Source organism: Siniperca chuatsi, linkage group LG8 (genome assembly GCF_020085105.1).
Source record: "Siniperca chuatsi isolate FFG_IHB_CAS linkage group LG8, ASM2008510v1, whole genome shotgun sequence".
Lineage (NCBI taxonomy): Eukaryota > Metazoa > Chordata > Actinopteri > Centrarchiformes > Sinipercidae > Siniperca > Siniperca chuatsi.
The window spans coordinates 31390077-31462165 of NC_058049.1; the positions used below are offsets into that span (position 1 = coordinate 31390077).

Here is a 72089-nt window from a genome sequence, read left to right on the forward strand (position 1 = left end):
GCATAACCCTAGTCTCGAAGAAGAAGAAGATGTCTCACCATCTGAAAGACGTCTGATCCTTCGTCAAAATCGACTGATGCAAAGAAGACTTTGTTAGTAAAGGCAGAGGAATAACGCCAGGAGTTAGCCAGCACCTGGAACTCCTCATCAGCTTGTCTGAAATGAAAAGATGCATTTAAATTCATAGTTTAGAATTAAAATAGCAGCACCTGTTCCTACTGCTCCTGCTTTTTACCTGCAGACCCCACACTGTCTCTGTGGCTGCAGCGCTGTAAACATGATGACCACGGAGTAGTTTCTGGGAGGAGCCTTGACAAAGCGACGGAACTTATCTCCATTCATCCGGATGACTGAACGCCTGGAGGTCCACTCCATCATTTGAGTCACCTTCTCTGACAGCAGAGTCTACACAGGACACAGACACAAAGACAGCTGCTGGTGTTGGGGCGCAAAACCAGGAGAACACAGGACAGAAGCTAGGAGCCATCCTCATACTACTGGCTTCATACACTATTTTGAATAAATAGTGCTGCGCAATACATCTAAGATAGAAACAATACAAAATGAGATGAGATAAAGGAATGTTACATAAAATATATTTAAACTCTTAAACAATTCAATTCAAATCCAAATACTTGATTTATCCCTCAGGTAGCAATTTGGGGCAAGCATAAAAATCACAACAAAAAATGTATTCATACATATAAGAACAATGAAGCAACACAGTTAACAGACCATGACCTCAGATGTTCAAAAATCTTTTGGCCTCTGGATTAAAACCAAACGTCCCTGTATTTGTTTTTAATTCAGGCAGTTGAAAGCATAATCCTGATGACATTAGCTTAAGGACATGTGTAGGGTCAGTGAAACTTTTATAAAATACTGTCACGCCTGATCATCGTCTCAACAAAACATTCTTATAATCAGGTAGCAATGAGGGATAAGTGTACACGCTGTTATACATGAGTTTGTTGTACTAGAATAAAGGTCTGGTAGTTTGTCTGCCAGAATCAGGCGATGATCCTAACGATTTTGGAATTATGCATGAGGGCTGGTGAGGGCGACAATGTTTAAGTGGTATCCATGATAGAGACTGGCCTGGTCTTCTCACTCTTACAGGCTGTAAACGTTCGTGGAGCTGCGGCAGGGAGGGAATCAGGAAGTGGAGTTTAGTGAACACCTTCTACCTGTGCATGTTTTTTAGTTGAGGCACAGCGGCTGACTTTCTGCTGTGTTCAGTTATCTCACGTTAACTGAACGATGAACGTGTCCTGAAAACAAGTTGAATGGATCCACTCACTGGACTTCGGACTTACGCTTTAAATATAACGTTAGCTAGTCCAACAAGTCCAAGTTTACAACCAGTACTATCATTTAGCAAACATTATCAATGTCTATGAGTGAAGGTCAAATTAATGTCATTTGTTGAAAACTAGTTACTTACTTACTTACTTACTTACTTACTTACTTACTTACTTACTTAGTTAGTTAGTTAGTTAGCCATATACAAGCCACACGTTAGCTCATTTCTGGTTACTGTTAGCTTAGCTTCTAAGACTGGCACGGACGATAACGTTAGTCAACTTTGAAAACGTCACAGAAATGTCCCCCTAAGTTTATGGACTTTCCCCGCTTTATGTAATTAATGGCATGTTACCTCTTTTTTCTTCTGTGCTTCAGCGGGGTCATGGTAGAAAATAAAGAGCAGAAACAGCGAAACGTAAAGTTTTCCAAACATTCTGCACCACTGCCGTCGAGCGACCGACCACACACGACAACCTCCTGTCAGCTTCCTATTGGTCACCTCTCAGCCAATCACAGTGAGCTGTCAGTCCTTTTTCGAGTAGGGGATCCCTCCAGACCGGAGACTGTGAATGGGCGGGGTAACTGTCAATCATTTTTTATTTGGCCAATCACAGGCTTACAATCCTCTGTCAATCAAAAACTAATTTCAACACTAAGCAGCCTGGACCAGTTGTCAATGTGTTTTTAATTCGGCTAATCATCTTTTTCATAGGAGAAGGGGGAGGTTCAACACGAAGAAACAAAACTGCTGTGTCAGCTCTAGTCAAAGGATCAAAGTATCAACAGACAGCAACGTTCAAAATCAACATTTTAAAGTGGAAGTAGAAAACTTTTGATCATAATAGAATATAGTAACATGATAATGTGACATTGAAAATGATGCCTTAGTATTGCGTTTATCTCATTATTAGATTCAATTGGCTTTTGTCAGAGTCTACATGAAGCCACTCACTGTTTTAACCACACCCTCGACCTTGTTCTGGTATATGGCATTGAAATTGAACATTTAATAGTCTTTCCACAGAATCTTTCCACCTTCATTATCAGACCATTATTGAATAACTTTTGAACTGCTATTACTGGACTACAAGCCATTAGGCAAAAACTCCTAATCTAGATGTCTGTCTGATATTGCTGTGGCTAAATTCAAGGAAGCGATCCCATCTGCATTTAATTCAATGTTATGTCTCAATATAACAGAGGACTCCTATGCTCTGCAGGCTCACTGCGAACGACACACGATTCTATCGCCCCTCTAGAAAAGAAGATAATAAAACAAAGAAGGTTAGCTCCATGGTATAACCCCCAAAACCGCAAATTAAAGCAAACATCACGGAAACTTGAAAGGAAATGGTTCCAACAATCTGGAAGAATCTTGTTTAGTCTGGCAAGATAGACTTAAAACATACAGGAAGGCCCTCCGTAATGCCAGAGCAGCTTAATACTCATCATTAATAGAGGAAAATAAAAACAACCCCAGGTTTCTTTTCAGCACTGTAGCTCTATTGAGCCATGTATTCCTATAGCCCTCAGTAGTAACGACTTCATGAGCTTCATGTGTGTTTTGGCTGCGTGGCTTCTTCTTCAGCTGACTTCGACAATTAATTAATCTAAGCCATCAACCTGTCTCTTAGACCCCATTCCAACTAGGCTGCTTAAAGACGTTTTACCCTTAGTTAGCACTTCTTTACTGGATATGATCAATCTGTCTTTATCAACAGTCCTTTAAAGTAGCTGTAATTAAACCTCTTCTTAAAAAGCCCATTCTTGATCCAGGGGTTTTAGCCAACTATAGACCTATATCTAACCTTCCCTTTCTCTCTAAGATCCTTGAGAAAGCAGTCGCCAATCAGTTGTGTGACTTTCTAAATAACAATAGTTTATATGAGGATTTTCAGTCAGGGTTTAGAGTGCATCATAGCACAGAGACAGCACTGGTGAAAATTACAAATGACCTTTTAATTGCATCAGACAGTGGACTTGTCTCTGTACTTGTCTTGTTAGATCTTAGTGTTGCGTTTGACACCATTGAGCATCACATCCTATTACAGAGACTGGAACATGTAATTGGCATTAAAGGAGCTGCACTAAGCTGGTTTAAATCCTATCTATCAGATCGATCTCAGTTTGTACATGTTAACGGTGAGTCCTCCGTGCACGCCAAAGTTAGTCACGGAGTTCCACAAGGTTCTGTGCTTGGATTGATTCTATTCACCCTATATATGCTTCCTCTAGACAATATTATTAGGAAACACTCCATAAACTTTCATTGCTATGCAGATGATACCCAATTATATCTATCGATCAAGCCAGATGAAACTAACCAGTTAACCAGTCTTCAGGCATGCCTTAAGGACATAAAGACCTGGATGACCTGCAATTTTCTGATGTTCTGACTCAGACAAAACTGAAGTTATTGTACTTGGCCCCAAACACCTCCGAGACACATTATCTAAAGATGCAGTTACTCTAGATGGCATTGCCCTGGCCTCCAGCACCACCGTAAGGAATCCTCCACTGAATCCTTTGATCAGGATTTATTCTTTAACTCCCACATGAAACAAACTTCAAGGACTGCTTTCTTTCACCTACGCAACATTGCAAAAATCAGGCACATTCTGTCTCAAAATGATGGCGAAAAACTAGTCCATGCATTTTATATATTATTATTATATATTATATTACTTCTAGGCTGGACTATTGCAATTTCTTATTAAAGGACGTTTTTCCTTGCCACTGTCGCCAAGTGCTTGCTCATGGTGGGAATTGTTGGGTCTCTGTAAATAATATTATAAAAGAGTATGGTCTAGACCTGTTCTACAGGAAAAGTGCAATGAGATAACTTCTGTTATGAATTGGCGCTATATAAATTGAATTGAACTGAATACAAAGAATGATGTGAGTATGACCCATGTTGGTGTAGACGCTGTTAGAGCAAGTATCGACCAAACTAAATGCCAGTCTGAGCAATGTGTTCTTCCTGATTTAATGGGCCTCCATTTGTCCACAGAAATGCAACAAAAATTGTAGGCTTTGCTGTATAAACACTGGGCAGTTTTTGCTATGCATGAGGAGGACTATGGGTGTATGAGTATTATAGAACACGTGATCCCACAGGTGATGCCCCACCAGTGCGGGAGCACTACGGACAGATTCCACCTAAAATGTACCAAGAGCTGACGAGAGCTTGAATCAAGGTATGTTGGACTTAAACATCATTGTACCTAGTTCTAACCCATTGGCTTCCCCAATTCTGTTAGTCTGCAAGAAGGATGGGATTTTGTGTGGATTATCGCAAAATCAATGCCGTGACCTATAAAGATGCTTATCAACTCCCAAGAATAGAAGAATCATTAGCAATCCTAGGCAAGACAAAGTATCTTTCTACACTTGGAGGGGGAGGTTTCTCTTGCAGATAGAGAGAAAACAGCCTTCACTGCACCTATGGATTTATTCAAATTTACCAGAATGCCCTTTGGTCTGTTGAATACATCAGCTACATTTCAAAGATTAATGCATAGCCTACATGTCGTAGGGAACAATATTGATGGTCTTTACCGGTTTACCTTGATGATGTGATAATGTACTCCCAAGACTTTGATAGTCATTTGGCACATTCGGATTCAGTGCTTGACAAATCTGTCTAAAAATAATGCCTTAAATTAAAGCCCAACAAAAGTTGCTTATTAAAACAGGAAGTGCAGTATTTGGGACACTGGATTTCAGCAAGAGGAATTGCTCCAGATCCTGATGAAATCAAATATATCCGGGATTGGCCTATTCCAACAACTATCAAACAACTGCACTCTTTTCTGGGTTTGTCGGGTTATTACCGCAGATTTGTGAAGGACTTTCCACTTGGTGACAGTGGCAAGGGTGGGCGGCCACCCGCTGCAGCTGGTTGGGTTGGTTATTACTAAGAAGAATAATAATGATGATAATAGTAATAAGACTAATAATAACAATTGTAGTAGCAGTTGTCGAGCAGGAACACGGGGGCAGCAGGAGGCCCACAACCACACATCCAGACTCTGCAGCAGAGACGAGAAAGCACAAAACTACGGGAGAGAGAAGTGACTCATCTCCTGGTCCTTGATGGTGAGCGAAATTCTGTTTGGCGGTTATATCATGAATAGGATTTAGTATTTGCCAGAAAAGATAACTGATCCAGAACAGACTTTTTTGGCCTAATTTAAGTACAGATATTACAAACTGGGGTTTTCAATCTAAAAAAGCAGCGCGGCTGCTACTAAACAAGCCCCTTTAATCCCTATTAAGACATTTGAACCCTTGGAACTGTTGTCTGCAGAGTTTCTGTCAGTTACAATGTATTTCACTAAGGCTACTTAGCTACTTAGGTTTTCGTTTTAAAATTAAACGGAAACACGATCTCCGTCCAGACGGGCATTTCAGCCCCATTTCAGAAATAATCTCTGTCCATACTAACACGACGGAAAATGGATATCACGTTATATTCACATACACTGGGCATGCGTGGGCCGGTGTAAACAGGAAGCAGATTGTCTACTCTGCCGGTGGATGTTCAGTCATAGTAAATACTGAGAACGAAGAACAGCAATGGTGAAAAGTAAGATCAGAGATTTCTTTGCTTGGACCGACAACAACAAGGTGAGCAACGCCTGTAATTAGTTGATTGTTGAATGAGCAACTTGTAGTTGAGGTGATGACTTTGTTTGTTTTCTTCCGGAAAAGGGACATGTGATAGGGGTGTGACGAATCAGGGAAGGACACGTACTGACTGATAAGACCCAATCAAGATGCGAACATGGGTGTCTGTGTCATTGAATCTCAGACCACCATTTCTGTTCAAAGAGGGGTTCTCTTTTTTCACAAAAATGGCTTCCTTGACGCCCCGTTCAAACCAACTCTTCTCTTTACTTAGAATCTTCACCTCGCTGTCTTCAATCTGCCCAAAGTCTACCACAGTGTATTAGCACCTTGGTCACGCCAATCACATGCTAATCAGGTACTTAACAGTGATGAGCTAGATGCAGCCAGACAACAATAGGTCTGATTACTGATTACTGGGCCGTCTTGGAAACTATTAGGTCAGTTTCAGGTGAAACTAGCTATTAACAGACACTCAGGTAGACTCCTCCCTGAGGGCGGGGCTTATGTAACACAGAGTAGCTTAAATTTCCAGTTCCCGTACCATTTTTTCACAATTGAGAATGACTTCCGGATGGGAGCCGAAACATCTTGATTCTGAAAACAGCGTCCAGATGACTACGACTGAAACCTTTTCTACGATAGAACACTCCTGGACGAATGAGGGACGACACCGTCCTAGTAGTGTGGATGTAGCCTAATAAGCACAAACAAAAGACATCCCCTAATATTTATGTACATGGTCAAAAATAAAAAATGTTGTTGTGGTTAAATACTTAACCTAACCTAACCTAACCTAACCTAACCTTGGGTTCAAAAGGCACATCAAGAAGATGAGTCATATACTAAAGAATAACATTGCTATCTTTAGACATATCAGAAACTCATATTCTGTAGAAGCATCCAAGGTATATCTGATGCAATGATATTTTCTCATTTCAACTATTGCATTTCGTGCTGATCTGAAGCAAGCAAGATAGCTTAAAACCAATTAGGTCACTTCATAAACAAGCCTTTAAAGTTTTGAACAGGAAACCACAACAGTATCATCATTGTGATATACTTAGTAAATATAACATATTGAACTTTGAGAATTTAGTTTTGTATTCAGACATTCGTTTGGTGTTTAAAATAACTCACAATACTGAACCTCCATTACTGAGAGCTCAGAGCAAATGATCAGTGCTTCAAGGTCAACTTCTGGGGGAGAGAGTGGAATCCCTAAAAGAAGCTATGTTTTCACACAATCTGTTTTTTCATTTTAGGCTACTAAGGAATGGAACAAGCTCCACGATTGTCTGAAAACATTTAGATTTTTCCTGTGATGTCAAAAAAATGGATTTTAAGTTGTCTACATTAATTTGACACAGACACAGTGTCTGTATTTTATAAGACACCTTGATTTCTGTACTCCACTGTCTTTGACTGTTTACGTGAAGTACTGCGGGTGATAGTTCAGGAGGGAGTGGGGGGGCTGAGTGGGAATGATTATTTATATATATTGCACAGTGTTGGGTGTACTTATTGAAATTTGTATGTATCTATGATTGGATTTAGTATTTATTGTAATTTAAAGGAGCTGTATGCGACATTCACTGTCACTAAATGTTGCACTAAAGCCCCAGCATCTCATGGCCCACCAGACTCCATTGAGAAAAACAGTAATTTTACCTCGCAGATCATCGTAAAACACCCTTGATTCCAACTCTACAGAAACAAAATAAAACTCACCAGAACCGTCTTTGTTAGACTTTCCACTGTTCCAACAATCACCACCTCTGGTTTGGTCGAAATAAATCCTTTATTCACCGAGTTAGATGAGAAAAGAAACAGCTCTCCTCACACGAGGGACTCACGTGCACTAACACGCACACTTGGCCGGACCGGCTGTATAATCAGAGAACAGGCAGAGGGGTGTGACGTCATCCTCTGCTCAGGACGCCATTACTCCACTATGTCTTTATATAGCAAATAGCTGCTTGCTGCTATATTAATGTTCAGAATCTCATTTACAGAACCCTTAATAATAAAAACAAATCATACTACACCCTATCATCCAGCAGGAAATGGAGCCTGTGAGAGATTTAATGGGACTCTTCTAGGTTTGCTGGGCATCTTGGGTAAAGAAAGAAGAAACTGGCATGACCACCTGCCTGAGATAATTCAGGTATGTAATAATACTGTACACAGCTCAACAGGATATTCAACACATTATCTGATCACAATCAGAATCACAATCATATTGCCAAGTAGTTTTTCACATACGAGGACTTTGCCTTGGTATTTTGGTGCATAACAATAAACATATTAAGAGAAAAAAAACCCTCAAAAAAGTACTGCAAAAGTCAAGAATCATAAATAAAATAGAAATGTACAATAACATATGAAAAATATATAAAAAATATGATATGTAAAATGTATCTGTTTTAAAATGAAAAGAGCTGTACAGTGTTTAAAATGAAGGATGGAATGTGCAAAATATTGACCAAGGAGTATGCAAATGTTCACAGTAATAAGGATAAAGAATATGCAATGTCTAAAGATAATAATCCAAAAATGTGCGTGTAGCGTGACCTTGCTACCGTGAATTCCCCGCGTCACAACACAGACGCTGCAACACAGACACACACACAACAATCCACTAATGACACAAGATTGTCCGATAGAACAGTGCCTCTGCTTTGCCTGGTTTCTTGCGCTGGTCGAGCCGTTCTTCTTTCCCAATAATCCAATTAATAATGCAAAACTCACACGTCTTCATCTGCACTGTGTGTGCCCGCAGTAAAACCTCCCATCAGCCACCTATGGGTCTGCTCCGCTCACTACCAGTACCGGGGCGCCCCTGGTCTCACATAGCCCCAGACTTCACTGGCCTGCCTTCCTCCCAAGATAACTCTGTAATTCTTATCATTGTGGATCGGTTCTCCAAAGCTGTACATTTTGTGGCTCTGTCTAAACCCCCTACAGCCCTGAGAGACCACAGACCTTCTTGTCCAGCATGTATTCCACCTACATGGAATTCCCTCTGACATTGTTTCTGACCGTGGCCCCCAATTAATCTCCCAAATTTGGAAATCCTTCTGTCAAGCTGTGGAGGTGGGTATGGGTAGCTGTCAGCTGCAGAGGGAGAGGTGGGGGAGTTGCTCAGGTGAGCAGCATCAAGGAGAGATAATTGGCACAGCTGAACCCGGTTAACTAATTATTCTCTCCTTCAATACAGTAGCAGGCTGCACACAAAAGGGAAGAGAGAAGGAGAGGTGGTCCCCTCACTCTCTCCCAGCCGCCTGGTTACCAGCACTCTGGCCTGATTGCTGATGCACCTGCCATCCATCAGCTCATCAACACAGCAGTCTTTCATTCACAGTTTGTTGCGTCAGCCAGTTTAGTATCTGCTCTGTCGGCCGCTTAGTGTTGTGTATGCTAAGTGGTTCCAGTGGTTTTGCCTGCAATAACATTTGTCTCTTCTAGTTCAGGATCACTGCCAGCACTCCTGCCTTCTCCGCCTGCCACTCAGCGGTCCACCTACCCCCTTTGCCTGCCACTCTGCCCACACTCCCGCTCAGCCTGGCCGTTCTCCCTTCACTCTCCACATTTCCAGCCGGAGCCCTCCCCAACCTCTCACCTTTGGCAATAAAGTCCTGTTCATCTTAAACCAGAGTCTGTGTTCTGCATTTGGGTTCCCCTGTTGATCTCAACATAACATCACAGCAGCAGATCTTGGCAGACTAGAAAGTAAGCTGAATGTCCGTGGGCAAGTCCTTTAACGTCACCTGACACACACATCATGGCTGGAATAGTGTTTGTTTGTTTCCCATTCACAGAGCCAGGGCTGAGTACAAACACCGGAGGGTTTTTCAGCGCACACACTGAGCGGACAGCTAGTGGACAGAGAGGAGATATTCACTGAATTTGACAAAAAGACGTGTACTGGATTAGAAATCTCAGAGCCCACCTTCAACATCCCTCTGCAGGGAGAGGCCCATGCTGCCGTGGTGGGGAAGGTGTGGCTGGAGTCACAGGGATGGTGTCAGAACTTTCCGTTTGTCTTTCAAATTGAAAGAACTTTCAGGCCAGGTGCAATGAATAATGGAGTGGGGGGCTTCATGTTTGTAGTTGTTGTTCTGTCTGAGCCCCCTCCAGACAGAAGCTCTGGAAGCAGAGTCGCTGGATGAGAACTGCTGTTGAAGTTGAGGAGTATAGTCGTTTAGCCTCTCACTGCCTTACTAAACCTGTGCTTTGACTCTTTAAACCTTTTCCAACCTTAGCTGTCTGAGCATAGCTGTGAACCAGGGCTTGTCATTGTTATAACTCACCCTGGTGCGTGATGGTACACAGCAGTCCTCATAGAAGCTGATGTAGGGTGTAACAGCCTCTGTGTACTTATCCAGACTGTTGGTAGCAGTCCTGAAAACATCCCAGTCAGTGCAGTCCAAGCACGCACGAAGATCCTCCACAGTTTCCCTGTTCCACTTACCTTACCCTCACAACAGGTTTACAGAGGTCTCAGTTCTGCCTGTATACAGGACTCCGGTGGATCAGGATGTGGTCAGTGCAGCGCGGGGGCTGGCGTGACAGGCAGTGTTGATTGTAGAGGAACAATGATCCAAGTTATTCTCCTCTGTGGTCGGGCATTTCATAAACTGTGTTGGAATGTAAACACTGACCAGTATGAAGGATGCGAACTCATGGGGGGACTAGAAAGGTTTGCAGTTGATTCCAGATCTGGAGACAGTGCTGTAGAATCACTGTCACATCTTTACACCAGCCACTGTTGGTGTAAAAACAGATACCTCCACCTTTCATTTTAACACTGGTAATGGTGTGCAATGTCCACGGCACATTGCCCTCTCCTCCTGCACTTCATTGAATGTCCAGTAATTCCACAGTTGAGGTGAGAAAAGTTGGAAATAAATCCACTGGAGTTGTTTCCCTGATGTTCATAATCCCTAATCTGGTGAGAGAATCCTGGGTACTACAGCAGAACAATGAATTAACAAACAAAACAAGAAAAAACGGTGTACACCGAGGCAGCCAACCCCTGTGGAAGAAGCATGGACTGAGGCTAGGAAGCAGTTATGGACCAATTACTGGACTAACCTCAAAGGACATGAAGAACAGCACCCCTCTAGCATGGTCTTGCAAGAGGTATTGCTTTTTCAGTTCCAGAAAGAAAAGTCGTTGGAATAAAGCGAACACCAAGGCTCAATGTCTTTGATGTTGACCGTAAATTAATGGTGCTTTTTTACAGATCTTTAATTGAGCTGCAGAGTCTGGATCTGTGGTTGTGGGCCACCTGCTGCCCCCGTGTTCCTGCTCGACAACTGCTGCTACAGTTGTTGTTATTGGCTCTGTTACTGATGCTGACATTATTCTTCCTATGACTACCATTCCTATTATTATTAATTTATTAATATCAATGTTACCATTACATTATTACTATTTTAAAATTCTAGTTGGTATTTGCATTGTGCTTCCCTCTCTCTCTCTCTCTCTCTCTCTCTCTCTCTCTCTCTCTCTCTCTCTCTGATGGCCGCCCACCATCGAGTCTGGTTCTGTCCAAGGTTTCTACCTCTTAAAGGAAGTTTTTCCTTGCCACTGTGGCCAAGTGCTTGCTCATGGTGGGATTTGTTGGGTCTCTGTAAATAATTTTATAAAAAATACGGTCTAGACCTGCTCTAGTTTTAACCTTTTCACTAGGATCCTGGTATGGCAACCTGAATGTCCAAAACAAAAAAAGTCTGGGTAACATTGTTAAGGTGGCCAGCGAGCTCATCGGCAAGCAGCAGTCCTGCTGGTCAGATATCTTTAATCGCCAGATCCTAAGGTAGGCAGGATCGATTTTAGGGAGCCCAGACCATCCTCTCTTTGAGGCATTTGATCTTCTTCCTTCAGGTCAGAGGTTTCAGTTTAGTTTAGTTTATTTGCACATATATTTAAAAAATTAATTAAGTATATGGAAAAATAGTTGAACATTGTGCAGGAGAGGTTTGAAGCCAAAATGGCTAGTGAAAATGCCTCCCCTATATAAATATCAATAGTCATACTTAAATAAGAAAAACAAAGACTGCGTAATTCATCAATAGTCATGCTTAAAGGTTCAGGTTTCCAGGGAAAAGTGCAATAGATTTTAATTTTCCTGTGTCCCTAGTGCAATAAACATGCTTAACTTAAGCACAAAAGGTAATTGTAAGCTTGCACCTATGCAGTTTTTGCTCACACTTAGCACTCTAGCACTTTATCTCATCCAATCCTATAATAATACATCTTTTTATTGTTGTACTGTTATCTGTGCTCTGCTGCAAGCCGAATTTCCCCCCAGTGGGACAATAAAGAACTGAACAGAACTGAAAATGGAGTATTGGCAGTACTCTTGGCATTGGCTAGAGGAGAATAAACTACCAGGACACAATTTAATCTGCTCCGATTCTGTTTCAGTCCTCAAGAGCCTGAGATCCTTCAATTCCAGCTGTCACGATATTCTTTTCAAAGTGTTACAGGTACATTCCAGACTCATTCAACAAGGTACATCAGTTCAGTTTATGTGGGTTTCTGCACATGTAGGTAAACAAGCACTACAGAGAGATACAATAGTTTTACAAGTGCAATTCATCATTTAGAAGGTAGGTGTCAGGTTCAAGATACCTAGAACATTTAAATCATATACAAGGAAAGAAAGACAAAGGCATTAACTTAAGTTTTACTCGAGGAGAGTAAGCATAGATGCATTCAGTTACATCTCCTACTCACTCTGAAGTGCATCCATGCAGCCTCCTCTTTTTTATTCAGTTTAGGAGATTCCCTGTTACATAGTTTTCTAAGGGGTGGGGGAAGTATATACTGCTACAATAAGAAAGGAAACAAAGTGATGTTGTCAGGTCTATCTCGTGAGAGCGGCCTTGATGGCAGCCACAACTCATGAGACCATCTGGTGCGGTGTCAGCCTGCCCTGTCGGTATGGCAGGGTGCGTTCCTGTTAATCTCACAGACACAAGTTTAATAACACACATACACACACAGCATTGCTGTGTACTTTAAAGGCTACTCAGAACAAAACATAAATGGGATAACTTTTGTACATTTTTATTCTAACAGTAGGTCAAGAAAAGAATTCAATTTTATTTATATAGCGCCAATTCATAACAGAAGTTATCTCATTGCACTTTTCCTATAGAGCAGGTCTAGACCGGACTCTTTATAATATTGATTACAGAGACACAACAAATCCCACCATGAGCAAGCACTTGGCGACAGTGGCAAGGAAAAACCTCCTTAGAATAAGACTTGGTCATTTCCATCTGAAAAGCACCCTAAAGATAATAGGAAAGCATCCAACTGGTTTATGTGAACAATGTGAGGTTGACATGTAACATGTAATCATGGAATGTAATAAGTATTAGCAATGCATACAGGGATATCTTAGGAGGGCTGGAATTCAGAATTTCAATATAAAAACATTCATGAACCCGTCAAGAGGAGCAGTTAGTAAAACTTTCTTTGATCTCATCAAACAAACTGGATTAATGGGTAGGAGTTAATCTCTGGTCCACACTCCGAAGCAGAAGGTGGTGGGAATGCGCCTAATACGCTGGTGGCCAACCGCCGTTCAAACTCAAGAAGAAGAAGAAGCAGACGAAGAAGAAGAAGAAGAAGAAGAAGAAGAAGTGCTAGTGCTAGAGCTAAGCTCTTGTGTTTAGCAAACACTGCTGTATACAGGATGGCTGAGGAGCAACACCACAGCGGCTTTCATAGAAACATACCGGTAGGTTAGCACCATTGCTAAACCCCTTGGTAAAGGCTATTCAGCTTTAGTCAGCGTGCTGGTTGTATTGTTTATTTGTGTGGTTTTGTCTTTGTGTACAATGTTAGCTGCGGCTATGCTAACAAGTAAGCTAACGTTAGCTTTGACAAAGACCAGGTTGAACTTTATAGCGTGGTGTCGATAAAGGAGTTTGACAGGCGTGGAATAATGGGGCTTCTTCAGTTTTAATGTTACTTCTCACGTTGTAAATAAACGTTAATCTGTCACGTGTTTGTAAACCGATGTACTGTCGTTTGTCAGTTGGTTAACAAACATGAATAACGCTGTTAATGTTTTGTGGTTTTGCTCCAAGCTTCCCAGCCACAGTGACATGCGTTATGTACCTCGCCATCAGTGAGTTGTTTTCCTTTTAGACTTCGCCTTCACACACTGGCCTTGAAACGAAGTGTATCTGGAAAGTAACGTGACTGGCATTACCTAACAGCACCGACTTCCATCATTAGAAATGTGTTGGTCCTGGTGCGGTGAGACAGACTTTCAGCCCTGAGACTACTTCATGCAATTCCATAAAGCTGTTGGACTCACAACAGACAGAATCATAAAAAAAGTTGTCAAAATCTGTGCAGCAGAGGCTGAGATATCCTGACTTTTTGTCTCTAGTATGGGTCAAGCTCCAAAGACACTGGATCCTGTAATTCCCATAATGCAACTTGATAGCATCTTTCCTTAGACCCTGCCACATCTTTCTAAGTCCACACCTCCACCTCCAGATCAGATCAATTCAGGCTCTGTTATTGTAATATAGATAACCTTCAGGGTTATTTTCTCACACTTGACAAAGTCCCAGCGGAGCCACAAGTGTTTTCACAGGCTGAGTGAGATTCCTCGGGACTGATCTTCATGTATAAAAATTGGGAGTTCTCCTTTAAATCGGGCAGTACCTGGTCAGAGAATCAACATGCTAAAAGTAATGCCTGCAAATTGTATTTACCTGCCAAGAACCACGTGGCAGATAAAGAGTTACTGAGGAGCTGGTAAACACAGTTGAGTGTCTAGCGGTGAAAGAGCCAGATGATTCTCTTTGGAGTTGGTGGAGACCTAAACAGAGCTAAAGCTGCTTATGTGGAGGATAATTTGGTTACTGTTTGTTGCTCTCATCTTCCATTACTTCCATCACATGGAGAAATCAACTCCAGCAGAGAGTGTTAAAGTGCAGCAATTTCCAGGCAGCCAGACATTCAAGGGGTTCATATTCAGCCGATGAGATTGCTAGAGAAGTGATGGAGACTGGCAGAGTTGTCCTGCAGCTGAAGACACACCTGCACAGGCAGCAGACAGTGAAGAGAAACCTGGACAATGTCATTATTATCATGTAGAAAGGAGCTGAATACCCAGGAAGAGCCTACATGCATGGACATCCTATCCTGAACACGTTCAGACAGAAGCAACGTGCGTGCACCCCGCTCTGTGTGTTTCTCAGGTCTTAACTGTCCCTGTTTCCTTCGCTTGCGACTTTTCCTCACGTGCTGCTGAAAGTTGTTTTATGGTTCCTTTGTTGATCAGACCTACAGTTAACACAAATCCACTGCTTTTAAGATGAATCAAACGAATACAATCTAAAAGTTTGGAGTAGTGTGGCATTACATCTGAGCTGGCTGTGTTATAAAACTGCATGGTGTGGTGACGTGGTTTCAAATCAGCCTGATCAGCTGCAGCGTCCAGTCGTGAACAGATACAATAAAGGGGTCGTGTCGGTCTGATAGAAAACTTCAGTGAAGGGTGGGCTCGTTTTCCCGCGCTCCCCATCCCTCTGAACAGAAATAAGTGAATCGAGACGTCCTTCGCGATGGCAGACCGGATGAATTTCCAGGTCGCCCGAGGAGCGAGGATGCATGAAATAAGGCAAATGAGAAAGCTCTGAATGTCTCTGTATCCTCTTCCCTTGCTCCCATTAACTTATCTTCCTCTGTGATGTTGTGTCCAGAACTGACGTTCATGTTTGGGAAATAAAGTCTCCAGGCTGCAGGAGGGAGGAAGTGTGTGTGTAAGCCTGAGCAGTGACACACAAGTGATGGGTCCTAGGAGGAAGGCCTCTAAACTCCAGCCTGTAGGGGGCAGCGGTGGAGGGGAGCTGGTCCCGAGACACAGTGAGCCCAAAGACTACATCAATGAGCTGTCCCATGAAGTCCTGTGTCATATATTCAGGTACACTGCCCTCCAGCTACACCATGCTGTTGGGACTTTACAGTATATCCTAGGGCTGGGTGGGGGGGCTACAGTATTTATGTTTTTATTGTCATGTATCTTGCATGACCATTACCATGAATAGGATGTCTGCACCATGCTGGTGATATCACAGTTGAAAAAACACAGTACAGTTTGTTAATTTTCCCTTTTATTTAAATGTATTTGTCTGATATACCTGGAAAAATCAAGGTACTTGAAAATCATATAAAAATCCAATACTGCCTTAAAGCAGTCCCGCTTACTGATTTGCAACATCAACAACAGAAGGACAGCCACTACAGTATTACAAAATCTCTGATGGTTGACATCTCATGGTGTGTGTGTGTGTGTGTGTATATATATATTTATATTATATATATATTATTGAATATGTATACGAATATGAATATGTATATGTATATGAATATATATATATATATATATAAAAAAAAAATTAAAATAATGTGCCTTTACACACCTTGACCTAAGGTGCAAAAGGTTTGAAAGTTTGAACACTGTTTTGTAGGTACCTTCCCATGAAGGACATCATGTGTATGGAGTGTCTGTCCAGAAAGCTTCGGGAAGCTGTAACTCTGTACCTGAGGGTGGTCAAGGTAGTGGATCTGTGTGCTGGCCGCTGGTGGGAGTATATGCCTTCAGGTAAGAGCTTGCAGCACAACCACTGCATCCCTAACAAACAAATAACTAAGAGTGTGTTCAGTGCTACAGTACAACTGCTTCGAGGTTTTTGTTTAAAAGAGACATTACTAAGTTCTATCATGTGATGTGGGGGTTAAGGCTGAAACGGTGGTTGTCAGCCTGTGGTGAAAGGTGGGCCGTGACTCTGCTATCCTGAATTCAGTGGCAAGTTAATTCCACCACTGTGGGACCAGAACAGGGACGAGATCGCAGGGTCCTATGAGCGACAGGGTGGCCAGTCGTCCAGAGGCAGATGAGCGTAATGGCGCCAGAGTGTAGGGTTTAGGCGATGGCTTGGTGGTAAATTAACACCAGAGTCTTGAACTGGATGTCAGCTGCAGCAGGAAGCCACTGTAGTGAACAGAAAAGCAAAGTGGTTTGGGAGAAGTTGGGTGAGTTGACCATGAGGTGTGGAGCAGCGTTCTGGACTAGCTGCAGAGGTCTGGGGGCAGATGGTGAGGAGGGAGTTGCAGTAGTACAGCAGGGGGGTGACAAACACCAGTGACTATATCTAGACCAGTTTACTACTTGTGTATACCAGCTTATTTCACAGGTATCATTTTTGGATTCTTTAGCCCAAAGCTGAGATATTTGTGCCCTTTGTGAATGGCACCATAAATGAAAACATGTTTGTGCTGCATGAGAAACTCTCATATGGTTCATCATTTGATAATACTGTTCTTGCACATATTGAGAAAGTGGCCTAAAGGTGTTTATTGTGTTTTCTGGTTTAGGCTTTACAGACAGCAGCTTTCTGCTCCTTTTGAAGAAGATGCCAGATCTGGAGCAGCTATATGGCCTCCACCCTCGATACCTGGAGAGGAGACGAGTCCGAGGCTATGAGGCTTTCAGTATACCTGGAGTCCTGGAGGCACTACAAGCCTGTCCCAATCTGCTGGTCAGTATGTAGTGTGAGAATGATATCCTGCTGCAGAGAGGTGCACTTATACATCACATAGAGCCAAGAGCATGCCGGTTTTCAGTCTAACAAACAACCGTACCAAGTGATTCTACTGATTGGTTCCTCCTGAAATGACCTTCTGTAGTGTTTGGTTGGATTACTGCTAGTCCCAAAGTTAAGTCCACTTGGTAAAGAGTCTGTTTTGTTTTCCCCAAACCAGTTCAGTTCTAATCCAGTTCACAACCACAAAAAAGAAAGACAGTCAAATGTCTGCTCCAGGTTTTACCGCAGATCCCCCCAGAACAAATCAAAGTGGATATAGCAGTGTCCGTATTGGCTGTTCAGTAACAGTTTACAGTATATACGTCCATCAGTCAGTCACTCTGTAGTCAGTCAGGTTTGCAGTGTCGGCCTTAGCTTTGCCAAGACCGGCAACTCCTGGAGAAACTCCGACTGGGAAATACACACCTCCACTGGATTACTCCTCCCTCTGACGGACTCCAGAGACGAGGCTTGTGTTTTACCGCGAGTTGGCTACAGTGACGCAAACTTTACAACACGATCTGCTGGTGTATCTCTCCTCCACTGACCAAAAATCACAGCAGCTCTGAGACACTTCGCTGTCTGTCGCTGTGCAGGCAGAGCCTGCATGTCACTCGCTAGCATCAAGCTCTGTGTATCCAAGAATAGAGACTGATTCCGATTTTAGAGGGGAAACATTCACCGATTTTTGAGCTTATTAAGTAGACCTTTTGCAGGGATATGACTATGCAAAGGTACTCAGAAGGCTGCTCTCTTAAACAAGTAACTTAAGTTTAAGTATTTAAGTTAAATATTTGCTTTGACATGCGCATCCTGGGATGTGACTATTGCACATGCGCACATCACGATGACGATGCTGAAACGATTTATCGTGCTGCCCCAATTACTGCATGCTCTTGGTATTCTGTGGCACACAACAGTCTGTCCTTGCCCACAGGCTTGTGGTAATCTGTCTGTAGAGAGCCAGAAAGAAGAAGTTCATGCTTGTAGGAACAGAGGCATTGTAGGTCCTCTTGAGTTAGTTATTCCATTCAGTCAGCGACTTTGTTGCCTTGTGATTCAGCTAGCCTGGTTTTAGAGAGACACATGTAAGCAACATAGTGAGCTTAACCCTAAACCTGAGTAAGATCAGACTCTGTGTTTCATATGGAATTGAAAAGGGCTTTTAAACATTTCTCAAACAGTGCTGTTGAAGAATATACTCTTTGCCTTGGACCATCTGTCAAACTGCACAGGATAATACAGTGCATGTGTTTTTAGCAAAACATGACACTAACCATTGGACCTTAAGTTAAGATTTTTTGGCAAACTACTGGTTCCAAGATTAAGAGTGGATGTTCACGCTTACTAGATTTTTCCAAAGCTTTCAACTGTATGTTGTGGTCTTCCTCAGTAGATGGAGATGAGAAGTGAGCTATCGCCATTACAACTAAGCAAACTCTGTCCACTGAAGGAAAACTGCAAGATGGGTTTGAATGGGGGGCGGGGGAAGCTAGGAAGTGGACCTTGAATTCAGATTTCTTTTTGTCAAATAACCTTATTTGACCTCATTTCAGGGTGTGGAGACATCCCATCTGGAGCTGGTGGAAGCCATATGGAACTACATGCCTCAGGTTCACATACTGGGAAAGTTCCGCAACCGTAACGGGGCTTTTCCCATTCCCGCTGAGAACAAACTGACCATCCCTATAACGGCAAAGATCCAGACCCTACATCTAGTGGGTGAGAAGGGCCGCTCTGCTACTGCCTCCGCACTACAGCTGAAATACAATGGAGTAAACTAATCAGAAATACTGGACGGACGTCAGGGCATGAGTTTGTGATGAATAGACATGCCTGAAGATTGTTCCTGTTGGCTCTGAGGTCCCCTGGGGGCCATGCTGTGTCACCTCTCGTTTAAAAAAATACCATAGCTGTATTGATGTACTTCACATAGTGTTTGTTTGTTGTAGGTGTGAATGTCCCAGAGATCCCCTGTGTGTCTATGCTGCGCCACCTTTACCTGAAGTGGGTCCGTCTCACCAAACCACAGCCGTTTAAGGACTTTCTGTGTGTGAGCCTGAGAACCTTTGTCATGCGGAACTGTGCAGGGCCGACCAACTCCCTCAAATATGTTCCCCTGGTTACTGGTTTAGCATCAGCCCGGAACCTGGAGCAGCTGGAGTTGGTGAGAGTTCCCTTCCTGGGAGGGCTCATCCAACATGTGGTGGAGGACAGCTGGAGGTCAGGTGAGGAGAGCGTGTGTTTCTAAACAGCCCTAAGTGTTGGTTTTACCAGAGTAATATATATTTAGTGATTCATTGACTTGCTATTTGTTTTTGGTCATGACAGATGATTTGCTGTGTGTGTGTGTGTCTCCAGGAGGATTTCGGAACCTCCACACCATTGTGTTTGGAGCCTGTAAGAATGCTCTGGAAGTGGACTTGGGCTACCTCATCATTACTGCTGCTCGCAGGTGCTCAGCCAGTCATCGATTCCTTAAACGGACTGAGAGAAAAACACTTGTCCGTATACGGCTTATGTTTTTAAAGCTAAATGCAAAGGGTTTCATTGGCATCTTGTGGGCAAATGTGGTAGACACAGTTTAGTCACTGTTCAGTCTTGCACAGTGGTCTGTAACAAAGTAAATGAAGAACATCCAAAGTAAGAAGTTCAGTGATACTTACAGTATATGAGATTGTCAAGTTGCTCATAGGCAGTACGTTGTGTCCATATTGCAAATATCCGTGGCCAGTATATTCAGTACACAAAATGATGTCAGAACAATTATCACAGCATTATCTTGCAATCCATATATTCTAACATTTACTTAAAGGTACATTGTGGGGTTTTCTTGTAAACAAACATGATTTTGTTAACATTCAAGTACCAGCAGAATAGGTTGTGAGTTGCTGAATATTGTTTTAATGGCTTAAATACATACATTTAATGACATGATTTCTGTGTGTTTAACAGACTTCATGAGCTGCGTATCCAGCCTTCACTGACTAAAGATGGCGTCTTCTCAGCTCTCAAAATGGCTGAACTAGAGTTTCCTCAGTTTGAGACGCTTCATCTGGGATACGTGGATGAGTTCCTGCTGCAATGTTAGTTCCTTCTCTCAAATATCATCACCAGGCCCCCCGACAGAAATGAGCGATTCTCTCTTGGCTTCTCCTGTACTGACCTTCTGATTTTTTTAATTAATAATTTTTCAGCATTTTGCCTTTAGGTCACAGTACAAATACAGACAGGAAATGGTAAGGGGAGGGGTATCAAAGGTCCCAGTTGGAATTGAATCAACATCTTAAACTCCAGACCACCGGGATGCTTCTGCTCCAACTGGCAGAGTTACTCATTAGGCACCAGGCTCTCCCACAGTTTGTTGTGTTTATTGTGGCCCAAATGACTGAACTCGCTTCACCTTTTTATTATTAAGGGTTCTGTAAATGAGATTCTGAACATTAATATAGCAGCAAGCAGCTATTTGCTATATAAAGACATAGTGGAGAAATGGCGTCCTGAGCAGAGGATGACGTCACACCCCTCTGCCTGTTCTCTGATTATACAGCCGGTCCGGCCACGTGTGCGTGTTAGTGCACGTGAGTCCCTCGTGTGAGGAGAGCTGTTTCTTTTCTCATCTAACTCGGTGAATAAAGGATTTATTTCGACCAAACCAGAGGTGGTGATTGTTGGAACAGTGGAAAGTCTAACAAAGACGGTTCTGGTGAGTTTTATTTTGTTTCTGTAGAGTTGGAATCAAGGGTGTTTTACGATGATCTGCGAGGTAAAATTACTGTTTTTCTCAATGGAGTCTGGTCGCGAGCAAGAGCGATATAACGGTTGTTTCTGGTTAAACAAAAAGGATCTTACTGTTTAACAAAAAGGTCCATCTCTATAGGGATCCTTTTCCATAATGTTGCATTTTTAGTGGACGTACGCTACTTTGACGGGCGCATTTGTCCCCAAGGATTATGTTGCAGCCATTGCAGCCCGTGTTGCTGCTGCCGGCTGAGGCGTAGAGCCAGAATATTTTAGTGAATAAAAGATTTATTTCGACCAAACCAGAGGTGGTGATTGTTGGAACAGTGGAAAGTCTAACAAAGACGGTTCTGGTGAGTTTTATTTTGTTTCTGTAGAGTTGGAATCAAGGGTGTTTTACGATGATCTGCGAGGTAAAATTACTGTTTTTCTCAATGGAGTCTGGTGGGCCGTAGTGTCCATTTGTTTTGGTCTGAGATGCTGGTGCACTAGTGTGACATTTAGTGGCAGTTAATGTCACTTACAGCTCCTTTTTAAACATTGTACTAAAATTTGTGACAATTTTTGTGTTTCAGTAATTTGCAGCAACGTTTAAAAATCTAAGTTTGGCAGTAAAAAAAGTCCAATTCTGGGTACTTGAATTTCATAAGTTCATGTTACAGGTGTGTGAAAAAGTGCAACGTCTTATGTGTGTATGGCAGGTAAGATGAGTCATTCGGAGCTGGTGAAGTACGGTCTGGCTGATGTCATTGAGAACCCCGGCATCATCACTGATATTGGCATAAAGGTGGTGAACGAGGTGTTCACTAATATTAAATACCTCCTCATCTACAACTGTCCCCACCTGCACAACCCTCACCACTGGATCACAGGTAAAACACACATCTGACTCACTCTCCACACTTAAGTCCCAGTACTTGCCTACCGTCACACATGGCTCGAATATTAATATCCATAAGTTTGTGGCGATCTCAGTTTCCCTATATAATAGAGAGGGTACTGGATGCCAGGTAGACGCTTCATTTTGCTGCCGTCTTTATCTCTCACTCTTTGAGTCTTGATGAAGTGATGTAGTGCGCTGTGTAGCTGTTATGTTCTGCCTGTTTCTGTCCTCAGATCAGTCCAGATGGAGCCGTCTTGTTGATCTCACTCTGGTTCGCTGTCATGCTATCAAACTGGAATCCTTCTCCCAGTTCATAGAGTTACTACCCAGTCTGGAGTTTATCTGTCTGGACCAGATGTTTAGAGAACCACCCAAGGTATACAGTATGTTCACAAACACACACACACTCACAGTCATATGCACCTTTCACATGCATTCATGCATACCTCACACATGCTTACAGCATTTTCTGGAATATATCTGTCTCAAGCATGCACGCAGAATCCCTGAACTATATATGAGAACTGTTTCACTGTAAAGCTTTCTGTAGCAGACCCTAGGTGTTTCTAATCTGCTTGATGAACAAATGTTATTTCTTTCATACTATTAAACATTAATTCATTACAAATGCTGTTTGAATTTATGTGTAAAATAATGCATTGTGCTCAGTGACCCTCCAGTGTATTTATAACTCAGGCATTCTTTATATTAACCATTGCACTTTTAAAATGCTCAGTGCGTCGCCATGATGTCTTGGCCCTGCCAGCTGCTGATTGTAGCTACATTTAGAATATGGGCGCTGCTGAGGGGACAATAAGTTGGTCCCAGGATGTACTGTGTCAAAGGTCAACCTTCCCTTAAGTACAGAGCATTAGAATATCATCTGGGGTGTCATCTACATGATTATATATAACTTTGCTTTGATTTGGTTTTGTGATTTGTGGGTTTTGAAGGGAGCCGTTTTGAAATCTTTATTTATTTTTTAATGTCACATTTTTTCAAGATTCCCTCCAGATACTCTGCTTTCGATCAAACATTTTCTGACATGGTTTTCCCCACAAACATTTTCAGTAAACTACTTACACATTCTTGCATAAAAAGTTGCATATTGAACCACGATTGGCATCCAAACTCCAAATGAAGTAACAGTAAGCAAAACTCATTTTGACTAAAGGAGGAAGTAAATTGTTAATCGAGATGTTAATACATCATTCCTTTTTAGGGTTGAGAAATTAAAAAAAAAATGATGTTGTTCTTGACAGTTTATGAGATTGCAACTTTAAAATGCACCACCCTCACTTAAATGTTTTCCATATGCTGACCTGAGTGCAGACATCAGCTGTAGGCGTACTGGTGGTGTGTACAGACGCTGCTGTGATCACAGCCGATGCTGCACTAACCACCTCTGTATTACATGCTTCAGCAGCTCTTGTCTGACCTCTTCACCTGCGTGTGGCTTTGCCTTTTGTCTTCTTCTTCGTCACTAACCTAAACCAACCTGCTAAACTCCATGCTCTGTAGAGTTTTTTTATTTTTAGTGTTAATAAGATGTTTGGTCAGTCCTCGCTTTCTGAGCCATTCTCCTTTTTCATTGAGGTCTGTTAAACGTGTTGTAAAAACTGCCCTTTTGCCCTTGCAATGTTTCAAAACAACCTTCTGACACACACGTATAATTCTAGCTTTAGAAAAACTACAAGTTAGCTAGCGGTGTCATTGTCAACACTTCCAGTTTCATAGTGCAGGCCTACCACTGCCTTTACATCAAAATGCATTTATTGTGAAGCACATGGAAGATGCTTGATGAGTTGTCATCAGCAGATGTAGTGGTGACTTAGTACTGATTCGCCAACTGATAGCAGAAACACTGAATTTTATAATGAACAACAGACGAGGAAATGTTTTGTAATGTGAATGGTTGATGTGTGGCTGCTACCTGATCTGCCTAATAAAGTTGGTGTATGTGCTGATGCATATTATGCATTGTGTGTGTGTGTCAGGGCTGTGCCAGGGTGGGCCTGAGTGCAGGAACTGGTATTGGCGTGTCCTCAGCACTGGTCAGCAACCAGAACTCCAACAATGACAATGACAACAACAACAACCACCACCACCACAATAATGAGGCCAACCTGCCTCCTGCTCCTCCACCTGTCGTCAACAACAACATCAACAACAACAACCAAAGGCAGCAGCAGCAGCAGCAGCACAACGGCAAGTCCCACCTACATTAGTCAGCGGAGCAGCAGCAGTCGTAGCACAGCAGCTCGTTACCATCATGGATTGTGGCTTCTGAAGTATTTAGATCCCTTCGCTTTTTCACGTTTTCATTTGTTATGGACTTAACTTTTATATCAGATTCAAATTATTGCCAGCAATCTTCAGAAAATATTCCATAGAAACATAGCAAGGCCAAACAGTATTGCAAATTGTGCAAAAGGACACCTATGTCCTGTCTGGGATTGTTAGTGCTCTGTACAAAGATAAAGTGAGTCAGATTCATGAACACTGAGTTATGGCAATTTAAATTTGACATGTTGCTGTTGTGCCACCTAAAAGCCAGATGCCATCACCAAAAGTGTGAAAGCAGTATGTTAAGTAGATTGCTTTCAAATTTGTTTGTTTTTGAGAGATCCTGTTAACAGACAAACACAACATTATCTACCCTAATCAGAAAGTTTTTCTGACTTCTGTTAGCAAATTGCGGTATTGTCTTTGTGTTGTTATATTTCTTTGTTGTTGTTCTTTGATGAGGGTCGCCCCTCTGATCTCTTGAGTATAAATATAGGTTGATGATGATGATAGCCTCCTTGGTGAAAGTAAGTAAAGAAGTTTTGTTTGTTTCCACAGCACCAGTGGAGGTAAATGGGATGGAGGATGAGGAAGAGGAGGAGGAGGAGTTGATGATGGAGGAGGAGAACATGGAGGCTGAGCCTCAGATAGAGCTGAAAGGAGCAGAAGAGGAGGTGAGAGTTGAAGAAGCTGACGTGTCTCCGGGGCCCAGTCGTCCAGCTGGAACACCACAGCCTCCTGATGAGGAGCAAGCAGGTTTGGAGCTGCTCTGGTTTTGATCATTAGCGGAGGTTAAGACCAGTTTCCCTGACAAGTTGTTGTTGTGCTCCTACACTCTTACTCCCCATTTTATAAATTGGAAAGCTTTTCTTATTAAGTTATGATGCCTACTGTTCTGATATATCCTTCCCACCTCCAGGTCCCAGTGGTTTAGTCCAGCAGTGCAGAGCAGCTGGCGCTGCTGTTCCCAAGCCCCCGCTGGTCATCTCGGACTCGGACAGTGAGGAAGAGGAAGGCCTTGTTTCAAGGCTAATGCCAGCTTCCTGTTTGCGGCAGCCAGCTTCCTGTGCAGAAGGTGTCAGCACAACACAGAACACACCCAGCAGTCACAGCAGTGTGTTTGATGAGCTTACCATTGCATTTACATTGGGTTGTGGATGTAGACTGGGGTCTGTCACACAACAGCTACAGTATGAGGGCATATGTGAGGGTAACAATTCTGGCCTTTCTTGTTCAATTTAAAAAATTGTAGAGTGTAAAATATTTTTTCCAGTATGTAGACACACACACACACACACACACACACACACACACACAGCTGAAAACAGAGAAAATATGGTCAAATACACACCTAAATTTAAAGACCTTGAAAAGCACAAGAGCTTGGTTTACCAGGGTTTTTTAAAACATCAAGTCAAAGTCAGTTTATTTTGTGAAGTTATTTCTGGAGTGAATGGAAGACAATAGTGCCCCCACCAGTGTAACATCCGTGTGTGTGTGTTTCCAGGTAAAGGAAAGACTCCTCTGCGGCGGAGCAGCAATGTGGCTGTGTCGGTGGCAGGCTCGGTAGATCAGACAAAGGCCCAGGTGTTAGAGAGCAGCTGTGAGAAGAGCTGTCAGGTGACCAGTGAACAGATCAAGGCAGACATGAAGGCTGCTGCCGAGAACAGCAGGAGGACTAGCAGCAAAGGAATTACTACTGAGGCTGGGGAGACCACCGCAAGGCCCGGGGCCGACAGTGAGACGGTACGGGGCTCTGGGAGTGCTGGGGCAGCAGCAAGGACCGGAGTTAGGCCAGTGACTGGATCTGTGGGCAGGGTTGGACCTGGGGCAGCCACATCCAGGCAGGTGGGTGGATGTGGGAAGGTGGTGGCAGGGACCTCCCACAGAGCAACCACAACCACTGACAGAGCTACAGGAACTGGCAGGACTAATGATGGCACACAGGGCCCATCTGGAGCACAGACTGGGGACAGTTTCACAAGAGAGGCTGGGGCGAGGCAGAGCTCTGGTCCTGCCAGTATGGACAATCTGGAGCCCAGAGATGCTGCTGTAAACCATGCTCCCAGGAGACCAGTACTGCTGGCTGGACAGGGAGAGAGACCACCTGCCTCTGCTGCTGGTTCAGGTTCACAGCAGGGTCAGGCCAGAGACAACTTTGTTCCTAGACGACCTTTGACCCGATCTTGCACCCGTATGTCCTCTGTGTCCCTGCTACCTGAGACAGGTAAGACTGAAGTTACAAACACAGAACACAGTTAATGTGTCCGCTAACATATTAACACTTGAGGAGTGCAACTAAAGCTGTGTTTTGTTTAGTTACAAATGCTTGGGCCTGTGGTTTCATGTTGGTGAGTTATTTTCATAATCAGTTAATATGTTGATTATATGTTATTTTATGCACTGTACTTTTATTGAAAGAGAGTTAAATGCATAAAGAGCAATTCCTCAAACAATCCCCTCTTTTTCATTTTCCCCCCTCTAAAGTAATCTCTTAACCACTTAGAACAGTTTGAGACAAAACATATAACTGACGCATATTTATATCTAACACACCCTTAAAAGATCCCCATCCTGATCTAAACATCAATGTCCCAAGTAGGAAAAACATGAAAAAGAAATTAAACCATAAGACCAAAAAAATAAATAAAACAAAGATGGGAGACGTCTCATATTCGCACTGTAGTATATCCAAGAAGTACTGCTGTGAGATAATCCACAGAAAGACAGCACACATCAAACTAAAAACTTCACAAGGGATTATAAGCAGAAGTGCTGATAATCACATAAGCAAGTTTTAATGGAAAAACGGGGGGTGGGGTGTTTACTGAAGAAGCTATAAGGACATTAGAATTATTTATGAATCATTATGGTTTGTTTGGGCTTTTTCATAAATGATAGCTAGATACAGTTATGAAAGCAAGGGGAAAAGAGTATATAAATCAAGGAATCAAACAGAACTAAAAATCAACACACAGACCAGGTTAGTCAACTGTCTGCCCTTCCCACCACAGTACAATACCAGTCATAATCATAAATCATGGGAGACGGGTCTGGAAATACACACAGATTGGTGTAAAGTGTGTCTTTGTTGGACAGTGCATATGCTGTAACTACATCGTTTTTGATCAGTCTTCTGTGTGTCACACAACATCAGTTGGTCATTTCAACAGGCAGCTGCTGTGATCAATTCCATAAATGAACAGAAACTGTGACGGTGGCAGGGCCAATGCTCTGTTATGCAACTAAGACAGTCATAAATGTGTACTGTTTATACTATAATAATAGCACAGGGTATATACCAGTACAGTTGCTGCGCCTAAATTATTTAAAATCATCTTATTTTATGGAATTTGTTTAGAATTGCTTTATCATTGAAAGCATATTTGCATGACAACTGCATCTACATGTACACAAATAGAAATGTGAGATTTGTTTTAAATGAATATTTTAGTGCTAATTTGAGGCAGTAGCTACTTAAAGGGGAGTTCTACTGCAGATGTTTTTAAAAGTAGTGTGACGCCTTCAGTGTCTCAGAGGGAGCTGTGTGCAGTCTGATCGATGTCCTCAAGTGATGTCACTTGAGTCAGCGTTGGTTGGGGCTGAAGACTACAGGTTTGAAGGTGAAACAAATAGGCTACCACTACTAGCATAGCACACCTGATTGTCCGACTGAACTGTTGGCAGTTGAGTTGCATTGTGGGTAATGTAGGCACCAGGTTTTGACAATGAAGAAGAATGTGTAGGATAAAAATGACATGATTTTGATCCTTTATTTATTTTTTTTCTCAAACTGTCCATCATGAGTCTGACAATTCTAAATCGATGGAGTACGCTTTTAACTTACAGCTTACAGCTGTTAAAATAGTTGACTTCTGTTTGGCCTGTTTAAACGTGAACACACTCTGAGTGTTGCTTACTTTTGTATTGTTTAAGGTGATATTTTTGCTGTTTATGTTGTGTAGATCTTTCAAGAGCCAGGCCTCGAGTAGCAGTGAGGAGGAAACGAATGGCTGACAAATCAACCAGCACCTCAGACCCGGTCACTGAGGACGACCACGTACAGGTACACACACACACACACACACACACACACAATGCAATTCACTGTGACATTACAGTCTTATAGTCACTGTTTATCAGTGTTAAAACAAGTGTAATGAATTCAGCGTCATTCAAAGTTCAAGGGGGATGTGAATACTTTTTATATGCACTGTACATAGTTTGTAACAAACTTCACATAAACTTGTTACAAAGTGATTTTCAAAGGTTTTCCTCCCCTGGGGGGAGCCAGAGTGTTGCAGGTGGGGCTCAGAGGGAAAATCTTGAGGTCAGAGGGGCCTTTTCCCGCATGTTTGTTGTCTTAATCAATGGGGACAAAACAACATTAGTAGATCTGTCTTTGGTTACTGTTGCTTGCCAGGATGCACATGTGAGGGGCAGTTAACATTGGCTTTAACAGTTACAGTATACTTTGTATGCTTTGTTAGTATTGTTGACATACTGAGATGCTTTTGCTCGTGCAGATTTTGTCTCTGAAGAGTAAGAACCTGGTGGGCATCACACTGACCAACTGTGGAATCACTGACCTGGTCCTCAAAGACTGCCCCAAGATGATGTTCATTCATGGTAACAGACAGACAAGGACACTGATATTTGACAACTCATATTGATGTTTTTGTTATTTTTCTTTTTGCTTTACTTTGACTAAATATGCACTAATACTCTTCAACTAAAAGCTCTTACTGGAGGAAATGGTGTGTTGGTACCATTTATGCTCTTATTATTATTATTATTATTATTATTATTATTATTATTATTATTAAGTGGTTTTGTGACCCAAACTGTCCAATGTACAAATGTGGAATTTGCAAGGTAGGTACTAGAGGAGAAAGGCTAACCATATAATAGTCATAAAAACAACCTGTAAACCAACACGTTTTGGTTCATATGTCACTGACTGTACATCGCGCATTCAGATGCTTCATATCCACGCGGCCCTTACATACAGCTGCATGTAACGGTATAGGCCGCGCTCTCTAATACCTGTACACATTTTTTACCATCATAAAGTATTGGAAAATCATTTTTGTGAACTATTGTGTGTTTATTGTTTTTTTTTTACTAAGACAGGCGAAAATGGTGTCAAAACATTCTTTGGAACCTTTATTGTCAAAAATCTGTTACAGATTTTCTGTTTGCTAGCTATGTAATCTTTGACTGTACAGTGTCATTTTTGGAAAAACACCCAATCTCACCATTACAATCTCCAGATATCACCAAATTTAGTATGCATATTCTAGTATTGAACGTTTGAATATTTAATGATAAGGATTGCGTCGGGTGCTTGGATCTTTAAACTTGCTTGTAATTCTAGTGATGATGTTGGTCTGATGAATCGTCAGGGGGTTACCAAAAACTTACAGAGGCCATGAATATGCACAACAATTTATTGTAGTCTTGTGAAGAGATCTTGGTCTGCACCAAAGTGTTGGATACACTGACTGATGACCGACTGACTGAGTGCCATTCTCATTCCAGCAAGAATATAACAACCTCTTTGTTAGAGAGTGTTATACAGTATAAGTTACTGAATTAACCTTTCATAAGGGGACCTAATGAAGTTACAAATATGACTAAATTACACAATAGAAATGACACCATGTCACCCACACTGTCTGCTATGTTGAATATCCAGTGTAAAGTTTGGAGCTGTCTGTTTTAATAAAGTCAGTATTGACAGATCATTTTAGCAGACATATTGATATTCAGGGCCAGTAACCTGTGATGTTATAAATGAGTCAAACATGGGGAGAACACGTGATCATTACCATGCTTCAATACAGGGTTTTGTATGAAAGCAGTATAGTCTTCTAAATAAATCCAGTTTAAAAAACGGTTCCCCTCTATTTGGATAGTCCGCCTACAGATAGTTTATAGAGCATTTGTAACATTTCAGCAGCTTATTAGTTGAGATTCAACAGTTCAGCTGTTTCACAAATAAAGGTTTGGTTAGGGCGTGTTCATGAACTGTCACATGTACTTTATTATCTGTTAAACATCTACAGACAAAGCGAAACAGTTGAAATGTTACAAATACTCTGGACACTCTCTGTAGGCGGGCTGTTCGAGTACAGTGTTACCTAAAAACCCTTACCCAACTTAATGTTGAGTTTTAAAAACATAGTTTCATGTAAAATCACTGGATCTTGGGTTTAGCACTCCACCGAGAATCCCATTGTTGAAGCGTAACCTCCTTTTCCAGTACAGTTTTAAAAACATAACTCCCAGCAGTTTACGTTCAGTCTTTATGCTGAGTCAGAAAACGCATTCAGTCCCAAACTGCACTGTCTCTTTGTGTCCTCCCTCTCTGTAGCCACCAGATGTCGGGTGTTGAAGCAGCTGCGAGTAGAAAGTGCCCCGATAGTGAACAGGTTTGATTACGCTCAGTGTAAGAAACTGGACATGGAACAGGTCCTGGATCAAATACTGAAAATGCCTCCTGAGAGGAACCGCATCATCTACATGCGCCCTATGCACCAGGTTGGTTTCCTTAGAAACTGAATCCTAACCATGGATGTATTAAGAGAGCTGGATACGGTGGCAGCGCTCAGTCTTGCTGCCAATTTGTCTCAGTGACCACTTCGGTATTGCAAAAGGAAACGGCTCAAAAACCACTTGTTACAATGATCGGGCATGTTAAGTTTACTTTCCAAACTATTGTCATTAAGAAAACGAGCATGTTTTTATGTGTGTAGTCAAGCTCAATACAAAAAACGTTCAGAACTTTTTTGTTATTTTGCTCGTCGAGATGGATAAGGTCTTAATGAAGCAATCAAAGTACAAGAATATAGATTGCCATTTGTACGGCACGTTAAAAATTTCTGCATGTGGCTCATAGCTAAAACGTCTTCCGGCGAATATCATTTATCAAGGCTTTCATTTTGAAGTCTCTGGAAGTCTTGAGTAACAGTCACCAGCAACCTAGCTGATTTTAGCTTTCAGCCAGTTGGACATTTTGAGCTGCTTTTAGTTGGTAAATCAGTTTTATGCAGCAAATATAGTGAAGCTTTCCATAATGTTGAAATTGTTCTCCCTGCACCTGCTTGTCTCTCTTCACCCCCTGTCTCTCGTCTCTTCCCTCGTTCTCTTTGCCCTCACTGGAACGCTCCATCTCTTTGCTTCTCTCTCCTTTCTTCAGATTGACTCAGTAGCATTGGAGCGTCAGCTCTTCCAGGGGCCCTATCCCTATCACATCGCTATAGTGCATGAGTTCAGCAACCCTCCAAACATACGCAACAAGGTTCGCATTCGCAGCTGGATGGACACCATAGCTAACATCAGCCAGTGAGTAGTATCTCTCAGAATAGTCCACCCTAGTGTCAGTGAATTGCAGATGTTGTCCAAACAGTGCTGGAATGATTATTTTTTGTTGCCTCTGCTTCCTCTGTCTCTTTGCCAAATTTAATACCAGACACTACAATGTGTGGGCTACTTTTCTAGGATATAGCTTTGAACAAAAATGTTGATTGGTAGTATGTTGTTACCATGGTGACAGCAGCTGTGGTCATGGTTAGACAATTGTTAATTGGGTCACTCACTCTTAACAGTGTGTTCACACATACTGAACAGATGCAAAGAGGCAGTCTCCCACGATCCTGAGTGTGTTTGTGTGGAGTTATCCTTAGACTGGCGCGTGACGTAGAAGGCAGCCTCCCGGACGTAGGTTGTTAATGCATCGTTCGTCTTGTTCAAGTCCCGGTATCTCGTACAGAACTGGGAAGCCGCTGACTGAGTGGATCATTTGGTTTAAAGTTCTTTTATGTAACTGCATGCAGTGTCCACTTTATTAGGTACGCCTTTACAGTCTAATGCAATCCAACACAACTGTTTTGCCTTTTACAATGCCTATAATGTTCAGTTTTTGTTGACACTGTCATAGAGGTGTTAATTCAATTCAATTTTATTTATATAGCGCCAATTCATAACAGAAGTAATCTCATTGCACTTTTCCTATAGAGCAGGTCTAGACCGAACTCTTTCTAATATTGAGGTCATAGTTAGTGATGGTGTTGTACTGGACTGCATTATACTGAGAGGTGTTTCTAATATTTTGCCCCGCTCATGTTTGTAGGGTAGGGGCAAAAACATAGAAGCACCTCAATACAATGCAGTCCAGTACAACAGCACCTTTAACTCCGACCTCAGTAATAAACATATGATCTACACATCTCATGTTCAGATGTACCTAAGTGTATGTGCTTGTTTAACACAAGGAATAAAATATGAACGGATTGGTTGTCATCATTATTATTGAAGGCACAATGGCCAGTTTTAATTTGCTAAGTAGCTATAAATAAATGTAAGAAGGTTAATCACTGTGTGCCTGTGAAAGAATACACATTCATCACACACACACACACACACACACACACACACACACACACACACACACACACACACACACACGTACGTGCTTGCTTGCCGCGCATAAACATTGGATGTAGCAAAACAGAAGGAAACCTCTAGAGAAAGACAAATGAAGCCTGTTTGATTAAACCGTGATCAGCAGATTATTAATGACCACTGTAATCTAATGAAATGCAAAGTTGAACATCACTGTGAACATGATCTATCGCTGGTGAGCCACAAACCGATCTCTGCATGTTTTTGTCTCTCTCTCAGAGAGTTAATCAAGTATGAGTTCTTCCCAGAGGCCACCAGGACAGAAGAGGATGTGAAGAAGTATCCCAAATACCCCTGGGGCCGGGACATCTATACACTGGAGGGTAATACAGTCACACCTGCATTAACCCTCACAGATTTCTAGTTCACCACTGAAGGTAGATACGTACATACACATCAACCAATCATTTTTCTTCTTTGTAGCCAGTAACACTTTTGAATCATGTATGGTGCAATTATTAAGGAGCAGGACAGTGTTGTTGGATTTATACCAAAACAGTTAGTCTTATATTAAAGTGCTGTCACTCAGATTTAATTTGAGGGTGTTTACGTCCAGATGAACAGCGTAGAAATCAGTGCCATTTTTATACATAATCCCTCCCACCTAAACGTATTGTGCATGTTAAAATGAGCTTGAAAGATGTCTTATTGAAGCCTCCAACTCACAGACATCATCACACTCTTGGTTGATACTCTGTACCCTGTAATGCAGCCAGCTTCACTTCCTGCTTGTTTGGATGGCTGCCATGTCTTTACGTTTAGGAGCTTTTTCCTGCTGCACTGCACTATAAAAAGGGCTACGAGGCCTACTGTGTTCACCCAAAATGAACACAATCAAACACCCCTTGAAGCTAAGAGTCAGCACTGTAACCTCACAGTCATTGTGTCATTTCAAAACCAATGTGCTGGAGCTCAGAGGCCGTACAAAACTGTGTCACTGTTCTATTTACAGAACATACAGCATACAGTGTCATGTTCGTTTCACATTGCTTTAAAATTGAGTAAAAGCGTAGCGTTTTCCAATGGAATCAGTTGCAGTCATGGTTTACTGATCAAAATGATTTATTTTTTAACAAGTAAATTAGTTATTTTGCCAAAATAGTTGTAAAAGAAATCAGACATTTCTCCATGCTACACCATAGCTTCAGTGATACCAAGCAGTACACCTTGTGGAAGATGTATTCCATTCTGAATGGCTGAAGGAGTCTACTGTGTGTTAATAAATGACATAGAGAAACAGTGTGTGAAGCTAAAAGTCTTCTGGATGCATCACATGGAAGAGAATTTATGGTTTTCATTCCAAACAAAACAAGTTGTTATGCTTCAAACCAACCAACCAGCTGGCAGACTGGAGACATATGAGATGTGAAGCTTCTTCTTTAAAGTTAACCGTCTTCTGTGATGTTATTGTTCAGGAGTGGTGGATGGTGCTCCCTACAGCATGATAACAGACTTCCCCTGGCTGAGGACTCTGAGAGCAGCTGATCCCAACAGCTACGCGCGCTATGACTTTGAAGACGATGAAAGCAGTGAGTGCAGTCAATACATCCATCTGTCCTATCAGCAGTCACTCCACTTGGTTGTTCCCTAAATGTACACAATTCTTAGTATTACCATTAGTAATAATACTTAGTACCATTACAGTTGTCTCTGTGACTGACAAAGACAGAACCTGATCATATAAGCACTTGAAATGTTGTCCTCTCTGTTGTGTCGCGTGTTAGCCACAATCTACGCCCCACGGCGTAAAGGCCAGCTGTCAGCTGACATCTGCATGGAGACCATCGGGGAGGAGATCTCAGAGCGCCGACAGAGCAAACGAGGAGTGTTTCAGAGAGTGGTGGTCCTCTTCCTCCATCACTGTGATACACCAGGAGAACCTGTGGATGATGACTACATCTAGACTCCACAAAACACCGCCCTGTCAGAGCTGTGTTCTTACACACTGATATGCACATGATAACTCAGAGACGTAACTAGCTTCATGGAGAAGGAATAACTACAGTTGAAGGGCACTGGGGGGGTGCTGCCAAAGATGAATGGAAGTGGCCAAAACTCAACATCTTCCAAAGATTGTACACTTTTGTGATTCCGTTCATTAGGACCAGATTGAAGGAGTAATCAGTTATCCCTTTTTAGTTCCATGAGGGAAAATACATTTTGGATTTTGGAAACATTTGGAGGAGGTTCATAACATACATGTGATGCTGATCTAATTATTTAAGCAAAATCTTAAGGCATGTATGAGCACCATAGCATACTGTGAAATTCTCAAATAAAAGCAGAGTAAAAGAAAAAAAAACGTCAAGTTGGAGAAGATTATAGCTCAAATGGTGAATTCAGCATAATGTACATTTTCATTTAGTGAATGAAAACTAAAGGCTTTCAACATGAGCTAGTTAGAAATAAAGGCCTGGGTCTAATATAGTCCTGTTCCAAATAAAGGCCTGGCTCTTTCTGCTGTTGAGGCCACTGTTGACAGCGTAACCCCAGTGTTTTCATCTGCTTTTCTTGTCTATCGTGCTAGCCCTGAACACATGCAGAGAAAGGACTATGCTGTGGTGTTGGTCTGATCTTTCATCTGTCCACTGCCACAGTCTGCCTACCTCTGTTCCATACATGTCCAATCACAGACAGAAATGGCAAAGAAAATATGCTTTTGGAGTAAATTTTATTTTCCTTCAACATGCAGAAGCGCTGGTGGATGGTATGTGTCATGGTTTAGCATTTTACCTCAGCAAGCACTAAATGGAAAGGAGACAAAGAGATGTTCAGTCCATATGAAGCAGAAGAAAATGGAACAGTTGTGGATTAACTTCCCTGCGGCTGATTTTATTAAAGTATCAGTCCTCCTTGCATGTCAGGCCTATTTGAATAAAGACTGCCAGGGAGCTAGACTTTATAAAGACTTTATGGACTTTATAACTAACTCATGTCCATCGAAACTGAAGGATCAGATGAACTACATTGTGCAGCTCAAATTTTCGCTCAAATTCTCACTCAACCAGCCTGAGCTGGACACAAATCACAACACTTCCATGCAAATATACCGTGTCCCACATGGCTTTGTCGTGTTGAGATGCTGTAGTTACCACTGACTAAGCAGTATAAAAGGAGCTAACAGAACAGCTTCAAAACTCACATACAACATCGGTCTTGTTGCCGTTGAGCAGTTCTGACCTTCCCAATGACCAAACAGAATGCTTTTGATTGGGTATTGCAGCCCTGGTCAGACATGTCCAAATATATAAGAATGAACACATCTGAAGCTTCTCTTTTCTCTCCATCATCACTGTCATAGTAATGTGTCATGTGGATAAACTGGGAGGTGTTAGAGAGAAATATACAACTGTGAGTTCATGTGCACAAGCAACATACATAAACAGGGTGACAACAGGAAATCACAGCAGTACAGTATATGTATGATGTTGCCACTGGACATCTTATCTTCCTGGTTGGCTGGTCATGCAGATAATGCAGCTTTATGTTTGTTTTTGATCCATGGCAAGTTTAAAAAAGGTGAGGGCCCAGGACCATGTGGAAAAAATAGATTTCACTTCTGAAATTCTCCAAACATTTTTCCATGTGGCTCTACTCTGACTTATTCCCACCTCAGCCAGTGTTGTCATACATGAGATCATACAGTGAATATCACTGGGATACAGCTGAGGATAATCTGATAGACACTTCTCAAAGTGGTGAAATTAGAACAATACAGCAAACAAAGACATACCAAACATACGCTCAACAGTCTATTCTGTAATGCACAAAGTTGGAAACTGACAAAACAAAACTGTTTAAATGTAGGTGGAGTCAGCTGACTGCTCAGCCCGTCTCCTGGTGCTTCACTGCTTCTCCAAGTCTGTGTGATGTCTGTCATGGATAGAAATCAGACTGCTAGATTGAAATTGTATATATTATGACAGATGGAGGATGCTCCTATCTCTAAAGTATTTTTGGGCCAGCCCTTAACCTGTCATCTATAAGGAGTTGTAACATGAACTGAACCACCAAACTGAGAAATGACTTATTTTCATTGCTAAGGATTACTAGCCCAAAATGTTCTGGATTACTTTTTGCTTTAGCATCTTGAAGGAATCAGAGAATTGGTTGACTTGTAAAGGACTTCATTGGTCATATATATGGACAGCTCTGCCCTGTAGGACTGCAGAGAATGGATAGAGCTGACTGTTCTAGGTTCAGGATGTGGGTTCTCCTCAAATATGGAAAAGGGGTTGCTTTGAGAAAGATGGAACAATGTCATTAAAAATGTTGAAAATTGAATTTGCAGGTTCTATGGACTGAATATGATGCAAGTCCAGCCTTGTTTGTGTATTGTGTACAGATGTCATGGATGACGATATGCTTCCATGGTGTTTATATGTTTATAAGGAAAGAACAAGACTATTTCACATATTAAAAAATAAAATAACGGGAAATAACTTCTGTTGTCTTTGTTGTTACATGTCCTCATTTCTGATTCTCTACCATTGAGGGTGGTATTTATTTTTAGATTCTAATATTGGAATGAAAATGGAGCCCTGTCAGTGATTTTTAAAGGAAAGTGGTCACAAGGCATCAAGATTTCTCCTCTAATGCCATTAAGCACAGCAAGCGTCAGTGCAATTTGCACATTATTTATTCACATCTGGTAAACAAAGTCAAGGGTGTGGAGCCACAAAAAGCAGTAATAGGCTATCTGATGATTCAAAAGTATAACTGATTACATAAGTCAATAAAAGTTATAGTTTTCCCTTAATTTTCAATAAGTTGATAAAAATTGAAAAGCTTTATAATACTGTCTTTACTTACTGTCAGTTGATAAAGCAAATATGAGCAGGTTTCAAATATTTCCACCCTAAATCGAGCTTTCAGCAATAGTTCAAGCAGAAAGATAATTATCATTCTAATTTCATCAGCTCTCACCAGCTCTGAGCTATTATCCAATCATTCCACTGAGATCTGTTTGTGGTTTTCTTGTCAATCACCGATCGATCATCTTAACTAAACTACGTTACCTTGTGTCTCTGCTGTCATTGTACCCAGTGGATTTCTGAGTGGCTGCTATTTATAGGGTTCTTTCTCTTTAAATCAATCTTATTGATGGGATCAATTCATTTGATACGAAGACTGAAGTCTTTGAGCCTACTGTTCATGACGAAGTTATAGAGCAGAACGGAGCTGACAGGAAGCACACACGGAGCAGATCTACCTGTACACACTGTTCTAATTCTGGCTTCACTAATCTCTGCTCTTCCTGCTTTGACAAGTTGGAGTACAGCAAGACGGAGTCACACTCTCAGTCTCTGTGTTGTGCACACACACACACACACCTCCTCGGCTGCCGTCAGTGAATGTAAACAGAGTGAAACTGCCCACAGCCTCTTGTCAGCCTGCACAGCCTCCTGCTGTTCCGCTGGACTTCCTGTGACACTAAACAGCTTCTGTTAGGTCACACTTCACACTGTTTCTACACAACACGGGCAAGCATCAATGATACAATGCATCATTCCTAGGATCATTTATTGAAGAGTCAATGCCATGGGTTGATTAATGTAAAGAAAGGGCACAGTTGGAGGTCAGAGGTCTCTGCAGGAGGAAAGTGTGGTCTAAATGAATGTGCAGTAATCACAGAACACCATACCTTAGCTTTGGATTGGTGCTCTTAGAGGTCAAGTCAATGTATACCACTACCCAAGGGAGCACACAGCTTTGTCCTTAATTATGCTCATCAGGTGCAAAGACTAATATTTCAGTGTGTCTCTTCAAAGACCTGATGTAGAGTCTTTGTATTGGGAGGCACCTTCTCAAAGCCCACCCCTCCATTTCTTCTCGTCTAATTCTTATTTTTGGCTGAACTGGTTCTTATGCACAGCTACATTATGTTCCAAAGTTACATTTTCTACAGGGAACATCAATGTGCTTGAATATGGCTCCTTTATGTGGATCACTTGGAGTTAAGACAAGTTTTCAAACTTATCAAATATCTATTTTCTGTCAATGTCATTGCTTGAAGGAGGTACAGTGGTGTGCAAAAGTGTTTGCCCCCTTCCTGATTTCTTATTTTTTTGCATGTTTGTCACACTTAAATGTTTCAGGTCAAACAAATTTAAATATTAGTTAAAGATAACACAAGTAAACACAAAATACAGTTTTTAAATGAAGGTTGTTATTATTAAGGGAAAACAAAATCCAAACCTACATGGCCCTGTGTGAAAAAGTGATTGCCTCCCAAACCTAATAACTGGTTGGGCCACCCTTAGCAGCAACAACTGCAATCAAGCGTTTGCGATAACTTGCAATGAGTCTTTTACAGCGCTGTGGAGGAATTTTGGCCCACTCATCTTGTGACAACAAATCTGCAGAATTGTTGTAATTTAGCCACATTGGAGGAACCAGAACCCAAGTTCGCTTCAGCTTGAGGTCACGAACAGATGGCCGGACATTCTCCTTCAGGAGTTTTTGGTAGACACCAGAATTCATGGTTCCATTTATCACAGCAAGTCTTCCAGGTCCTGAAGCAGCAAAACAGCCCCAGACCATCACACTACCACCACCATATTTTACTGTTGGTATGATGTTCTTTTTCTGAAATGCAGTGTTACTTTTACACCAGATGTAATGGGACACACACCTTCCAAAAAGTTCAACTTTTGTCTCATCAGTCCACAGAGTATTTTCCCAAAAGTCTTGGGGATCATCAAGATGTTTTCTGGCAAAAATGAGACGAGCCTTAATGTTCTTTTTGCTCAGCAGTGGTTTTCGCCTTGGAACTCTGCCATGCAGGCAGAGGCAGGCATACACTGACCTTAACTGAGGCAAGGGAGGCCTGCAGTTCTTTGGATGTTGTTGTAGGGTCTTTTGTGGCGCTCTTGGGGTAACGTTGGTCGGCCGGCCACTCCTGGGAAGGTTCACCACTGTTCCATGTTTTCGCCATTTGTGGATAATGGCTCTCACTGTGGTTCGCTGGAGTCCCAAAGCTTTAGAAATGGCTTTATAACCTTTTCCAGACTGACAGATCTCAATTACTTTCTTTCTCATTTGTTCCTGAATTTCTTTGGATCTCGGCATGATGTCCAGCTTTTGAAGATCTTTTGGTCTACTTCACTTTGTCAGGCAGGTCCTGTTTAAGTGATATCTTGATTAAGAACAGGTGTGGCAGTAATCAGGCCTGGGTGTGGCTAGAGAAATTGAAGGTGTGATAAACCACAGTTAAGTTATGTTTTAACATGTGGGGCAATCACTTTTTCACACAGGGCCACGTAGGTTTGGATTTTGTTTTCCCTTAATGATAACAACCTTCATTTAAAAACTGCATTTTGTGTTTACTTGTGTTATCTTTAACTAATATTTAAATTTGTTTGATCTGAAACAAACACTGCTTGCTGAAAAAAGTGTGACAAAAAAATAAGAAATCAGGAAGGGAGCAAACACTTTTTCACACCACTGTATATTGATGACATGTGGGCCGAGGATCCATAGAGGCCTTCTTTTTAAAAATATATTCATGTTCTGATCATCTTAAATGTGCAATAAATGATGACGTACACTCTACTGGTATTTACAGACTTTCATAAGAAACTTACAGACCAAGATAAAAGCTGACAGTCACCCTCCTCTTTTCCATATAGTCAGCTGCATAGACTCAGAGTTTGAGGGGAAAAACCCCCAGCTGACTTCAAGTATAACATCAAAGAGGTTTGAAGTACATTTGGGTGCCAGATACTAGTAAGGTTGAGACTTGACCTATTTGACAAAACTGCTGTACTGTGTAAATTTAAATGACAGTGTGCATGCAAAATGTAAAGTGTAGGTAGTGCTACAACAACATGATACATTTAAATGACTAACATAAATCTCTGTCACTATTTGGTTGTTCTATATTCTATTTGTTGTAGTTTACCTTATTCTGAATTATCTGACTTCTCAGAGTTTTTATCAAGTTTAGTCCTTAAAACAGATAAAGTAATTATTGTAGGTGATTTCAATATTCATGTGGACGTTGAAAATGATAGCCTTAGTACTGCGTTTATCTCATTATTAGATTCGATTGTCTTTTGTCAGAGTGTACATGAAGCCACTCACTGTTTTAACCACACCCTCGACCTTGTTCTGGTATATGGCATTGAAATTGAACATTTAATACTCTTTCCGCAGAATCCTTCTTTATCGGACCATTACTTAATAACTTTTGAGCTCCAACTACTGGACTACACGCCATTAGGCCAAAACTTCCACTCTAGATGTCTATCTGATAGTGCTGTAGCTAAATTTAAGGAACAGATTCCATCCGCATTTAATTCAATGCTGTGTCTCAATATAACCGACGACTCCTATGCTAATTTCAGCAACTAACTTCAACGCTTTCTTCATCTAAGGCATCAACCTGTCTCATTGACCCCATTCCAAGTAGGCTGCATAAAGAAGTTTTACCCTTAGTTAGCACTTCTTTACTGGATATGATCAATCTGTCTTTATTAACAGGCTATGTACTACAATCCTTTAAAGTAGCTGTAATTAAACCTCTTCTTAAAAAGCCCACTCTTGATCCAGGGGTTTTAGCCAAATACAGACCTATATTTAACCTTCCCTTTCTCTCTAAGATCCTTGAAAGCAGTCGCCAATCAGTTGTGTACGACTTTCTAAATAACAATAGTTTAGTTTATTAGAGATTTTCAGTTTGGATTTAGAGTGCATCATAGCACAGAGACAGCACTGGTGAAAATTACAAATGACCTTCGAATTGCATCAGACAATGGACTTGTCTCTGTACTTGACTTGTTAGATCTTAGTGCTGCATTCGACACCACTGAACATCACATCCTATTACAGAGACTGGAACATTCAACTGGCAACTGCACTAAGCTGGTCTGAATCCTATCTATCAGATTGATCTCAGTTTGTACATGTTAACGGTGAGTCATGGAGTTCCACAAGGTTCTGTGCTTGGACCGATTCTATTCACCTTAGATATGCTTCCTCTAAGCAATATTATTAGGAAACACTCTATAAACTTTCATTGTTATGCAGATGATACCCAATTATATCTATCGATCAAGCCAGATGAAACTAATCAGTTAACCAGACTTCAGGCATGCCTTAAGTACATAAAAACCTTGGATGACCTGCAATTTTCTGATGTTAAACTCTGAAGTTGAAGCTGAAGTTATTGTACTTGGCCCCAAACACCTCCGAGACACATTGTCTAAAGATATAGTTACTCTAGATGGCATTGCCCTGGCCTCCAGCACCACCGTAAGGAACCTCAGAGTTATCTTTGGATCAGGATTTATCCTTTAACTCCCACATGAAACAAACTTCAAGGACTGCCTTTTTTCACCTACGCAACATTGCAAAAACTAGGCACATTCTGTCTCAAAATGATGCCGAAAAACTAGTCCTAATTAGCTTCTCTGCACTGGCTCCCTATAAAAGAAGAATAGAATTTAAAATCCTTGTCCTCACCTACAAAGCTCTTAATGGTCAGGCACCATCATATCTTAAAGATCTCATAATACCATATTACCCGACTAGAACACTGCGCTCCCAGGATGCAGGGTTACTTGTGGTTCCTAGAGTCTCCAAAAGTAGACTGGGAGCCAGAGCCTTCAGTTATCAAGCTCCTCTCCTGTGAAATCAGGTCCTAGTTTGGGTTCGGGAGGCAGACACCATCTCCACATTTAAGGGTAGGCTTAAGACTTTCCTCTTTGATGAAGCTTATAGTTAGGGCTGGCTTGGGTGAGCCCTGAACCATCCCTTAGTTATGCTGCTATAGGCTATAGACTGCCGGGAGAATTCCCATGATGCACCTCTTTCCTCTCTCCTCCTCTCCATCTGTATGTATTTTTATCCCATTACTGCATGTTACTAACTCGACATCTTCTCTCTCCCGTAGTTCTGTGCTTTCTCGTTTCTCTCCTCTCTCCTTCTGTCGCTTTCAGCAGGTATTTCTGCCTCCAGAGCTGCGGGGTCTGGGTCTGTGGTTGTGGGCCACCTGCTGCCCCCGTGTTCCCGCTCGACAACTGCTACTACAATTGTTATTATTAGTCTTATTGCCATTATTATCATTATTATTATTTAATTATAAAATACAATACACCCCCCGAGTGTATCTTACCAAGTGTACTCGAGGAGCAATCAAACCAACTCCAGGGATGTTTTTGTCCAGTCCTCCCTCTCAGGCTGCATCCACATTCCACCATCTTTGCAAGGACTAGCAGATCTGAGGACCAATCATGGTCCCAAATTCTAAAATTCCCTATCTATAACTGAGTGCATTTCATTGCTAGAGGTTGTTCATTGAGGTTGAGGTTGTTTGTTCTCCTAAAAACAATACCTTGCTGTGTGCTTTCCCCATCCTTAATACATTTAAGAAATCCTTCAAAAATTGTAGTCTTTTACTTTGCATGTAGCAGATGAGTAGTTGACTTACTTTATACAGTTTGGTGGGTAGGACTCCTCTCCATATGAGGGAAAAGACTGCAAACACACACTCTGAGAGATTTATATAATATTTAGTCCTGATGTGGACTCATTGTAGATTTAGTAAAGGGTAATGTAAGTGAGTATGTGTGTGTGTCCATGCTTGGTTGCCATCACTAATAGCTCAGTCTTGTCAGGTGCTGTAAACAGTGAACCATCTCCAAACATTACCTTATTAAGACACAAGAGACAGAACAGACCGAGAGGAGAGTGTGAAGCTGGTTCGTACCTGCCCCCCTTCTCTCTCTCACATACACATCTACTTTAACATGAACTGTCTATAATAATAAATAATAAGATAAACATTCAGAAATGTTTGTCACCAGTGTTCTGTTTAACTGGTGAGTACTACTCTTACTTGTTGGTCTTTAATATTGCTGCAGATTTATGTCAGTGCCACATTTTAATCCCATGATATGACCCACCTATCAAGTTAATTTAACCAGAAGATGAAATATCTCTTTCAAAGGAGTGTTCGGGGCAAGACAGTAGACATAAGACATAAATTTTACAAAACATGTAGGACAGACTTACAATGAATTAGATCAAATATGAAGATGATCATTAAAGCTCACAAAATATATATGGGGCATAATGTAAAATAAATATACCTGATATGCAATAAATAGAAATCCTTCAAAAACAAATACATAAAATGAGATAGCACTGATAATATTTCAACCTAATAAAATAGTTATTAGGAACAGAGAGAAGATATAGGCTAATGGGGCTGAATGACAATTACATAGATGAAGAGGTGGAATGCCTGTTGTACAGGCTTCCTTGAGCAGAAGATCACTCGGTTTAGCTCAAAGAGTTCTTCATGCTTAGCCTAAGAATCTGCCAAATCAAACAGCTCTGACTGTAGGGCCAGCGGTAGTGTCTTTACCAACCAACATGAACCCTTTTTAATGATTTATTTCATTAATTACTGACTTTGCCTTAACACATATACAACAAAACTAGATTTCTGATTTGTTAGTAAGTAGTGAGAATGAGGGAGAGGAAGAGGAGGAAAAAACAGAGAGGCAGACGGTTTTCCTGTTGATAATATGCACTATTCAAGATGGCATGAGGTAGTAGTACAGTATCAAACACAGTCAAGTACAGCCACAAAGCATCTGTTACCACATCTAAATGAGCTGCAAACATGTTTTCAGTGTCTAAACAAGAACAACTTGGTACTTTATTTGATCTGCGGCTGCTAAGAACAGACACTCTGCTTCTGAACGGCTTCCGTGGACATTGGCAGTGAGATGGAGATGAGACGGAGCCATGGCCCTACCATCAACAACTAGAATTGAAGTCACCAAATCACCCCTCACCATGTAATAATATGCAACCTTTAAATATGCCTAGAATCAGTGGAGTCTGATGATTATTCCAGTTTTTGCGTGGTCTTTGATAGTCCTAGTCACAGAGCTACAGTAAAGATTATACTTTAGATGGAAGCTCAAGCTCCAGATTTATTTATCAGACAGCTCATATTTGGGCTTGAATGAAAGCCAAGAACACACCATTCAAAATGATCGCAAGCATATTACAATAACACAAGAAAAAAGTCCTCAAAGTGAGCTTGAATTGGGAAACCTCAAGTCCAATTTGCTGTAGGTCATGTGTGGCTGACCAGTCAGGAGAGCCAAAAAACAGAGCCACATCACATACACACTTGCAATGATAGCGCACTATTTTCATGAGAATTTCTAACTTTGCATTGAGCTACTTTCGACTCAGTGGGGCTCCCTGTGTTCCTGGCTGGCATTCTGTTGTGTCAGTGAGGACAGGTTGATCCTTGGATTTAATATGTTTCAGAGAAGAATAATGATCCACACATAATTGTCCCAGACTTTGACAGTAGTTTCAGTGCAGCCTGTTTGATATTGCCTCATTGGCACAGTTTTCCAGGAACATCAATAAAACAGTGTGCATTTATCTATAAATGAATGAGTGATTCCACATTATCTGTTGTCCACAGCTGCTTCATACTGTATGAAAAGCTTCTCCTTCAGATCATTAAATCCCTGCAGCCAGCTGAAGGCGAGAAAAAAGCACACTTTTAGTCTATCCTCTAGTGCTGTTGTGAGACTGGTCAGAGTGTGTCGGGGGGGGGGGCACACTGATCCAACTGTACAGCAAGTTCATCTATATACACATTAAATAAGTCGGGCTTAAGTTGCAGCCCTGACGAACACCTCTTCTCTGGGTGAAGAATTCTGTTTGTTTATCTCCAATTTTTACAGCACATCTATTTTCCAAATACATTGATTTAACCAGATCATACATTTTGCCCCCTTTACCACAATGTAGAAGTCTGTAATAAAGCCCTTTATGCCAAATAGATTAACATGATTGTTAATTAAAGATCTGTGGTGCAGTGTTTTGGGAGAAAGCCAATTAGATTTTTACTCGAGATGGTGTGCTCTTCAAGGAAATCTAGTATTCTTTTATTCAGAATACTACAGAATAGTTTACTGCTGCTGACACAGACGCCTCGGTAGTTACAGGCTCTGATTGGTCCCCCTCTGATGAACGGGGGAAACGAGCCCTTTGCACCAGATGTGGGGAAAACATCCTGACTGCAGTACGATGTTGAACAGCTTCAGCACGGCACCCTGTATCTCTGGGTGCTGCGTTTCAGCATTTCGTTTTTAATGCAGTCCGGACCGCAAGCTTTCCCTGGCCGGAGAGACTCTGTCTGTGTGGTCAGTTCTGTCCAAGTAATCGGGAAATCAGGGGGGTTTGGTTGTCTTTAATTGTTTCTTCTCATGTTTGGAGTTTTTCTTTTATAATACATTGATCTGAATTTATTAGATTTATTGGTATGTCTTTGTACAGATTTTCAAAAAGTGCTTCCCAGATGCCACCATGTTGGATGGGCAGAGCTTGTTGCTGCTTTGTGTTGAAGTTGTTCTACATATCTCAGAACTGATTTTGATTGATGGCATTTTCAATATCTCCAAGTTTGTTCCTTATTGTATGTTTATATTTGTTTTAAATGTCGTTGTCCCTGATGCGTAAGGCTGGGTTGTTTGGTTGTCTTTTCTGATGGTCCTGCATTCTTGATCAAATCATTTGTCGGCGTTTTGCTTTTTAACAGGCTTCTGTTTTTGTTTTATAAGGTCAGCTTTAACAGCTGCCTCATGAAATATCATATTGATATCATCAATGGCCTTTACAACATCTCTGGAAGGGACGAATTGATTTTGGTTATATACTGACATGTCAGTCATCAGATCAGGTGATGAATTTGTCTCCACTGTCTGGGGCCCATCTGTAAGTAGGGTTGGATTTATACAGCTTCCTGGGTTCCCGTTGTGTGTCACTCCCTTGAGCTGAGAGTTTAAAGAACACATTTATTTGGTTGTGGTCTGAAAGGGGGGGTTGCTGTCTGACAGTGAATGCACTGATAGTGGAGGGGTCCGTGTCCATAGTCTACTACCCTAGACCCAGGAGCTGAGGAGTATGTGAATCCCCTCTGAACCTACCGATAACTGTGTACAGGCCCGAGGCCGACAGAGATGCACTACCTGCCTGCCGCTTGTTGGTGGTTCCAAGGGGTGATAGTTGGTGTGGTAAACAGGTTAGACTCTCTGTCTGTCTCTCTGTCTGTCTCTGTCTGTCTCCCTCTCTCCCTCTCTCCCTCCCTCTCTCTTTTTCTCTGTCTGTCTGTCTGTCTGTCTGTCCCCCTCCCTCTCTCCCTGCCTCCCTCCCTCTCTCTCTCTCCCTCTGTCTGTCTGTCTCTCTCCCCCTCTGTCTGTCTCTGTCTGTCTGTCTCTCAGCAGTGTAATGGGTTCCACATGGTATTTCAGTTTGCTGTTCAGTCCAGTCAGCTGCCCGGTGCAGAAAAAGCCCAAATTTAGAAGAAATATGAAAATTGTCAAACATTTTTTTCATTCACTGAGGAAAATACCCCCCCTTCTCTGTTCACTCTTTCTTTCCTTCTTCTCTTTCTTCTCTTCTTCCCTTCCCTCTCTTTCTCTGCACCCTCCCCTTCTCTCTTCACATCCCCTTTTTTTCTCAGCTTCTGTCTCCTTTTACTTCTCCTCCACTCCTAACTCTCTTCCCTTCTTCACCTCTTTCTTTCCCACTCCTCATTCTTTCATTCCCTCCTCTTCTCTGTTTAGCCCTCTGTCTCTCGTGTCCCTCCATCGTTCCCAGACTCTACAGGTCACTAGTTGAGGCTTCTTGGTTCCTCTGACATCAGCCAATCAGTCATGTTTAGAGGGGGCATTCCCTGGTGTAAGGCCCGCCCCCCAGTGACCATACAAGGTAACAGTGGAATGCATGGCTTGGCAGTCCATCTGCTTCATAAGAGAGACAAACACAGAGAGCAGAGGGTGTCCCACACTGATGAGCAATCCTACTTTAGTCTGATTTGAACTTCAGCTGAAGCTTTGAAAGACTGGGTTAGAGAACTTTAGAAGGATGCCGACAGTCGCAGAGTAACCAGCCAGAGAGGACCTCATCAGTCCAGCTGCTGCAGCTGCCAGCGAGGACTCAGTAAGGTAAGAGCACAGAGATTACTTTTACCAGCGTTTTGCAATGTTTTAGTGCTTCTACTACATTACATCACTGGCAATCATTTTTCAAAGCATACCACATTTTTATTGTTTTTTTAAATCATACAGGCAGCAAGTTGAAACTTGCTGGAGTTAGGTTATCCATCACAATGAACATAATGTCATCATGCTTGGATGTTGTCAAAGTAAGGTTTTTGAACATTCATAAGAAAAGTCTGCACAGCATTACAACGCCACTGAAGGCTGCGCACACTGTGTGATTCTGGTCGGTCCTAGACTAAAGTTAACAACCCCGAGTGGAGCGGTGAAATCTTCTGGTGTTGCTTCAGAACAGGCACGTCCACTGCCGGCGCAGTCAGAGGTTTGAACAGACAAGCTCTCACAACGGGACCTCTGCATAAGACAGCTGACTGCTCACAGTTCAGGTTTTGTCACAGTGTGACATGCAGTGAACCTGGAAGATCGTTGTTGGCACACAGTGTGTAGGGGCCTTGAGATGGATGACCTAACTCAAGCAAGTTTTAAGAGCAAAAATCTGAACACTGTGGTATATTCTGATAAATGCTGAGTCGTCATGCAAAGTACATGTGACCTGGGTAAAGTCTGGTAAGTGTGGTTCTTAAACGGCTGCTGTGTTCCTCCTGCAGTGCTTACTGAGAACGGGACTGTAACTGTACAGCACTCTGGATCACTTCACTCCTGTTAGTTACATCAAAATGCCATTTTCATTTGTTCTTATTGAAGAAGCCTAGAATGCACTTAGGATTTCTTTTTGTCTCCATGGTAAAAACATAAATTCATTGTCTTCCCCCATCCATTTACAGGCCTACTGAGAGGGGTCCTGAGAAGATTAACAGGATGGGGAAGTAGAAAAAATCCTATTTCTGTTACAAAAAATGCGTTTATTTTTTTGGAATTTGCTCTAAGCTTAAATGAAGCGTAGATTGTACCCCTAAAAAACAGTTTGAGAAGGAACAATGACTCTCTGGCTGGACTGATCACAAACAGCAGACACATGCAGCCTGTGCCCAGGGGTCCCAGTAGACACTGCTTTGTTTTAAGGTGTCATAGGTCAAAGAGGTTGGCCACTGATTTACAGTTTCCAAATTCACCACTTAGAGGGAGGGGGATCATGTCAAAAAATCCAATCTTGCATCGTGGGGCAGGGTGGGGTGCCGTGCTGTCGGAGCAACAACCTGATGTGAAACCCTGGTGCAGTATGGCTGGCATTCATCTCACACAGCAGGCGGCAGCAGTGACTGGGACCAAATCTGCACGTGTACAGGGAGCAGTGGGTGTTAAAGCAAGAGGAGCATCAGAGCAGGTAGGAGGACCACACACACACACGTCTGTCTTTCTGTGCATGTGAGGACCCTAACCCTAGCCTCAACCATCACAGCTAAATGCCAAACTCCAAACCTTACCATGATGAATGGAGAGGCTTGGATCACGGCTTTATTTCTTCCACCACTAGGCCTAACCAGCAGATTGTGAATGTGTTTTATCATTCGAGGAGTGTTTGTACTCATTGTACTTGTGCCAGTGCACCGGGAGCTACAACTGCACGACTGTAGACCGCATTCTTTTAAACCTAACCTAATCATAATTCTAACCTGAAGCTTAAAGCCAAGTATTAACCTTCAAACTGTCCTTTGACGTAGTGAGGGCCAGCCACTCCCCACAATGCAGAAATGTCCTCACTGTGATGGTTTAAACCTGCAATTGGCCCTAACAAAGATAGCAATGCAAGCCCACACACACATGTTTATTTGAACCGGACTCGACAGCACGGTTAGAGCAACAATGCATTTTTGACTTCTAGTGGAAGTGATTGAGTGTTCTGTGACTCGAGGCTTTCACCAGCTGAGAGCCTTCCCACAGCAGTACTGATGGTGCACAGCCACTGCCACTCTTATGCTCCCCAAGCCTCAGTTCCTCTTAATTAGCACTAAAGTTCATTCTTGGCTGCTTATACTGACAGGCTGGCTGGTTGAGGAGGTTAATGGTAATGTAACATAGTGTCATACTGAGGTCCCTGTTCCCAAAGTCCAGCTAATCAAATATGCGTTATAGTCCCCCAGCAGCCAGGAGCCGCCGTCCTGCTGAGGACTGGGACGGACATGAGAAAGTGTGTGAGAGGAGGAAATGCTGTATTTATTTACTGAGCAGTCAAAAGTCTTAAGAGCACTGGGTTAGGAGGACTTTCACATAACCCCCTACACACACACATCCTCACGCCAGTCCCCCTCTGGGACCAAGAGACCATGATTCCCAGGGTCTATTTCACATGGGAGAAGGGGGGTAGAAGGAGGAGGAGAGGCATATGGAAGGTGAGAAAGTGGGAGGAAGAGATGGAGAGAGACGAACTCCTCTGAAGGCCAGTCCACACAGCTCGTCCCTCACCCGTCTCGCAGAGCGGATGCTCGTCCGTCTTCCCACACGCCGAGTGTGACGTGCGTTACCACTTCGGAAGCTTTCTCCATTCAAGTCCCACAAATCTCACGCTGTTTGTATGTCGAGAACTTATCAACAGTATCCGTAACGATTGTCGCTAGGCTTTCTGCTTTCCCCACGGAAGTGGCCAGCTCTCACGCTTCAGCTGGCAGTGAAACTGTCCAGAACGACAGCTCAGCTGCCCACACCACTTACTTACATTTTAAACGCTGTCAGCCATTAGCTCCTCTCACTGCACACGCTTCCTCTGACACCGTTTCGCCTTCAGCTGCGACCCCCATGCAATATTTCACATGCAACATTTTAAGACATTCAAACCCGTTCATATTGTTTACGGTGTTTGTTTCTCTTCACTGTGGTCTTTTGTAGTTATTTTAGTTTTAGTTAGTTCATTGAAAACACTGCTGTGTTTTGCTGCAGTCACTTTCTGTTGTCAGCCACGCAGGACCTGGCGCTGCGAGCAGCAGTCCTTCCCGATCCTGCTGACCTCCGGGCCTCCGACGCGGATGATGTCTTTGACTCCTCTGGACTGGATTTCTACAAAAGACAAAAGTGACTCGATGAGATCAGTAAGTAGCTGTGTGGGCATGTCCTCTGTCATTTTGGTTTAGATAACCAAAAGTGATTCTGCAGCGAATGTTTTAATAAATGTACACGTATTGTCTTGCACTTCAGCATATGTCGGAGGTTTTCTGTTGTCAACACCAGCCTTAGTGACACCCTGTAGGCCCCTTCCAGCACCCTTAGCCCCTCAGAAAAACCCCTCGGCCAGTGGGTCAACCTTTTTGGCTTGTGATCCCTTAAAATGAAGCAATGTCTACGTGTGAGCCTTCATTCCAGGTCATGGTCTCAGTGTAGACATGATTTGTGAGAAGTCACTGTAAAGCAGAGGCTGTTTATTTCCTTTTCCTCCGTAGATAACAGATTTATTATTATTTCTTTCTTATTCTCTTAATTGTCTTGTGACTCCTAAGATTTTTCTTAATGTAAGAGCCCTCTGGGGGCCCCAACCTCTAGGCTGGGAACCATTGCCCTAGGAAAATTACAACACTCTTTTTGCCTGTTTTTTCATCTCCTCAAGTTCCTTTCAGCACTAAATTCTTTTCAATACGCCCTCCAGCGCTCATAACAGCCCTTATGTTCTCCCCTGCACCACCACCAAGCTCCTGCTTTCGCTGCTCCGACCAGGCTCCAGGGTCTGGCTCGCTGCTCCGCTCAGCATTACCATTTTTGGTAATTGATTTTAAGACCCACTTTTACGGTTGTGCTTTGTCTGTTTCTGTTCAGATCATTTTCGCTACTCTGACACCGTGTTTAGTTCTTCAGTCACTGGAGGAGTAAATCTGACTGCTTATATTGTGAGGTTGTTCTCATTTTAAAAAATTTGATTTCACATTACTGTGTGTGTGTGTGTGTGTGTGAGAGACATTTAGTGTGACAGACAGACAGACGGAGAGAGGGCTTCCTGTGTGTGATTTACAGAGCCAAGGGGAAAGAGAAAGAAGACCATATTAGGCAATGTTTGGCTCAACAGGAGAGATGGCTCTGGCTGTTATCACAGTCTGTCCAAACACACACACACACACACTCATGCACGCTCACACAGACACGTTGCACTGTGACACATCCTCCCAGCACAGGGCGTTATTGGCATGACAGAAAATCCAAAGTGTTGAAACGTTTAGGTTTTTACTTTGAGTCCATCAGGCAGTGTGTATCCAGCGGCATTCTGAGGAAAACTGTTTAACACCCCCCCCCCCGGGTCTAGTTTTGATTGGTCTAGAATAATGTACAAATGGGATGGAGGGAATTTCATTTGTGGTACTCACTCACTCACACTCCACGCATCCAAAACTTTACGGAGCCACTGCCGGTTTTGTTGCACTGGATTGTGTTACTCTGTCTGTAATATTTGGTCCGGCCCAGATTATGGATTGTGAGGATCAAAATATCTGGAATACCTTTCGTTCCACAGCGCTACAGCTGCACACTGTTGTCTGCCCCAGTGTCTTTTTTGACACTACTACACACTAGGAGTTGCCACTGTCAGTAACACAGAGGCTTCAGGCTACATTTTGATATTTCGTTTTTAATGTCAAATGGAAAAAATAAACAACACTCACTGAAATCAGCTGATGGAAATGCTTTGAGACTTATCACTAGGACTACAACAGACAACGGAAAGCAACATCATGACAAAAATCCATGACATCATTCTTAGCTTGAAGGGGTTTGTGTGCGTGTGTGTGTGTGAGAAGTTTGCTGTGTCACTATGATGGGGTACCATGGCTGCAAAATGTGCCAGCCACTGGCCCAACCTTTGTGGCATGAACACACAGCCAGGCTGCTGCAGGGCCTGTGTGCACTGCACACACACACACTGCACACACACACGCTGCACACACGCTGCACACACACACGCTGCACACACGCTGCACACACACACGCTGCACACACGCTGCACACACACACGCTGCACACACGCTGCACATACACTGCACACACGCTGCACACACACACGCTGCAACACACACTGTGACACACACTGCACACACACTGCACACACACTGCAACACACACTGTCACTTTGGTAGATACACAGATCAGTTCGTAGATTTATTTTAGGATGGAACCTGAGAAATCCGTAAGCCTCTCAAAGGAGGGTCAGATGATTTCATATTAGAGGTAATGTATGTTTAAAATTCCTTAAATTCAAAAAGTTTCATATGTCATGTCATTATTCTGCAGATGTTGGTGATGACATTCAAATGACATGACATCATATGCCAGTGTTAGCTTTATCCAATGATTATATATTATTATTATATACATTAGTATCATTCCATCCTCTCCTTTCACCATGCTGCGACCACCTTGAGAGAAAACCCTAAAATGAGTCACATGTCGGTTTTAGCTGAGGTGGCTTTTCATTATCTCCACTGAAGAAAGGAAAGCTGCATTTTACCAGCAGCTGCTGGATATTTCGGGCCCCTTACAGCAGCTCACCAGCTGCTCTGACATGAGAAATCCCTGTTTGTTCCAGGGCCCCTCTCAGCTCTGGAGCCCCTGAATGAACCAGGCTTTTGTCTCCAGCAGAAAGGGATTCCATGTGAACGTTTCGCCCACTGAGAAATCTGGAAATCTGAACAGATGTACAAATGATAGAAACTAATTGTTCTATGGCAAAAGAATGAGAGCAAGCAGGTCTACTGCTACTTGTTTCCATTTTGAGTCTCACTACTTGTGAGACGCCGCATGTTTAAGTCCAGTAGACTGTCCCGAGTGAACAGGAACAGACAACAGAGCTTCTTCTTAAATAATGAGTTAAAGGAAAAGGCCCTCAGCTTCTTGCTTTCTCTCCCAGAGTGAGTTGAGGATCTGTCTGCGGGAACAGTTGTCCATCAGTGGTTTGAGCGCGTGACTCGCCGAGACACAAGGCGTTAATTAGTGAGCTCTCAGGTGTCGGTAGGTGTTCTTTTGAACCCCCCGGTCACATCTTCATCCTGCCTTGGCCTCAGCCCGCTTTTTGTTCAGTCTTGAGCGCGATGCTGCTGGATTCAAATACACAACAAAGTGTATTCGAATCAAAGGTGGTGATGGTGATGACTGAGAGAAAGAGAGAGCAACTCTTTCCCATCACGTGTGTGAGTCTGATGTTTCCTGTCTTTAGAGGACGCTCCCGTCTCTTGCATCACTCTGATGCGAGCTTGAGCTTTAACTGTGAGCTCACTTCAGCTAACGATGACTCAGCTGAGTTTCTGTTGTGTTGAACTGTATATTTTCAACAGAAATCTGTGCAGCCCGTGGAACGAACACGGTGTTGTTTGGTGCCGTGCTGCATCTCTGGTCAGTTGGTAGTCTGAGATGAATGTGGTGTGAAACTCAGGGAACAGGATGTCATGTACCACACACACACACACACACACAGTCAGGCTGGGAGAGGGCAGGTTTGTTTGTTGGTTTAGTTAGTGAGGGCCACACTTCCTGAGGACAGACCTCGAGACATGACCTACTGTGGGAGAGAGAGAGTCTTTCTTCTTAATATGGACTTGTTGAGCCCAGAGCAGAGGGAGATAAAGGCCTCCTCTCCCTCTGCTGCCTTTTAAGTGAGTCTCTCCCCACTGTGACTAGAAAAGGGAATGTATGTAGCCAGCTGGGTGGGTGGGTGGGGGGGGGGTGGGGGGGGGGTGGTGGGGGTGACAGACTATCAGCGGGAGCGATCGCAGACTGGAAGAGGGAATGTTTATCCAAAGCAGCAATCCCATTTTCCATGATCCCCAAAATAAAAGTCTGGCTCAAGCCTTATATGGGCAGACTGGGAGTTTCCAGCCAAGCAGAGTCAGGACATTCCTGGAAAACACCCGGCTCCTTCTCCCCCCGTCTTTATATGTCTCTCTCCGTGTCTCAGTGATAAAGAAGGTAACTGGTGCTCAGAGGACATTAAAAGCCCATGAGGACATTGTGATCATACAGTTTATTTAAAAATGTGTGTAAAATAGAAGTTCACTGTGTTCTTTTATCAGGTGGTGCTGTTGAGATAATGGAGATCAAAGATGGAGATCCGACAGTCTGCACTAGCGGTAAGATGAACGACTGCAAGACTCTAAAGCGTGTTATCTGTTTTGCACTTTAACAACAATATCTGTACATTCGATATGAATCCAGAAACGTTCCCATAGCAGCTTCTTATCTTCCAGAACAACATTTCATCTACTGAGATCACAGGCAGCTATTTCCACCAACCGCTGCCTGCGCTCACTCTCTCAAGTCCAGAGCTGTGGCTCTTTTCCACAGTCTTACAATAATTCTGGGCGATATAGTTACAGGTTGAACAATAAAAAAAAACAGGCGCTGCACATGACCCGACATACCGACATGCAATGTGTTAGTAAGGTGTTGCTCCACCACGAGCCTCCCGCACAGCTCCAGCGCTTCGAACGTATTATTTCCATACCCGGCAAAGCGTTCAGTGAGCCCTGGTGAAACTGAATGGAAGCACCTGGATTCTGATCTGCATCGCACAAAGCCACCTGTAGTTGAGACCTGAGTGTGCAGGGACACACTGGTTAAGTCAGATTGGACAGATTCATGAGTGCAGGCTCAACTCAGCGTCCTCTCACATTCTCACGCGTTCCAAATGTGACATAAAGCTCGTCCTGCCCTCCCAGCTCTGTCCCTGTGCATTCTCAGATCTGAATGTCTGGGTTTAGGGTAGGGAAAGCTTCGTGGTTAAAGGAAACCAACATTCACTGGTGGGACATCTTTACCCTTTGCCGCACTCCAACAACATCATGCTTCTTCTTGCTTTGGTCCTGAACATCACATGAACAAGCTGTGGGCCACTTCAACTGAAGGACCACAGTAGTCCTGTCACTCCTCTGGAGTTGGTGTTGAACATAAAGTGGGACTCTGATCAAAGGAAGCTGTCATAGTGGAGCAAGAGGAGTCGCTTCTGAAATATAGTGTGTGTGTGTGTGTGTGTGTGTGTGTGTGTGTGTGTGTACGTGCAGATGTCTGCTGCTGCAATGTCTCTTAACAAAGTATGTGTGTTGTGTTTCAGATGTCAGAGAGGAGCATGTAGTAGACAGGTGAGTATCACACACACACAATCATTGTAAAAGGCTGGTTTGTGAGTGTGTGCATGTGGAAAGTCAGCGAGCAGCAGCGGGGCAGGAAGTTGGCATTATGTAGGTCCACTGGGGTTTAAAGTCATTTCCTGTTTACCCCTCCCCAACAAGAATGTTTGTGTTGTGCTCTCCATCGCTCTCTCACACAACACGCACTCTTTTCCACGTCCTTTTTTGTGTCCCGCTGCTTTCACTGATATTTCTGATGCGTTAGTAGAAAGACTGCAGAAGCTGTTGCTGCAGAAATCATTCTTATGATGCTAAACTGTGTCTTAGGTGTAAATGAAGACACTGTCGCATCATGCCAGGTCTTTCCCCCTGGGGTCCCCCCCTAGTTTTGATTTCTCTAGAATGTGTCGGTAGGTGTTCTTTTGAACCCCCCGGTCACATCTTCATCCTGCCTTGGCCTCAGCCCGCTTTTTATTCAGTCTTGAGCGCGATGCTGCTGGATTCAAATACACAACAAAGTGTATTCGAATCAAAGGTGGTGATGGTGATGACTGAGAGAAAGAGAGAGCAACTCTTTCCCATCACATGTGTGAGTCTGATGTTTCCTGTCTTTAGAGGACGCTCCCGTCTCTTGCATCACTCTGATGCGAGCTTGAGCTTTAACTGTGAGCTCACTTCAGCTAACGATGACTCAGCTGAGTTTCTGTTGTGTTGAACTGTATATTTTCAACAGAAATCTGTGCAGCCCGTGGAAAGAACACGGCCCTGGTCCTTCCCTGCGGCCCATGGTGCAGTGCTGCATCTCTGGTCAGTTGGTAGTCTGAGATGAAGCACTGTAGCTCGGGACGGAGGACAGAAATTCCAGTCTGAGCATACCCAGAGCCAGGTAACCGCATCCAGCAGCAGCTCTGGTTTGCTTCAGACTGAATGATATGAAACAAAGGGTCATGGGACAGGAGACACCTTGTGGATCACAGTCCGTCAGGAACTACATTGGTCCATTCACAGGAAGGGTGTTCCTGTTAACTTTATTTTGTTCAGAGGACATGAAAATTGAAGTTGTAGAATTCATCACAAAATGAGGATTAGGGAAAAAATGGAAAAATTCACACTTTTGCTTAAAACTATTTAAAATATTTTGTTGTAATAATTTCAAAACAAACTTTGATTGACTTTTAAAGAATGCTTAATGTCTCATTAATTTCTATTAATAAATGACTATCAAATTCAACATTCAATTTCAGATAGAGGAAGTTACATGTAATCAATCCTATGACCGCCGTCTGCCACATTCCATGATTTAAGTGTTTAGGAGCTTGGAAACTGTCCCGTCTGTGTTGATGGTGCCATGTCTAATGTGCAATCTATAAATGGGAAGTATGCAAACCACAGCTGGAGGACTGGGATCCATTGGTGTTGATGTGATGATGGGTGATGATGATGGACGGATCACATCAGAAGAGGAAGAGCTGACTGACCTCTTGTTTTTCTTCTCCTCTCTCCTGGGGTCCAGTTTTCCCAGGAATCCCTTGACCTATCAGAAAGGGGGATTCCTGGAAATACTGTTCTTGGGGGTGGGGCTTATCAGCAATTCCATGTACAGTATTATGCCATATTTATGGATGTGTGTAATAATGTTCTAGAGAAGAGAAACACAAGTGTGACTTGTTACCCAGCGGTTTGAATCAGCCCCCCTTATTACTGATCATTGTTGAATAAACATTCAAAACAAAGAAATATTTGTATATAGCCTATTGTCATTTACTGCACATGAATACTGCAGTTTGGGATTCGATCCTTAAAATCCTACATAAGTACAAGGACAGAAGTATTGTCAGCTTCATGCAGTAAAATATCTCCTGTGACTGATATCTGATTTTATCTGATATTATTCAGATAGTTTTATTTATATAGCGCCAATTCATAACTGAAGTTTTCTCATTGCACTTTTTCTACAGAGCAGGTCTAGACCGAACTCTTTATAATATTATATTAGATTGTTAATACTGATGCATCAATGTTAGAGCAACATTTTACTGTTCTAGCTGCTTGAGGTGGCGCTAGTTTTAACTGCTTTATACACAGTTAGCTAGTTTTATACACAGCTTATTTTATACACAGTTAGCTAGTTTTATACACAGCTAGTTTTATACACAGCTTATTTTATACACAGTTAGCTAGTTTTAACTGCTTTATACACAGTTAGCTAGTTTTAACTGCTTTATACACAGTTAGCTTGTTTTATACACAGCTAGTTTTATACACAGCTTATTTTATACACAGTTAGCTAGTTTTAACTGCTTTATACACAGTTAGCTTGTTTTATACACAGCTAGTTTTATACACAGCTTATTTTATACACAGCTAGTTTTAACTGCTTTATACACAGTTAGCTAGTTTTATACACAGCTTATTTTATACACAGTTAGCTTATTTTATACACAGTTAGCTAGTTTTAACTGCTTTATACACAGTTAGCTAGTTTTATACACAGCTAGTTTTATACACAGCTTATTTTATACACAGTTAGCTTGTTTTATACACAGTTAGCTAGTTTTAACTGCTTTATACACAGTTAGCTTGTTTTATACACAGTTAGCTAGTTTTAACTACTTTATACACAGTTAGCTAGTTTTATACACAGCTAGTTTTATACACAGCTAGTTTTATACACAGCTTATTTTATACACAGTTAGCTTATTTTATACACAGTTAGCTAGTTTTAACTGCTTTATACACAGTTTGCTAGTTTTATACACAGCTAGTTTTATACACAGTTAGCTTGTTTTATACACAGTTAGCTAGTTTTAACTGCTTTATACACAGTTAGCTTGTTTTATACACAGTTAGCTAGTTTTAACTGCTTTATACACAGTTAGCTAGTTTAGTCCAGTGGTTCCCAACCTAGGGGTCGGCTCCCTCCAAAGGGTCACCAGATAAATCTGAGGGGTCGTGAGATGATTAGAAGGGTAGGAAAGGAAAAGGCATTTACATTTATTTCTCTAATCTTTGTTTTTTGTGTGAATTATTTTAATCACTGCTTTGGGCTTCATTTAAATGAAACCATGTGAGAAGTTCAGAGGGGAAATGTTTTTTTGTTGAAACAACTTAAAGACATCTGAAACATGACAGGAGACACAACTAGACACTGACTTTTTATAAGAGGTCACAAGTCAGAAAAGTTGGGAACCACTGTTTCAATTTTTAACAATGTGTTGTATTTTATAAGCTTATCATGTCTTTTTTAAATGTAAAATCTTAATCTGTAAATTAGCTAACTAGTAACCATAGCTTTCAGATAAATGTAATAGAGTAAAAAGTACAATATTTGCCCCCAAAATGTAATGAAGTTGAAATATAAAGCATCATCAAATGAAAATACTACAAGCACAAGTACAGGTACCTGAAGTACTGTACTTGAGTAAATGTACTTACTGTTTGTTTTTGGCCTCAGGTCAGGTGTAATAAACAACAACAATGCAACACAACTGAACACCGTCAGAATACAGTAACAGTACAGATCTTTATTAGACTGTACGGACTAAATATGCATCTAACTTCAAACTTTAGTTGTGAGTGCCGGAAACACTGTACACTAGAAATGGTGTGGAAAATAGAAATAAAAAGAATCATAAAGTATATGAGTAAGACACACACTTGGATAAAAAAAGTACTGCATTTATCATCAGAGCTTGGTCAGCTGTATTCCTGTAATGGTTTAAGAATCTCTTAGCCTACGTCATATTGTATAAGAGGAGTAAGAGAGTTGAGAAGAACTGTAAATAAACAAGAGCAAAGAAGGCTAGGAATGTAAAATACTGTATTATAGTAAATACATAACTGCATTTTCATTATCATAACTTGAAGGTGGTGAGCAACTTAAGAATAATCAAAGAGGCAAGAATTTAAGTCAGAAAAGTAATGACAATAAATGAATGAGTAAAAGCAACAGCATCCACATATCTACTGATGAGTTGGTTGGAAATATTGTATTTGTTGTAAGATTTTGAAATGAATTTCTTTGACACTACTTTAGAAAACAGCCAGCTTCTCCTCCAGCTGATGTCTTCCAGATATGATCAATAATCAAATCCGCACAAAGGGGCCTTCAGCTTCTACTTTGAGGAATTTGATGAATATGCTTGTATACCATAAACCATGTATGTCAGCTCCACCAAAACATACGTGACTTTATAAGGTGGATTCATGCTTTAATCAAAGACCTGTATTCTTTACAAGGAACAAGAAAGTCACGTCTATCCATAAAAGCACTCACAGCAGGGACAGCCCTCACATCCGGGCTGGGGTTACCATCTCCCCACACACAGCCTGTACAGTGTTGGCATCTTTCTGGAGCAGTGTTAAATAGGGCGGTGTAGTCCCTCATTCGTCCAGGAGTGTTCCATCGTAGAAAAGGTTTCAGTCGTAGTCATCTGGACGCTGTTTTCAGAATCAAGATGTTTCGGCTCCCATCCGGAAGTCATTCTCAATTGTGAAAAAATGGGACGGGAACTGGAAATGTAAGCTACTCTGTGTTACATAAGCCCCGCCCTCAGGAAGGAGTCTACTTGAGTATCTGCTGTTTACCTGCCTAGTTTCATCTGAAACTGTCCTAATGGTTTCCAAGACGGCCCAGTAATCAGTAATCAGGCCTATTGTAACAACAGGCCTGAAAACAGTGTCCAGATGACTACGACTGAAACCTTTTCTACGATAGTGTTAAATAGTGTTAATAAGTGTAAAACACTGATGTTGTATGTCCCGTTAAAATACAAGCAATCAGGCACCGTAAAACTATAACAGTTTTAAGTGTTGGGGCTCCTCCTGCCGACATAAAATCACAGAATTATGATGTGTGACCACAAGGTGGCGCAGTTGTAGCATGTAGTTGCACATGGAAACACAGGAACACACAGGCCTTCCTCCTCCTCAAGGAAGTCAACTTCCCATATTCAGACATAAGAATGTGTGCTTATAGGATGTTCTCAGTCATCAGCCTGCTGATAGTGTCCCATGTTTTCTCACAGCAGGGAACAGACACAGAACTCCTCCCATGCTGCTTAGCAGATCACCGAGTCCTACAGAAACACTCCGGTCCTTCCTGTTCTGTCTATATAACAGCAGGTGTGGCTGTCACACACACACACACACACACACACACACACACACACACACACACACACACACATATACACACAACATATTGATGTTGAAGGCCTTTCTTGGTTATGAATGACCTCTCTATGGACACAAGTATGTTCAGGGTGATTGGATTTAAAACACATGTCCTATACACTAATATGTCACTCTGCTAAAATGTTAATCTTCAGAACTTAAAGGTGCTATTGATAATACTGATAACATCCAGCCACTAGGTGGCGCACTCCCCCCCTCCAGTACATTCCAGTGGGTGCCAGTTCGTTGCACAACCTGCATATTTCATTGTCGAGTGGAGTGAGACTCAGTCATGTCAAGTGATGAATTTTTCGGGATAGACTACTTAATTCATTTAGCAACATGTAAGTATACATCAGGTATATATTTAGGTTACTTTGTGCAGTGGTGTTTCATGAAACGTTATCTATGGTAATGTTAGGATATGGCTAGCTAGCTTTAGGTAACCCTTTCCCCCCCATCATTTAATACTTATAGGGGCCCTATGTTGCAACACTTACCGTAAAATGACATTTCAATCATCTTACACTATAAGACATTAGGTAAATATTAACATTTTAATCCAATCAAAGAGCACAGTACAGTACATTGTAGGGATGCCATTAAAACCCACAGCGCTCAGCATTAGACAGACAGCTACAGTAAAAGTTGAAAAGTGTTTTCTAGCTGAAAACAAATCTCGTAAAAAACAGCTGAGTGCCACACAGCAACAATGGCTACAGGGAGAAAGGACGACTACACGATCATGTCAGTATTTTCAGATTTTTATATTAACATGAGTACCGTAGCTGTTGAGCTCAACGCAGCTGGCTACATGGCTAGCTAGCCACAAGTACCTCAGCAAAGTGTCTCATAATAGGGCTAACGTTAGACTGCTATATGAGATGAAACCCTCAACAACAGTCACGTTTTGGGTCTAAACAGTATTAATGAGCAGGTTTACAGTAGTTCGGAACTTTAATTTACCTTCAACATGACACATTGGTAATATAGTGGGATCCCACGTCCACTCCGTTCTTAAAGAAGAGTGACTGTCTTTTCATAAGTGGACCAGTCCGCCACTGGCCCGGACGGACCAGTGACTGGTCAGTCAACTTGCCCTGCATAAACTTGTACTGGCCCCGGGCCATCGGTTATGTCGGACCCTGACCCACTTCTAAATCCCCTCTGATACGCATCTTCGCTATATTGTTAATTGTTTGAGGGAACTATAACGTTAGCTAACTGTCAGTAATACTAAAGTAGCTCCTCGGGGACTGAAGCTGTTATTTTTCTGATTTTGACAATCTAACCGGTGACAACACTTTAGTTAAGGTCGTAAGGACCTTACCGACGGCTGTCGGCAGTTGTTGTTTATTTTGTTTAAATATGAAGAACTGTAATTTTATGGGTTATTGTTGTTCGGACGATTAAGCTAAGATCGCTAATATGTGCTAATGTCAGTGTCTGTTTTTTCCACACTAACTGGCAGCTATACCATGTGATACCAACGTCGTTATACTATTGGCTCACAAGCCTTGTTAGAAGCAGGAACCAACATCAGACGTCTCACACAGACGTAAACAAAACATTCATTTTGGACCCGTCAACAATTTTAAACATATTAATTCACAATCATAATTTTTATTTTTTTTCCTTTCTAAAAGCTCTGTGCATGTATTCTTTTTTTTTAAATATTCGTCTACATAAAATTTTTATCAATATAACCTTTAAAGTAGTTATGAGTGTGTTGCTTTCTCCTCACTTAAAAATATATAAAATATATAAAAATATATAATAATATAATATTCTGTCTGTAATATATCTGTGATAATGCCACCCTCACAATCAGTGCGAAGAAAAGGGAAAGAAAACATGATCAGGTGAAACACACAAAAGATCTGAATCCCAGTCAGAGTGCTGAGGCAGTTAAGGAGAAATGCACAAACATAATGAGAGAGCTCATTACAACACGAGGGAGAGAAACGAGATGAGGCAGGCTGATGGGAGTTTGGCAGCAGGGCTCCACCCACACACAGGTAGAATCTGTCCTGTCACGCAGAGCAGCACACCGTGAATAAAAGCCCCGGCCTCTGAGCAGCAGCAGGCATAGCGGTTGAACTACTCTGGAACAGTACAGGATGTACAGTACTCAAAGTCATAGGTACCACCAGCTTTCTGTAAAATATGCAAGAGCTGCTGTGTCTCAAAAAGCATCCTCTAATCTGAATCCTCCAGCAATGGCTGAGAGAAAATGATTTACTGAGGTAAACGTGACCAAACCACCGTGGAAAATACCCCATCTTGTAGCCAGATAAAAACTTAGTTTAGTTTCACTGTTGGATGGTGATGAGGCAGGGGCCATTTTCCCCACCCAAATTTATCCTGCTGGGATCAGACTGGTGACTTTCCAGTCACAGTCTAATCACCACTGTCCCACCACCACATATAGGGATTTTCAGTCTTTCAAGAAATAAGGAGGACAGAAGGAAGAAGGAAGGAAGGGGAAAAAGAAGGAAAGAAGAGTGATGTTAGTAATATTTTGTGAGCTTTTCTCCTGTTTAATAAGCAACCTAACACAACCATCAGATCCATGTGATGCAGTGAATGAAATGTAGTGGAGATAAAGGAGCAAGTCTCCAAAATGGAAACACTCATGCAAAGCAGGAGAGCACCACAGCTGTAGTTTAGTGCGTTATTTGAGTAAATATTACTCCCGTGGTTGTGACACTGTATTTGAGGTCATGCTTTTCAGTCACTATATATCATTATCATATCCAAATGATTGGCAGATATTTCCGTAACACAAGGCTTTTTGTCAGCATTAAGCATATGGCCTGCCATCTACAGTGTCATTTTCTGTACTTACAGTGTACCAGTACAGTACATGTACACGTAGGTACAAGGAAACAAGATGTGAAGTTCAGGAATACGGGGAACTGTATCTTAAACTGTAGGTGTTTTTAACAGGTACCTTTTCCAATATTGCATATGACCATTACTGAGCACCAAGCTGGATGTTTGGGGGTTTCAAAATGACCGGATACTACTTACCTACACTGGAGGAGTTTTTTAGGTTTGGGGTACCGACTAAATTACCACAGGATACGTTTGTGTTTTTTTCTTCGTCCGGGTGAAGGAGTGTTGTGAGGAACAGACTGTAGGCCTAAAGGTCACTGTGTATGTTGTAAAGTGGGTCTACTTATGGACCTACAACATTGTACTGACAGGGGACATCAGACGCCTGAGGTGGCCCCCTGTTGTTACACAGCATGCTGCTCATTGTTGTTATGGCGAACAGGAGGTAGATGATGAGGTTTCTGCAGTAAATACAGCTGAAGTGAAAACCAGGAGTGTTCATCTCACAAGACGATCGATTTTATGTCGTGTCACAGTTACCTGTCATGAACAGTAAAGGATATGAACACTACAGTCACTGAAAAACTTTATTGAGAGTCATTGCACAATATCAAATTAAAATATGACATGGTGAGCGATGGGTCATTTCCTAGCTTTCAAACTCAGCACGTCTTCTAACGGTAAACTAACTTTACACAATGCAAAGTTCCAAAACTGAACAGACCTGATGCCAAAACCACAGGCAAACTCCGTCTATACAAAACATGTCTTTAGTGTCCCTCAACACAGAAGACAGTCGGCTCACTTCACCAGCAAATGCCGATGGCGGACGCTCGTTCATGACCTGCGCGGCTCTCAAGGATGGCCACTCCCCCTCGTGTACCCCGTAGTATTAGAATACTAACTTCACATCTTGTGTCCTTTACCTACACGTATGTGTCAGGACGGACTGTGCTGGTACACCGTTAAATGATACTGTAAATTGGGCAGAAGTACGCTGTACGTTGTGGGCTGAATGCCTGGAAAAAGCCAAGAACAGTGGATGGACAGTGAGGGAAATATCAGCGATGTTAAACTGATGTTCTTGTGCTTTACTTGAATACTTCTACTCCACTTCTTCTGAAAACCTATATTGAGCACATTCTTATACTGTAAGTTACATTACCCAACAGTATATAAAATACTATTTATTTACTTTGCTTGAATTAATTAGCGCCTTGACCAGCTACAACACTGAAACTTTATCTCAGCATCTGGTCAAATGCTCAACAGGGCATCTGGATTTTCAGCACAACACTGGGTCACAAAAACCCCTGAGCCTTCTGCTGCCTTACGTCATCAATCCGTCTTTTCAACAAAGCCTCCAAGTAAATGGACTGGACTGCTTCACCAGCTGGTTGAGTTTCACACCGGTCACGGGTCCCTGGTTGGTTTGCTTTCCGTACCGCTCTTGTTAATACTGATGCACACGTAAATACTGTATGTAAATATAAGAAAAGCTCAAAGAAAACAGAGCACATAGAGAGGGGAGAACTAATTCTATTTCTAAACCAACTAACACAGATGTGAAAGGATTTGTCTGATGCAGCTCTGCAGGTAACAATGACTGACTGGTCACATTGTCCAGACTATTCATGTTTCCATGACACCTCCTCTTTAACGGCAATTGATTGAATTTATTAATTTCATTCAAAAGATTGGCACATGGCACGGAAAGTGAATCTTTACATCATTTCAGGCTCACAGGAGAGACACTACTACAAGAGTGTAGAATATAAAAACAGATGAAGCAGATATAAAACGTGAACAATAAAATGAAATGATGTTTTTAGCTATGACTAACACATGGGGAGAATCCATCTTCAAGCTACCTACTGATCTACTGAGCACAGACTCATGGGATGCATTTCAAAATAAATCTGGGTACTTGAATCACACCAATTATAATAATAGCAAATGCACATTTTGATATATTTGGTAATTAAGATATGTCCTCTAATGAACATAAATCAGGAGTCCACGGGATTATTGAACCAGGACCTCCAAACATTCAGAAAAGTTCCAACTTCCAGCACAAATGATCCTTCATCACTTTATTCTGTGGAGTCTTGATAATATCTGTGTAATATGATATTCTGTCTGAAAACTTCCCCTTTGCTTTATTTACATATATTCTGCTAGTTTATGTGTTTTTGAACACAGAAATGATGACCTGTATTTATGAATTCTGAGTTACTCATGAAGTCAGTCATGTAGTCTTTCAGACCAGATACAGTCTCACCTTTACTCCAGTAGTTACTATGATGGCTAATTCTCCATAAGGGATGTAGAATTATGTGTACTAGTCAAAGGAAGTCGAGGAGTGACGTACTCTGTTCGTGCTGACTAACGCTAAGTAAACACTGAGTGTTCTCCTTGATCTCACCTCATGTACAGGTCACTTTGGACAAAAGCTACTGGCAAATGAACAAATGGATAAATGTACATGTACATGTAGTGTACATGTGCTGCAGTTTGTAGCATCCAACAGAAACTGAGCATTAGATATTTTACTGATGTAACTACATAAAGCTGGTTAGACAACTTTACACGTGGAACTGTGTCAAAGTGTGTGTGTGTCATTGGAGGAGGTGTCTACAGGTAAAAGCGTGTCCCACAGCACACACACATCACACACACCTGAGGCCAATAGTCTGTTGAAACCCAGTGTGAAGATTTGTCAGAAAGGAGCGGCCAAGCAGCACACACACACACACACACACACACACACACACACACACACACACACACACTAATATATCCTTCCCCATATGTGCGTATTTAAACCAGCAGAAATACACCTTGCTGGGTGTGGCTCTCCTGAACTTTCACTGACTCACACTGACTCACTGACTCACTGACTCACTAATCAGAGATCAATTATGTCTCTCAATTAAGGCGCCTCTATACAGCAAGTCAGTAAAGGCTTAACTTCTTGGGGTCACACGTGATGAGCAACTATCCTGGGGAGGTCACATTAACAACATAGCTGCAAACATGGGATGAGGGGTATCTGCTATAAGAAGGTGCTTCCCATGTCCCCATGTGCAGGTAACATGAGCTGTAATATTGTCTGATTGTGATTACAGCTCAGTAATCTGAAAAAAGGTGCTGGAAGAGCTTCAGTTAGTGCTGAATAGAGCAGAACGATTAGTTAGTAGTAGTTCGTACTGTCCTCTGTTTTATTTGAGTGTGAAATGTATGCTCTATAGCCCCCTCAAAAACTTTAACAATGGACACTTTGTGACACTTTTTTTCTTTGGCTTAATTACAGACATCATGGCAGAGAGAGTCTTCAGCCTCACCAGCAGACAGACAACATGTAATATATAAACTAACCAATAAACAACACAAATAAATAACAGAAACACACGGAGAAACAAAGTCAAACTAGAACTAAACTAGAGCTTAAAGTCCTTCATAATGTGTAATTACAGAAAGTCATTTCTGGGTTCTTTTCCTCAGGGGCCTGATGGCAAAAGCTCTGTCCCCCTTAGTTTCCATCCTGGACTCAGGAACAGACAGGAGACCCCTGCCCGCAGATCTCAAACTACGTGAGGGTTCATAAGGGATTACAAGGTCTAAAATATAATCTGGAGCCAGGCCATGAAGAGCCTTAAAAGTAATCAACAAGATCTTAAAATAAAACAAACAGGGAGCCAATGTAAAGAGACTAAAACAGGTGTGATGTACTTCTTGGTCCTGGTTTACAGCCGAGCAACTGAGTTCTGTACAGTCTGCAGTCGTTTCAGAGTTTTTAGATTAAGACAAGTGAACAGGCTGTTACAGTAATCAAGGTGTGAGGAGATAAAAGCATGTGCAACAGTTTCTGCATCATTAAGATTTAAAATAGATCAGATTTTTGCAATGTTTCTGAGGTGATAAAAACATGATTGGACAAACTTAGTGATATGTTGCTCAAAACATAAAGTGCTATAGAGCCAGCTGTTTCTAAGCAGCAGTGAAGGAGTGCAGCTGGTTTCAGACACAGCAGTCTCTCACAGTGTTACAGCTGGTTAATGACAGCTGAACAGTTTGATGTAAATATGCTGCCAGTTATTTACTCCAAAGTCTGGATAGCTTGGCCTCTGCTGCTTCAATTTAAAATGTAAACTCTTGTGAGTCCCCCAACATAACGGAAGAGCAATTCTCCTTCAGCAACATGAACTCTTTGAGGTTTCACTTGTATATTTCATTGAGTCTCTGCTAGTCTCACTTGTACGTACAGTAAAGACAAATGTATTAACATGGTTGGGTGTCCATGGCCTGACTTGCTCCAATAATAAAGCAGTGAAAATTAAATATGAACATGGCTGCCCATATTGAAATGAGGCACTGATGCCTTTACATAGAAAAAGATTTATTTTGCACATGTTTTGAAGCAGGTTTCATTTTGACAACAGTAACAGTAATTTGTAATATTGCTCCAAATCTTCTTCTGGTTGTAGTTTTTTGAGCTCATTTGAAGAGATCGGTGGTTTCTTTACTCTTAAGCTGGGCAGAACCTGCATTTTTATTAATGTTGTGCATCGTGTCACACTACAGATTTTTAATCATAAAAACATACCACTACTATGTTCACACTGTAAGAAGACTGAGTCTCCAAAAATATTGCCAAAGACAAAGGCAATTAATGGAAAGCAACGAAAAAAAGAAAAATATGGAGCTGCAAATGTCTGGAAGATACAGACTATGTGGTCCGTCTGTTCTGCATCAAGGTTCAGTTTTATTTCAGTCACAGCAGCAGTAGCCACATCATGTACAATACTAGTTTATAATGGATCTTTTGACCGCAGCCGTGTGGGACGTCAGAAATCCATCTGATGATCCAACAGCCAGATCATTGATTTTTCATGTAATTAATCAGGTATCGTGACCCCCCCCCCTCAAAATGAACGTCACACGACAGCTGACCTGGCAACCTGGCAGAGATTTGGCCCCATTCAGTGTCTACAGTGGCTCCATGTAGAACCGAAGAACACTTGGAGGATGGTCCTATTAATGCTTGCTTTATTTATATAGCGCCAATTCATAACTGAAGTTATCTCATTGCACTTTTCTCTTTATAATATTATTTACAGAGACCCAACAAATCCCACCCTGAGCAAGCACTTGGCGACAGTGGCAAGGAAAAACTTCCTTTAAGAGGCAGAAACCTTGGACAGAACCAGACTCAATGGTGGGCGGTCATCCAGAGAGAGAGAGAGAGAGAGAGAGAGAAAGATGGAGAGAGAGATAGAGAGAGAGACAGCAAACATCTGACACGTTGCTGAAGGAAAATAAGCGACAGCGAAGGAGGAGGTAAAGACATGAGGGGACAGGAGGCCAGACACACACACGCACGCACTTTGTACTTCTATACTTGTGAGGACCCTCATTCACATAATGCATTGCCCAGCCCCTTACCCTAACATTAATCATCACTGAAAGTGAGGACTGGCCAAAATGTCCTCACTTCTAAGGTCTAAAACTCGAATTGGTTCTCACAAAGATAGATGTACAAATACACATGCACGCACGCACGCACCTCTGTCCAAAAGGAAGGCTGTGTGGAGGATAGGGCAGAGTGATGATCAGGAGAAACCTTGTCATTATAAGCCAAGCAGACAAAATATTTAGACTGGAGCACTTCAAACAGGGCTCCAAGTGGAATCAATTCAACAAAACGTTCTGTTCGAGTCAGAACATTTCATTAAATGAGCACATTTTCTTAAACGCACACAAAGTGAGAACACTCCTGTTCTTCCCCAGCTAAGGATTACAGAGGAGACAAAAAGCTGCCTGTCCTCCCAAGAAAAATTACAGCAAATCCACAAAAATAATATGTTTGCATTCAAGTGACAGCTCCCTCTTACAGCCATAGGAATTATGACTGTTGTCCGTCGGGGCAAAAGGAGGAAGTAGTGTGATGTTATTATAGAGCCACTTAGTCCGCAGGGGGAAGAGGTCAAGATGGATGGTCAACAAAACATCAGACTTTAACACAGTGGACACTCAACAGTCAACACTGGCTTCTTTTAACCATGACCGTGGTCAGGAAGCGCAGCTCAGTCTTGTCAAGGTTGAGATTCAGGTGGTGTGCAGACATCCACTGAAAGATGTCAGCCAGACATGCAGACATTCGTGCTGCCATCCTGTACGTGCAGTCCTTTACACTGCAATACAGTATGCAGATATATAAGCGGTGAGCTTTAACCCATTTAGGTGGCCAACATTGTGCCCAATGTAAACAGAAGCCTATTTTTGTACATCAATATTTCACTTTTGATCTGCTTATTATCTATGCCCCATCAGTTATCTAAAAGGTAAACAGCCTAATTTTTACAACCCAAACATTTGTTTATTAGTTTGTATCAGTGCTCAAGGGGCGTAGTTAAGGACAATGTTTCATTATGCTTACTCCTTGAACCTACCGGATCAACTCATGAAATTATATAAATATAGCATGGTCATGGTTAATCCTGTATAAATATACAATTGTAAAGAAAGAAAAAGAAAATTTTGCTGTTTTAGATGTTGGGTCTTTCTGTAGTTCTGCCCATCATTCCTACTAGTTGTGATCACATTTAAATAACCAACATCATTGCTGGGAACAGTCACTACTGAAAACAGCACTAATATTGAGATAGAAAGATTTTCAACAAATGCATTGGTCAGTCATATTATCTAAGCCTAATTGTTTGGAAGTGAAAATAAAAAGTGAACACACCCAAATCTGCAGTCTGGACCATTAGGTATGCATGTTTACAATTATCAGATGGGGTAATTAAAAAACTATCTACCTTTGTTTTCATTTCCAAGGTGAAAGAAGAGTTTTACATGAATATAGTTCTACTGTGGACCTGTCTGATGACTCTTTGACCTTAGCCAAGTTAAGAATTCAAACTAAATCTTCTGCCAGCCAGTTTACACCTTGTCCATTTTATTATAAAATAAATAAATAACAGCTATGCCTGCAACAGCAACTATTTCCACTCTTTCGTTGGATGTGAACAGGTTACTAAGAATGGTCTGACGGTACGCTCACACTGACTCTCCATGCAACAAAACTGTCACTCAGCCCCAAAACAGGATGTGATGTCACAGTTCCAACGTGGCTAATACAATGTACGAGAATGACGCAGCAGAGTACGAGAGTTATTCAGCAGAGTACGAGAGTGACGCAACGGAGTACGAGAGTGACCAGCAGGGTACGAGAGTGATGCAGCAGAGTACGAGAGTTATTCAGCAGAGTACAAGAGTGACGCAACGGAGTACGAGGGTGACACAACGGAGTACGAGAGTGATGCAACGGAGTACGAGGGTGACACAACGGAGTACGAGAGTGACACAACGGAGTACGAGAGTGATGCAACGGAGTACGAGAGTGATGCAACGGAGTACGAGAGTGATCAGCAGGTTATGAGAGTGATGCAGCAGAGTACGAGAGTGACGCAACAGAGTATGAGAGTGACCAGCAGGGCACGAGAGTGACGCAACGGAGTACGAGGGTGACACAACGGAGTACGAGAGTGACCAGCAGGGTATGAGAGTGACGCAGCAGAGTACAAGAGTGACCAGCAGGGTACAAGAGTGATGCAGCAGAGTACGAGAGTTATTCAGCAGAGTACAAGAGTGACGCAATGGAGTACGAGAGTGACCAGCAGGGTACGAGAGTGATGCAGCAGAGTACGAGAGTTATTCAGCAGAGTACAAGAGTGACGCAACGGAGTACGAGGGTGACACAACGGAGTACGAGAGTGACCAGCAGGGTATGAGAGTGACGCAGCAGAGTACAAGAGTGACCAGCAGGGTACAAGAGTGATGCAGCAGAGTACGAGAGTTATTCAGCAGAGTACAAGAGTGACGCAACGGAGTACGAGAGTGATCAGCAGGTTATGAGAGTGACGCAGCATAGTACGAGGGTGACACAACGGAGTACGAGAGTGACCAGCAGAGTACGAGGGTGACACAACGGAGTACGAGAGTGACCAGCAGGGTATGAGAGTGTACGAGGGAGAGTACGAGGGTGACGCAACGGAGTACGAGGGTGACGCAACGGAGTACGAGAGTGACCAGCAGAGTACAG

At 42.1% G+C, this 72089-nt stretch overlaps 2 protein-coding genes and 1 long non-coding RNA gene across 4 annotated transcripts in view; 2 read left to right on the forward strand and 1 right to left on the reverse strand.

Annotated features, from left to right (window-relative positions):
• LOC122880579 (magnesium transporter protein 1-like) overlaps positions 1-1815 on the reverse strand; it is an 11913-nt gene extending 10098 nt beyond the window's left edge. The window contains exons 1-3 of the mRNA XM_044205862.1: positions 1658-1815; positions 236-405; positions 39-156 (exon numbers count right to left, since the gene is read on the reverse strand). Coding sequence (XP_044061797.1) covers positions 39-156; positions 236-405; positions 1658-1738 — 369 coding nt within the window. The 5' untranslated portion in view covers positions 1739-1815. The remainder of the gene's footprint in view (positions 1-38; positions 157-235; positions 406-1657) is intronic.
• An 11702-nt stretch (positions 1816-13517) lies between these two features.
• Positions 13518-37379, forward strand: fbxo38 (F-box protein 38). Its single transcript, XM_044205863.1, has 21 exons — positions 13518-13693; positions 15678-15898; positions 16446-16579; positions 17353-17516; positions 19118-19283; positions 19514-19789; positions 19923-20016; positions 20517-20647; positions 22004-22174; positions 22419-22561; positions 24183-24393; positions 25030-25227; positions 25391-25546; positions 25979-26698; positions 28437-28537; positions 28998-29100; positions 30848-31014; positions 31673-31818; positions 33157-33260; positions 34353-34466; positions 34662-37379. The coding sequence occupies exons 2-21, from the start codon at positions 15765-15767 to the stop codon at positions 34838-34840; spliced, it is 3612 nt and encodes a 1203-aa protein (XP_044061798.1). The 5' UTR covers positions 13518-13693; positions 15678-15764; the 3' UTR covers positions 34841-37379.
• A 10180-nt stretch (positions 37380-47559) lies between these two features.
• On the forward strand, positions 47560-57706 carry LOC122880581. Of its 2 annotated transcripts, XR_006378971.1 has the most exons (3): positions 47576-47924; positions 48764-50962; positions 54917-57706. It is a non-coding gene; the product is annotated as an uncharacterized LOC122880581 (long non-coding RNA). The 2 variants fall into 2 exon arrangements; XR_006378970.1 differs by having other exon boundaries at positions 47560-50962.
• The last annotated feature ends 14383 nt before the right edge of the window (positions 57707-72089 follow it).

Bases quoted from the DNA above. Each gene is read 5' to 3' on its own strand.
- fbxo38 (XM_044205863.1), top strand. From the start codon at position 15,765: ATGGGTCCTAGGAGGAAGGCCTCTAAACTCCAGCCTGTAGGGGGCAGC. The intron at 15,899-16,445 runs GTACACTGCCCT...ACTGTTTTGTAG, and splicing joins GTCCTGTGTCATATATTCAG to GTACCTTCCCATGAAGGACA. The intron at 22,562-24,182 runs GTATACAGTATG...TGTGTGTGTCAG, and splicing joins TGTTTAGAGAACCACCCAAG to GGCTGTGCCAGGGTGGGCCT.